Source organism: Molothrus aeneus, chromosome 5 (assembly GCF_037042795.1).
Source record: "Molothrus aeneus isolate 106 chromosome 5, BPBGC_Maene_1.0, whole genome shotgun sequence".
Classification (NCBI taxonomy): domain Eukaryota; kingdom Metazoa; phylum Chordata; class Aves; order Passeriformes; family Icteridae; genus Molothrus; species Molothrus aeneus.
The window spans coordinates 11,470,490-11,530,427 of NC_089650.1; the positions used below are offsets into that span (position 1 = coordinate 11,470,490).

The 59,938-nt window shown below is 41.7% G+C and overlaps 2 protein-coding genes across 4 annotated transcripts; one reads left to right on the forward strand and one right to left on the reverse strand.

Moving 5' to 3' along the window:
* Positions 1-4,559: 4,559 nt before the first annotated feature.
* On the forward strand, positions 4,560-12,560 carry ETFBKMT (electron transfer flavoprotein subunit beta lysine methyltransferase). Of its 3 annotated transcripts, none has more exons than XM_066550240.1 (4): positions 4,560-4,595; positions 7,689-8,108; positions 10,681-10,811; positions 11,525-12,560. In XM_066550240.1, the coding sequence occupies exons 2-4, from the start codon at positions 7,789-7,791 to the stop codon at positions 11,887-11,889; spliced, it is 816 nt and encodes a 271-aa protein (XP_066406337.1). In that variant the 5' UTR covers positions 4,560-4,595; positions 7,689-7,788; the 3' UTR covers positions 11,890-12,560. The 3 variants fall into 3 exon arrangements, with proteins under 3 accessions (XP_066406337.1, XP_066406339.1, XP_066406338.1); XM_066550241.1 differs by lacking the exon at positions 4,560-4,595 and adding an exon at positions 4,914-6,728; XM_066550242.1 differs by lacking the exon at positions 4,560-4,595 and having other exon boundaries at positions 4,913-8,108; positions 11,531-12,560.
* A 1,443-nt stretch (positions 12,561-14,003) lies between these two features.
* AMN1 (antagonist of mitotic exit network 1 homolog) lies at positions 14,004-26,800 on the reverse strand. Its single transcript, XM_066549900.1, has 7 exons — positions 26,679-26,800; positions 23,358-23,490; positions 20,575-20,719; positions 19,990-20,207; positions 18,547-18,603; positions 16,827-16,938; positions 14,004-16,251 (listed from the first exon to the last, which is right to left on the reverse strand). The coding sequence occupies exons 1-7, from the start codon at positions 26,723-26,725 to the stop codon at positions 16,178-16,180; spliced, it is 786 nt and encodes a 261-aa protein (XP_066405997.1). The 5' UTR covers positions 26,726-26,800; the 3' UTR covers positions 14,004-16,177.
* Positions 26,801-59,938: the final 33,138 nt, after the last annotated feature.

Sequence of the window (59,938 nt, forward strand, 5' to 3'; positions counted from 1 at the left end):
ATGTGGAAGGTGAAAGGAAAAGTTCTGCTGGTGCTAGGATCTTAACACCAGTGGAAAACTAGAAAAGTTGAATTGTGAAAGCAAACCAGCTGCTGTGAACTGATGCAGGTCCTTGAAAATTTGATTTGCTTACCTTGGCCCTTGGCACCAACTGCTTGATCCTTAAAATCTGATGACCAAAGGTACTATGGTTTCAGGATTTGTTTCTGGAGTAATTACTCTACCTGGAGAAAAGAGAAGAAATTAGTCATAAGAAGAATTTGTCAAAGACCAATTAGAGGTTTAAACACAGTAGTGAAGCCAGCCTGCCTGGCAACACAGAGAGCCAACATTGGGAAGCATCACTTGCATTAGGGCCCCAGCTGGTGGTCATGATCTCATGCTCCAGACTAAGTGTTGGCTCAGCTCTGGTCTTTGACACTATTTTTGCCTGAATGGGAAAAGCTAAGGACTAATATATACACTGAAATAATGAAATTTGCATATCACCCTTGATATATCACAGATAGAGAGAATGTGGGACAAAGCCACAGGGAAGACAGATGGGATAGGTTTTACTGTCCCAGGAAGTCAGGGGGGATGAGGTCATGAAGAATGATTTTGTATCATTCAGGAAAATTTAGCTACTTGTTGTCTGGAGACCAGACAGAGACACTCCAAGGTGCTTAAACAGCCTTTTTCCCTGGCTGCCCATATTCACTCAGCTTCCATCATCTTTCAGGGCTTTGCAGGAGCCACAGATACAAAAAAATGCCTAAAACAATTACATAATTCTCAAGCAAAGGCTCTGATGCCAGGCACAATGATTACTCAGCTGATTATCACAAAATATTGCTGCAACCTGAAATGCAGGAGCCCAAGGGTCATTACTGCTTGATATATATGAGAACAAAAGTCCCACTAGCTCAAGGAGATTTCAAAAAACAGGCCTTGAAAGTATGAACCCTCTAGTTTGAAGAGAAAAACAAGTATCCAAAAATGGACCAAAGAGAAGCACAAGCCACCAGACTCTGTGCATCTGTCTGATCTTCCTTCACGCTAAAAACGTACTCTCGTGTCTGACTGCACACGAATAAATCCAGCCAACACAGGCCAAGAATACTTCAACTACAGACGTGAACAAAAGACAAAATCAAGAATGAGCTCAGAGATAATAGTTTTCAACTTCTCACTCTTAGCAACAAGGCTCTCACAGAGGAGAGATTTTCTGTGCCAGAAAAACAGCAGCACAAGGGTCAGATTAATACAGTTTCTCCTCACTTCATCCCACCTCCACTCTGAAAAATAGCTGCACCTTACAAATTCCCCTTCTTGCCTCCACTGCTAGAAGGCACTTGATGCCTTCATCTCTGCTAGCTGCTGCTCCTTCCTGCTTCTAACCTAATGCAGCTGGCAAGGCAGTGGGGAAAGGTAATCCTATGCTTTCAAGACACATCACAGGTAATTTGTGATTGTTGTTATGTTAAGATGCCTATTCTTCAACTGCAAAAGATGTACTGCTATTCTAAAATTGGATCGTAGCTGAAGGCATGACAGAATAACTGAATTGCCTCTCCCTTACCTAGCTAGAACTCTCAGCTTCAATTTCACCTTAGCTACTTGCACCAGCTACATTGTGATAATGACTTGCTTCCACAGCCTCTGGGCAACCACAAATTGAGCCTGATGTGCACATCCTGACTGTTCGTATTGAGTTGCTGGAATGCTTTTTACAAATCAACAGCGTCCTGAATCCATCCATTTTCCCCCTGGTGAATTTCCACTGAGGTCTTTTCACCACAGCAAACTGGAGCAGCTGGCCTTGTCACCTGTACCAGCTGGAAGAGTGACCTGGGGAGGTTACCCAGCTGCTGAACCACTGGCCTGCCTTCCTTTGAGTTTAACCTTTGTATCTGTGAAAACTCATGAGTTGTGGGCTTGCTAATGTGAAGGTAGCTCCTCTCTGCCTTGACTTCCTCTCTGTCCTTGGGCAGCTCCATTTCTTTGTTATTAATTGGCTCAAACAAGATTTCCCCAGACACTTGGGCGGTTGTAGCATCAGCCAGTAATCTCCTAATTCCCTTGGACACCCGGGAGTCCCCTGTGTGCTACTCTACAACTGCATTTTGCAAGTGTTGCACTCCTCCATGATACACCAAATCGATGTTAGGCGGTGATCAAAGACGTCCTTGTCCTTAGAGCAAATTCCAGCACACTTCTGGTACTTTGCACAGGATTCCAGAAACTGTAGCTGCAATTCTTAAGATGTCACCATCTAAAGCAAAAAGCCTTTGGAAATTAAACTTGCTTTCTCATGGATGACAGGCTTTGATACTTTGCTGAAATAATCAGCACAAAGCTTGTCCTGAAAGGTTAAGGGGTTCACCTAGACTCTCACAAGAGGCACAGCAGCTATCACTAGTATCGGGGCTTTCTTGTGTCATGCTAGGAATCTGTACAATCACAACTAATTACTTGTAGTTAAATGAGAAAAAATTCTGGTTCTAACATCCCTGCCAGGGAGGCAAAGACTTTACCCCTCCTTTTTCACCTAAGAAATCTCTCAGCTGGGAGTTGCCAGACAACTTCTTTGAGAGGCTGGAACTAGATGATCTTTAAGGTCCCTTCCAACACAAGCTACTCTGTGGTTTTATGATTCTATCCTTTTTAACTGCCTTTTCAAGTGTGATGTTGGTCTGTATTAGACAGCAGTGACTTCACTGAGGTTCACATATCTACTAAGTAAAATCATGTATCAGAAGTTCAGAAAAACCAGATCTGAGAAGATCCTTGTAAAAATGTCAATCAAAGAGGCTGGTGATCTAAGTGTAAAAGCTTCCCTGAGAAGCTTTCCCAGGCATAAAATAAAATGTGCAAGGTAGATCTGTATCATCACCTGTCAACATCCTGGCCCCATATCTTCCATGGCATCCTGAGCTGATGTTGATAACATTAGAGTTCTTCATTCCTAGCATGGTGGTGAGTATCTAGAGGGCACAATTTTTTATTAACAATTTTTATTTCACAAAATATTGCATGTTTTATTCACAATTTTGCATGTTATGAGTGTTTTCAATATCTACATTCTTGGAGAGGACCAGCAAGTGCTGCCAAAAGACCTTTGAAACTTCACAGTTCCCCTGGGAGACCAAGAAATAATGTCCACATGAAATAAATAATTTCTTCGGTCCACACCAAATAAACCACAAAGGTCCATGTTTATACATTTTCTAGAAAGACTGAGTGTGGGCCCTGCTTCAGAAGAGCAAAAGGCATGCAAGTATCCCTGCAGTTTAACATGTCTGTGGATTCCAGGCTCCTTCGTGGAGGACACCAGCTTCTGTCCTGGTCATTCCACAGCGCAGCACGCAGGGGTCACCTTCTCTCGGGAGGCTGCGGATCGCCCGCATTTAAAGGGGAGATCCTGGTTTTACAAGGAGCTTTCCGACCCCGGAGAGTACATTTTAATTGTAACAAGCTCGCAGATCACTAGATGGCCTCGTAACCCCAGAGATTTGGGCAGACCCTGGCTTGGGCTCAGGAGTCGCTCGGTTTAAACCCCTGGTACCCCAAGTGCTGCAGAATCATCACTTCGGGTAATGCATAAGCGCCTTTCAAAAACGCAGAACGAGAAATTTGGTACACTTTGTCCTACCGGAGAGGTAGAGAACCTTTAGAAGCGGCTTGTATTCCCTAAATCGCAGCAGATGGGACTGGAGATAGAGCAGAGACAAGGTGGGAGCTGTTGGAGAGTCACAGGGGTCTCAGAGGGAGGTGAGCCCGTTTGGGGAGATCGCTGTGAACCTCAGAACCTGGGGAATTGGAGGGGATGCAGGTGGCTTTGGCTCCTCGTCCCACACCAATGAGTCCCAGTCACTGCCACGTGAAAATGTGGCCACTTCGAGGCCTCGGAGAAAACACCAGCGTTTGTAGGTGTAGGTGTGCCTTACCTGCCTTACCGAGCTGTGCCCTCCTGAGGGACAGCAGCAGCACAGGGTGGGAAGCCCCCTCTCTCCTGTGCACACCAGAGAGGCTCTGGGCAGAGAAGCGAAGCTTTGGAGCAGCAGGAGTACGAAGGGGATATGGAGCAGGCGGGACGGGAACAGCGGAGGAGTGGGATGGGAACAGCAGAGGAACGGGCAGAGGTCCCGCTCGCCGAGAGGCAGAGCCGGCCCTGGGCGCTGCCTGTGGGAGCTGCCGCTGTCTCCGAGAGGCTGGAAAGCTTTTCCTGGGCCCCACCGCATTGACAGCGCCCTTGATCTGATGTGCGAAGGGCAAAAATCCCCCTCATTTTCCCTGCCGCTCAGCTGGGCCGTGTGTTATCGCTCCTTTTCCCGCGCGGATTTTTATCGTTTTTAAACACAGGGCTAGCTCGCACTGACGCACGTCTTTCCGAAAAGCCTTTCGAACGCATCGGCAGCGGAGCGAGCCCACGGCACCGAGCAGGGCCGCGGACTCGGAGCAGGGCAGGCGCTGCAGGACGGCAAACAGCAGCGGCCCGAGCTGCAGCGGAGGCCGCGGGGCCGGGCGCTCCGGCGCTGCCGCTTTAAGGGCGGGCGGGCGGGCGGGAGCGCGGCCCGGCCCCGGCCCCGGCGCAGCGGCGGCGGCAGCAGCAGGTATGTGCGGGCCGGGAGCTCCGATCGGGCGGGGCAGCGGGCCCGGTTGTCCCCTTGTCCCGATCGGGAGCTGCCTGTGCTGCCGAGGCCTGCGGCCGCTTTGCCGGGAGAGCGGTGAGGGCGGCGCGGCGGCCCCGGCAGCTCCGCTCGGCCCGCGGCGCGGGCGGCGTGTGGGGTGGGCTGGCATCCCCCGAGGGGAAGGAGCGGGGTGGTTGGGCTTTGGACGGCTCTTTCTGCCAAAAAAAAAAAAAAAAAAAAAAGAAAAAAAAAGAAAAAAAAAAGAAAAAAAAAAGAAAAAAAAAAAAGAGCTTAAATTCCATAGAAATTGGGGTTTGGTTTAGGCTTTTGGAGGTTTTTTGGCGGGGGTGTGGGGGAGGGTGAGGTTTTTCTTACGTGTTTTGCTTGGTTTTGCCTTCTGGTCCAAAATCTACTTACCCACTGATTTATAGTAAGACAGGCAGTAGTGTCAAATGCAAGGATATCCACCCTGATTTTATTCCATGTAAAATGGACGGGCTAGGAGTGCCATACACAGGGATATTCATCCTGGTTTTATTCCCTGTAAGATGGACAGGTCAGGAGTATCCAGCACAGGGATATCCATCCTGTTATCCATCCTGGTTTTATTCCCTGTAAGATGGATGGGCCAGGAGTGTCAAACACAGGGATGTCCATCATGTTATCCATCATCATTTTATTCCCTGTAAGATGGACGGGCCAGGAGTGTCAAACACAGGGATATCCATCGTGTTATCCATCCTGGTTTTATTCCCTGTAAGATGGACAGGTCAGGAGTGTCCAGCATAGGGATGTCCATCGTGTTATCCATCCTGGTTTTATTCCCTGTAAGATGGACAGGTCAGGAGTGTCCAGCATAGGGATGTCCATCATGTTATCCATCCTGGTTTTATTCCCTGTAAGATGGACGGGCCAGCAGTGTCCAGCCCAGGGATGTCCATTGTGTTATCCATCCTGGTTTTATTCCCTGTAAGATGGATGGGCCAGCAGTGTCAAACACAGGGATGTCCATTCTGATGCCTTCCCTCACTAAGCATTTAAGCTCAGTTTGGCATCTTGAGCTCTTGACAGGTGTTTCTGTACCAACATTAATTTCAGGAGAGTAACCATCGTGACAGGCCATGCAAAATAAACACTACAGGATCTCAGCCCTGCTAATTTGCAGCAATTCGTGGAGAAAAGCCAGCATACAGTATTTGCTGACAAGATTTATCTCTCCAATTGATTGCAGTTAACATCATGCTTCCCTTAGGCAGATGAGGATTATAGAGATCTGCCTTCCAGAAGGAAGGCATTTGCTAATTGCATTCATTAATTACATGGACTCTGCTGAATGGCATTCTCCTGTGTGGAAAAATGCAAAATGTTTGATCATGTGTATTTATTTGTAATAGAAACATAAAGCCTTTAGCCAATGATTTAAACAAAGATTTAGTAGGAATATCAGCCTAAAAAGCAAAGTGTGAAGTTCACAGCTTAATGTTTGAGTAAGATAAAACTAAAGCCAGCATTTAAAGCAGAGGCCAGCACACAACAAAAATACAGTTAAACACCTATGAATTTTATTCTAAAGATACAGACAAATAAACTGATCTAATTAATTATGAAGTGTTAAGACTGTTTCACTGACATATTCTTCCTGTTGTGTCTTTGTCCAGTTTTAAGGACAACGTGCACAGCTTGAAGTTGTCCACAATTCTTTTGTTGTGAAAAACTGTTGGGGCTGGGATGAAAGTTGTTTTTCTTCATGCATTATTCTGCTGGTTTGTGAAAACCAGTGCAGAAGAGAGAAAACAATTACAAAACAACAAGTTCAGTTTCTTGTTTGTTTGTACTTGCAGTCTTGCTGTTGTGGAAGCACAGGCCTGAAATGCTTCTCTGGTCATCAGTTTCAGGGGAGGTTCAAAAGCTGTGCCCTGAAGCAAGGAAGTCTGAGTTATTGAAAAGAAATTAGAGAGCAGGTGAGGAAGGAAAAACGATATGGAAATACTAATGGATGGGTGAAGGAGATCTAAGCAGGAAGGCTGGAAAACATTTCCTCTCCCTTCAGGCCCCTTTCTTGCTGAGTGTACTCTCAGGATCAGCACAGGAAAGGCTCAGGGTCTGCAAGAGAAGGTGGGTGAGGAAAGTTTGGTGATAAAGTGCTGAGAGGCTCTTCCTTTGCATCTCAGTGCAGTACTGTGGCTCTCCACTCTCCATGCTCTTGATTCTTAAATGAATCTAAACTCTGACACACCAATCTTTCATTCCTTATTCATTACCTGTGTGAAGTGTTCTACACACCTAGAGTGGTGTGACAAGGCTGTCCAGTCTGAATGTCTCACCTTTTAAAAAGAAATCTAAATTTGTTGGATTCAGTTTCTCTCTTCAGACAGCCTGGAGCATGTTTATATAGTGTCTCAGTGGGCTACAGGGATGGAGGTCTGCTTTCTTCTACAACTGACAGCATCCACGTGAGACTACTGCACCATAAGACTAACCAATCCTTTAAAATATAGGCTGAAATGCAATGAATTAGGACCACTCTGGTTAAGATCAGTTTTGGGGTTTTTTTTCTATTTTTGTCAATTTTGGAGCTGGCAGATTGATAAATCTTAGGGAGAGAGAGGAATTCCTTTAATTACTTGCCTTTAAAAAAATGCTTCTGTATAAAGATTCATCGCCATTGTAAAAATGGTAATTAATGGTGTCTCTTCAAACAACCTACTGATAACCACTGCTATGTCCACAGGCCCTGCAATGCCAGAGTCTTCCTGCAAAATCTGAAGATTCAGTGGAAGAACCCAAAATGGGAGTAGATTGCTGTGTGTATATCTTGAGGGCAGAGGGAGAGAGATGTTAAAAGGTTGCACATTCAATTTTTAGCTCTGGCTGTCCCACTAACTGGTTGTTTCTCACTGGATAAGTTCAGAGTACTCTTCTGAATGGGTCTCTTGATAGTTTCTTCCTTGAATACCACTTCTTTCAGACTTAAGACTGGGCAGGGGCAAGGCACAAGAGCACAGGGATCTCCTCTTCTTAAAGACTTGAAGTCACTGAAGAAACATCACTGACATAGCATTTTTCTCCTTTCAGGAATTGTCATCCATCACTATGAAAAACAACATCCTGTGAGTTAGTTTCAAACTTTCTTCAGATAAGCTCTGCTGAGTAAAGCTGGTGTCCTTGGGGAAGCATGGCCTTCCGTGGCTGGAAGTGGCTCCTCCTCCTGGGCAGGCAGAACACCCTTGCCAAGGTGTGGAGAAGCAGGAGGGGAGGCCCCTCTCTGTGCTGGCAGCGCTGCTGCCACTGGAGCTCAGGCAAGCCTCTGGCCCCCGAGGTGAGAGCGTTTTTGGAGGAGAACACTGAGGTCACCAACAGCGGGCACCTCACCCCAGAGATCCGGCTGCGCCTGCTCACCCCCCGCTGCAGGTTCTGGAGGGAAAAGCCTGACCTGTGGCCTTATGGGGACCCATTCTGGGCAATTTACTGGCCAGGAGGCCAAGCCCTCTCCAGGTATGCAGCAAAATTCACCACAGCTGATGAGTCCAGTGTGCCAGGATGTCAGACCTTGCTCTGTTTGTAGTAATTCCTAGTGGTGTGTGTTTGCCTATTATGGGTGCATTATCCATCCTCCTCTCTGCTTATACTGGAGTGTCCCAGTCTCTGCTGGCTGGTAGTGAGTTCAGCACCTGTTGTGTAAAATAACTTGTGCCTTTTAAATAGAAATTTGTTACAATCAGTGGCTATGCATGTGCTGACAACAGGGCTGAATTTGGATCCGTGGAAGGGCTGTGCAGATGCCATCAAAACCTAGCGAGGTGTTTAATTCTATCACTCCAAACAAGAGGATTGCTATTTTGTCATAACGTGTATGGGTTTTTTGTTGGAGTGTGGATGTGCCTCTGGTCTGTTGAGAAAAGTAGTTTAATGCTGATGCACTTGGAGTGTTGGTTAGCCTGAATAAAAACTCTCCTCATCTAGGATTCAGCAGCCTTATTGTTGTGATTTTTTATGGCTTCTAGTCACATCAGAAGGCACATTTTGATTTTGGCTGCTGACTCTCAAAATGTCTTTAAATGTTCCTGATTCAGAAGAACTAGAGTTCTTTTATTTTGTGAAATCATATCTCTCATTTAAACAGCAGAAAAAAAAAAATCTTAATTTTTACAGCAGAGAGCAAGCTGTCAGAGAGTCCCCACATAGATGAAAGGGAAGAATCTGAATTGGGGCGTTACTGTTTTTCTGCAAGAAAGCATAAATAAGAAGGCAGTTTTGACCAGGTAAAAGATGAGTCTTACTATTAAATTATGAGTTGATTATGCCATGTAGATGAATTAGAGTGCTCCTAAATATGGGGTATATAAAATAGATTAGTTAATCTCTTAATTTTCCTATCATATGTTTTATATGCTCAGATATTTGGGTAGCAATAATAATCTAGCATTTCACTACTTTATTGTCTTACTGTTTATGCACTGGTTTGATGTATTAAGAAATGTCAGAAATCAGTTGCATAATTTGGAAGAGTAAAAAGGGAGCAGAAAAACATATGGTTACCTCCATAACTGTCCTCCTATCAGAGCTGGCATTTCCACAGCATCAGAAGTCTCCTATTTCAAGCTACTCTTGGTGTAATCCAAGATTCCTCATTAACCCAGGAGGGCAGAGAACACTGTGTGTACTGTGCCAGGGGACACAGCAGCATCCAGGTCTCCTGAGTCACCAAAACCAGCAGCAGCAACTCAGGAGCCACTCAGCTGGAAACAAGGCATTTGCAGCATTAGGGCCACATCACACCCTACACAAATTACTAATGGAAAGTCATGGCAAATCCCAGAGGTGCTCCTAGAAAGGAGAAACACAGCACTTCTGTGGAGATCCCACGCCTGTCCTTGGTCCTGGTGGTAAACTGAGGGCTATACTTAGGGGAGTGATGGCCTTGAGGGAATGCTGTTAAACATCTGAGCTGCTGAGCCTGGACACAAACATCCTGCACTTGACAAACTTACTAGGCCTCTTGGTGCCATTGCTGCTGGTGCTTCCAGGCCCAGATATTTCTATTCATCCATTCCCAAAGTACACCAGACTTAACATTTCTGTGACAGTCACCTGCACTGGAGTCCCCCTGCAAAAGCTGTGCTTACCTCTGACCCCTGTGAAGAGTCAGCCATCACTCTCCCTCTCAGAAGATAACACAAATGTAGAATCCTTTCTTATTTCTATTTCAAAAGTAGTTATGGAAATTGGTAGTAAAATTATGGCAGTTTGCAGTAATTCATTTCACCCAGGGCTCTTCTCCCTGACACCTGGGGCTTTCCCCTTGGCAGCAAATTGAATTTCATGGCAGTTGTTAAAGTTTTGAACCTTCTGCAATAGTTACAATATGATTCATAGTATTTAACAATAACTGCTACTTGCCTTCTGTCAGTTCTCTACTTCCAGCCTAAAGATTTTTCAGGATTTCTCTTGGCAGGTGTCAGCAATTAGATGAAGATAGCCTCTCTGCTCACCACAGCTCTATTCTTCTCATTGCTACTCAGGAACAACACTAAGCAGTCTCAAAGTACTTGCATCTCTATCTGCATGGCTCAGGAAAAGAAAGAGGAGAAATTCCTCTTCTTCCAAGCAGTGTTTCAGCAGACTGGTGGGTGGGCAACATATTCACTGTGAACACATAATGTTTTTTAAGTCAGATTGCTTTTAATTTCTACAAATCTTTACTTCACTATTTCTTGTGGATTCTGATGAATTCTAGTTACCTAGAAGTGTCTACTTACCAGTTTGTGTCTACTTACCAGATAAGCTCACCTGTCAGAGAAGGAGACATAAAATGATTGACATAAAATGTTGCTTACTTGTCTGAATTTCTTTTTGTTTGTGGGTGGCGGAGGACACTAAGGGAGAGAAATTATGGTTCTTGATTTTTATATCATCTGAGACAAATAAGGAGTTTTGTGGCAGCTGCACATGTGGAATAGTGTTAAGGTACCACACTTCATTACATATTTGGCAAGAAACTCTTATGCAGTGTACCTGAGAAATTTGCATGATCTTGTTCACTGCTTTAACAGCTTTTCTTTTTCAGGTATATTCTAGATAATCCACGCGTGGTTAAAGGGCGATCGGTTCTGGATCTTGGAAGTGGATGTGGAGCAACAGCAATAGCTGCTGTGATGAGTGGGGCATCCCAAGTCCTTGCCAATGACATTGACCCTAGTAAGGCTTTTTTCCATCTCTGTGTAAAGATACTTCCTAATTTTCAAAGCACCTTTAACACAGACTTTTCTTTGCTCCATCTGGGAGAAATTCAAATTCCAAACAGAATCCTAAGAATGCTAAAAAGAATAATGGGTTTTTTCAGTACCAGCCTCTCTTGGACCAGGTATATCTCCATAGCTCCTTAGAACAAACAGCAAACTTTCTGTCAAGTGTTGCCCATACACCATCACAGCTGGTTTGGATGAGAACTCCAAGCACAAGCAGCAAGTTGGCTTCTCTGTAGGACCCCAGCATCCTCCTGTACTTTCATGTACATCAGGGCCTAGATTTTGCCTTTTTCCTCTAGGCTTTGTCTTTCCATAATTGACTTATGAATACAGTTTATTAATAATTTAATTACTCATTAGTTAGGAAGGAAGTATATCCATAGATTAAGGCAGTTATTATATTCTACTTCAATTCCATGATTGGTTTCCACTGCTATCCATCCTAGGAAAACTTCTTCCCTGTGTCATGGGGCAATGAGGATAAAATTTCATCACTTCATGCTAGATTTTGACTCATAATAAAAACTGTGGAAGCGCCCTAGATAGGATGAACAACAATATTTAAGAGATCAAATTGAAAGATTTCATCACAGAAATATGTAAGAGGGTTGAATGGTAGAATCCTAGAATGTAACTTTTAATTTTCCTTTGACTTTTCTTCAGTTGCAGGAATGGCAATGATCTTGAACTGTGAACTGAACCACCTGAATCCCTTCCCCATCACCATTAAGAACATCATTAATTCAGAGGCTGGCAACTGGGACCTCATAGTTCTAGGAGATATGTTTTATGATGAACAACTTGCTGATGGTCTGCATCACTGGCTGCAGAAGTGCATCAGGATTCACCAGACTGAAGTGCTGATTGGTGACCCTGGCAGGCATCAGTTTTTAAGCCACAGCATTCACAGTCAGCTGCACAAAGTTATAGAATATTCACTGCCTGAGTCTACGAGACAAGAAAACTACGGGCTAACATCAAGTATTGTCTGGAGTTATCAGCCTTCAGACAGCTTAGATGATTCTTGAAGCTGCCTTTCTATGGGATTTTGTCTCACTTGATTGGCTTTTTGCAGGTATATAACATGAAAATGGGAATTAAACAGGGAACATTATCTGTTAAAGAAAAGCAGCTTACTGTACCTTCACTGGACTGATTTCAATCATACTCAGAGGCTTTTGCTCAATTTGATGTAAAAGCTACATGCAAGCTGTATTCAAAGGATCCTGCACTGAAGTGCAGATCTACAGACAACTTACATGTAGGAGTTTGCATGCTTGATATTTCCCATGTGTATTTGTGTCCTGCTGACATTACTGTGAAATGTTTTGGATGTCCAGCATACTGCTGTGGGGAGAGGGCTGTGGCTGAAGGACTACTGCATTGCTTCTCCAGGCTTCTGCAGCTTATTTATAGAAAATTTCTAAATATGAAAATTATTGCTGTCCTCCATAAAATTCTCCATGAGATTTTTAGCTCATAATATGCTCAACTTGAAGTGCCTTGCTCTTTTTCTGGGTGTCTCTTCTGAATGTCAAAGTAACTAATTTAAATCTCCCCCTTCCCCTCTGTAATAAAAATTTCCTCTTCCTTGAAACTGACAGAGTGATTATGTAGGAGTTGCACCCAAATTTAAACTCTGCTTGTTGACTGCCAGCCAGTGTAAAAGCTGTAATAAATGGAAAGTGAATAAATAGTACCAGCTACGGGGTACCTTCATTCCCTTGAGAGTAGGGTCAAATGATCTACCTTCCCTACATTACCCTTTGCAAGAGTAAACCAGGTAATCTGTCACCTTGGGAAGCTGCTGAGGGATGAAGAGGTCTTTACTTCTCTGACAAACAGAGAGTAACGAAATAAAAACAGGGAATGCAAGTCTGATATAACTATTTTGCTCTTCTCCTGAGTAGATGCTGGACAAACTCCAGAATCATTCTCAATTTTATCTGCCAACTAAGAACCAGTTTCATCTGCCAAACATGGTACAAAAAAAAAATCTGAGCCTCGGGTAAGATGCTGTAACGGTGGCCATTTGAAGAAGAAACCCATCTTTTCAGAGCAGTCTTACAGGAAGTGTCAGCTTGAGCAGTCAATTATTGAACAAGTAGTGATAGGGAGCTAGTAACTACATCATAGCCCACCGTGCAGTGGTGCCAGGTGCTGTAGTGAAAGCTTACAAATGTGCAGTAGTGTGTGGTACTGTCGTGGTTTGAGAGGAAGTAAGTTTTCTGGGATATGCTGTGCTCACCAATAGGTGTTCAGATTTGAATATTGGCACCTGGTGTAGCCACTGGGGCATGGATACACCTCTGAGAACACAGGGGTTAAAAGCAGAGCACTCCTGGGGGGAAGCTCTTAGGTTCCAGTGGGGAAAGAGTTCAGATCTCTCCCCTGTCCAGCTGCTGCTGCTGGGCAGGGTAGGGGAGCCACGCAGCTGGGTGAGGTAGGCCAGGGCTTGGACAGAGAGGGGAGGTGAAGAGGCCCCTGAGGATGGCAGGGTGGGAGAAGCACCAGGAGGCATCGGGCAGCCCCCCCAGGAGAGAGAGAGAGTACAGCCTGTGCCTGGGACTGTGCTACCTTGAAACTTGATAACATGTGCCAGCAGCGCAGGCAAGAAGGAGAAGGTGGGGTTGCGGCAAGAAGGTGTCCGGCCACAGTGGGAGATTTGGGGTGGGCAGAGCCTGAGTTTTTAACCCTTTTTTCAGACAATGAAAACTTTGCAGAGCATTAACCTTTCCTAGAAGAGAGATAGAGATGAAATGGAAGAAGGAAATGTGTGCAAGTGTGAAGGTCTGGGCAAGTGGAAGATGTCGGGAGAGTAGAGAAGAATCTCAGGTGGGAAGAGATGATGGAGTGGCCTGAGCTGGACTCTTCTTGTTATAGCCATGGACAGAGCCATGTTTCCTGTGACACAGAGACTGCATCCAGGGGGAGCCAATGGCTCAGAGCCAAGAGGGTTCAGTGTTGGTACCCCTTGGCCCCAGGGGGTGAAATCTGGGGGGACAGGTGTCCCAAAGGTGAGACTGTGCTCTTTTTGGAACGGGACAAAGCATCCTTAAAAGGACAACCCTAGAAGCAGCTCTGGTCCATGTTCAGTGGTGAGAGCACTGGACATGGAAGGAAGAGGTCACAACGGCAGATGTCATGCAAATACCAAAAACATAAGCTCTAATGGTGAAGGATTTAAACTAAGTTACATTAAACTTTCAAACCTAAAATTACAGTGTTACCTTGTTGTAGTGTTGTACAGCTTTGTAAGCACCAGGTGAGGATGTACCACTAAGTTACACATTGAGAAGAGGCTGTAGGGGAAGATGGTAAATCTACAGGCACACTTAAGGATACAGTATAAGCTTCAACATGACAAATCCAAGGTTATATTAGCAAGGAGAAAAAGGTCAACTTTGCCGCTGAGGTTAGCAGTAGCATTGTTTCACAGAGCTGCCTAAACAGCTGTATGATTCAATATCAAAAATAGTGCAACACAGATTTATTGTCCAAGAGTTCAAAGGAATGATGGGTCCTGATTGATCCCAGGGATTTCACAGGGCATAACAATAAACTACTCCTCAGAAAAAAAAAATTAAAAAAAGGAAATAAAACCTGGTAGATTAGGTTATTAGGCCTCTATCAGGTGCAAGGATTTGCTGCAGTGACAGCTGCCAGATGCTTGTGGCTACTGTAGCAAAATAATTCCTTGTACCAATGGTTTGTACTGGGACCACAGGGATCACAGGAAAATATTCATCACTGGGCTGAGCCATGCAACAAGAGTAAGGGATTTAGGTGCTGGTCTTGGAAAAAAAAACGCTTTTACTGACACCTGAACAACTTTTCTAAATAGTCTTGCACTTTCATAAACCACATAATCAACAGAAGAACAAAGATTATTGTCAGACATCATAATATCATTTAATATTGGCAACAAAAATTACCTTCCATGCAATTAGACCTGAACTTTAAATAGATTACTATAAGACTGGTTTATTTCTGCAACACTGAGGTGTGGCTGTGACAAGAGTTAAATGGTAAAGTAAATATATTCCTTATGGTTGCCTAAACTCTTAAGGCTTCCAGATGTCATCAAATCCATGTTAGACCACTGTAGCTAAACCCTTCTACTTCCAGATCAGAGCACCCAGTGTACTCCATGCCCTTATAAAGCTAAAATAGCTGGCATTAAGGAGCTAAATGTAGAAATCCTAGAACTCTGACTAGTGGTTATGCTGGTTCAAGAAAGCCAAGGAACATGACTTACAATTGTGATGAGAGCACTGCTCCATCATGTAATAAACTCACTCTACAGTTCAAAAATTATTTTTTTAATATTACTATAACTGAACAATAATTTATTGATATTTTCAGCTTCTGGGGGCCACTGAATATGTAATGAACTGCATACAGCAGAACACACTCTACCATCCTGAGATTTATGTGCTCAGACACTACATTTGGTCCTTTTTCACTCACAGATATGCTTCTAAGTACCAGTGTTTTGTTCCCTAAAAGGATTTTCATGTAGAAACACAGGGAAAAGCCAGAGCAAATTAAATATTTGCCCATGTATAAAATCCTTGGTCACAGCTACTACTCTGAAACTTGTAAAGTCACCATAACAATTCCAAAGCAAGTTTATGTTTACACATTCACAGGCTGTACTGCAGGATGTGTAAAAATCCAGCAAGTATTTGATGGTAAGTAAAAACAGAAACTGCAGCATCAGTAACATCAGAAGAAAGGTACCTATGTTTTTTACTCCAGACCTAGCAAAAGTACATGGTGAAAGGAGATTCTTTGTTACTACTGAAAGTACATTTGTATCACTGTTAATGCCACCTCCATTCACCTGTTCTGGCTGTTGATTTCTGTTAGATTCAACTCTCAACTTCACAGACACTGCTGTGTGTTAATGTTACATTTGAGCTGGGTACTTTTAATTTTAAGTACCACCCCAGAATACAAACTCAGAACACACACTCACCTAAACTGGGTTTGTGGCTAAATTGCTAAAGGATGCTAAGTAGCAGCCAAATCCAGCACTTCAGGAAGCCTGAGCAACGGCCCTGTAATATTAATTATAGTTTAACTTCCCTCTTAATGAAGTATGATCAATGCAAAGACAGACAGGGCTCCAAGGAACGTCAATGAGGAAGCCCAGGCTCACAGGCAAGGACTGGAATGTCAGTGGAGACCTCCAGTGGGAGGCAGGAGGGATGCAACCTGGTGGAAAAGAAGTCACCAGCTAGTTCTCCAAGGTGCTTGTTTACTGAAGGAGTCCACCTGTAAACTTGACACTCACATGTACAGGATAAATCATCAGTAAACAGTCCATGTCAGTTGCTTGATTTTGTTTGATATGATGAGTTGCTCTAAAGCATCTCGGGACCGATCTGAAAAAGAACAAAGGAATTTCTTGTTATTCATTCGGAATATAAAGGTGGTATTTGGAATAGGCACACAACACAGTAAAGGAATTCTATATCTGCATTTATATTTATTTTGCTATCACAATATCACACTTCAGATACATGTGTAGTAATCCAAACCCTCTTGGTTCTTTTTCCAATCACCTAACTGTAAAGTATCACCAACCAGCAGAAGAGTTAAAACACTCATAGGCTGTCCTATTCCATTCCACTGTTTCTTGAATGGATGCTGTTCCACACTTTTGGAACAGAGTAGGGGTTTAAGATGCTAATATTTTTCTGAAGTCTTGGGGTCTTCAGCAGCATGCTGAAGAGGAAAAAACCCATGATTTCCAAACAAACAAAAAAATCCCCTCTCTGAAGGCTGCTGCCACATTCCAAAGCAAAACTCTCACCTTGCTTTGAAAATCTCAGTGTACAGTGATCATTTTATCCAGTAAGTTATTATTTGTTTGGGATTACTTATGGAGTACAGTGTGCTTTTCAGAAAGCAAGAAGGTATGATTAGCAAGTAATTATCTTCTTGTGATTAGACCTACCTGTTATCAGTGGGCATCCATGGAACAGGAAAATGTGTATCTTGGGACAACAAGTAAGGACGGCTTCCACAGCGATGTCTGTCAGATTCACACAGCGCTCCATGTGGATCTCCTGTTAGGAAAACAGGAATGACAACAGCCTGTCAGAGCACCCAGAGTTTTAGAAGCAAAGCTTTCCTTTGCCCAACCCATTTCAGAGATCCCCAACCAGAAGGAATTACAACCTCTGTGCATTGACCTCATATATGGTCCTGTACAGAGCAAGAAAAGGCCCTAAGGAAAAATAAGACAGCTTTTCTGTAAAGAGTCTAAACTAAAATCATGAAGTGTAAGAGCCTGAGATGAGAGACGTGGGACTCAGGTGGCTCTTCAAAATGCTGTATAGGAGATGCTACAGCAGTCTCAGGTTGTGGGTAACAGAGCGATGCCTACAGCTGCCAGCCTACAGCAGCTTATAGGCAAGCCTGAAGCTGCTTTAGTTCTGATGATAATGCATTATAGATTTTTCTTTGCTGAGCATCTTAATACATAACAACCAATCAGCATCATACACAACACCTTCACTATCACCTACAGCCTATCACAACTACTGTCATTACCATATTACAGTCATTACTCTCCAACCCCAGGAGTTAGTATGTTACAATTTAAGCTTAAAGTTGGTTTTCTGTTTTCTTTCAGTGGAAAATTCTTAGACCTTTTTCCTACTTGCCACATTGGCATGTTTGTTTGCCTATGGTATCTTCTTTTCCTAAGACCTATTGCTGCTTGGTAAAAACATCTTTTTTGTTGTGGTCAACATATCCTTTGCTTTAGTCAAAAAACCTCCTTCCAGCCTGACTTAACCTTTGCTTTCTTAGTTGTCCAGTAATGACTGGCTCAGCAATTCTCAATTTAGACATCTATTGTTCTTCTATATCAAAACTTGCTTCCATCTCTATTCTGTTCTCAGGTTCTACATTCAGAGAGCTTTCTGCCAAGCATACATATCTGTGAAACTTTCTTGTCAAACTTTCATCTTTTCCAACATCAAAGGTGAGTTTTCACAACACACACACACACACAGCACTCAAGACATCTGAGTAAACTCTTCAAGGAGATTCCATGGTGTTTGAGCCCCATCAGTTTGCCTATGACATTCTCCTACCAATTGCTTGTCCAGGAGAACAGAACCCAAACTGAATTCTGGTGTTTCCCAAATTTTCCCAAAACAGCCTCTGCTGAAGTTTCTGGTGTTTCTATTTATCTACACAGCTCCTAAAAGAAATCAAAGAACTTCTTCAAGATCAGACTAAACCCTGCTCTTTTCTTAATTTCTCTGCAGCTGTACAACTACTGCCTCTTGTACATGCCAGGAAAAGATGAAAAGCAAAATAACAAAACAGGTTATTACCAACTTTTTTCCCCACCTCTGAATTGCCTTACCTACCAATAAATATAACATATAAGAAGAAATGTGGAAAAAAGACCATCAAATCCAGTGAAATTAGGATTTGGTAAAATATACTTTGGAGATTGTAGGATAAAAGAAAAAAGCCACTGTCTTATTGCAAAGTCTTTCCAATTTATAAACTCCAAGGATATTGAAAGAGGACAGAAATTAAAGTCAGTCAGTAAAAACCCTCCCTCCTAAGTAATGCTGCTGATAATAGTAATTATAATTTTAAAAAGCAGGTATTTTCCTTTGTTCATCCCTTTGTTATTAGGTTAAGTCAGTTACCTTTAAATTCTTTGAACATCTTCCACTCACTAGTGCTACAACGCCATCATCTGTTACCTGATGGAAAAACCACAATGGATTAAAGCTCAATTTTTTCAAGCACAGCTATTTAGATGCAAAAATAATATTAATTTATTCACTCCCTGCAGTCAGTGAATACACTTAACATTACAATATTTTCTTCCCAGCTAAACTAGTGGAGAAAATATTCCAAGGTGGGATTTTTTTCATTCTAATAAATACTGTTTCATCTTCCTGCCACCTGATCCAGCCTGGCTTTCTGCAAGGATACTTCCAACTGTGTAACTGCTATTTCTGCAGCTTCCTTGTCTCATTTAACAGTGGGTACACTAACATGGACAGAGCATAGCACTTTAAATGTATAGGTTTAAAAAGCATTTCTGCTCTACCTAGACCAATTTGGGTTGGGGAAAAAAGTAATCATAGCAGAAAAGTTTAAAAAATAAGTGTAAACATGTAGTTAGTGAAGAAGCTTTTACCTCATTTAAAATACACACAGGGAAATAGCTGTTTTCCATAAAGGAAGAGAGGCAAGGAAATAAAAAGCAATGACGTAAGTCTGGAGAAGTAAGAGTTAAATAGCAATAAACAGAAAATCCAAACGAAATATTAAGACTCTTTTGATACCCTACTTCTGGAAAAATCAAAAGAAAAATAGCATCTAAAATAAGAACCTCCTACATGATTTCCAGACTGACATTTCATTGTGAATGCTCAGTACTGGACTCGCATTCAACATAATTACTCACCATCAGTGTCAATTGAATGCTACACTTACTGCAAAAAACCTTTCCCTCGCTTCATTATCTCCCTGTAATTATGAAATATGTTACAGGATTGCTTTTGCAGCTTGTCTCCCCCTCCTCATGCTAAACACTGTTGTTAAATCTTCTTCCCTGCCATTTCTGACATTTAAAATGTCATTCTTTCAGTGTTGACTCTGTAATATAACTCTGACAAGCACAATCACTCCTAAAATATCATTTAATTATGGAGTGTTTACTCCTACTAGGGGCTTGCATTGTTTGACATCCTAGATTATTACCCACAACAGTTTGTCCTAACTGAAAGCAGGCAATAATCTGTCCAAGATTCTACTTTCTTTAAATGAAATATTTTGGATTACTTAACAACTTCAAGAAAATTATTGCACTAAATATACTAAAAAAAACCCCAAGGTAGATTCTAACAAAAGTTTCTCTTTGGTTCACCATACATGCTCTAATACCAAAACATGTATTTTTCCAGTCATTAATAAGCAAAATATACCTTTCCTTTTCCTTAAGAGGCAGAAATTAGAAATCAACCATGGTCCAAATCTTGTCAAGAGTAAAGCTACGATGATCCCCTTTGAACTTTTATCATGACAATCTTAAAAAAGAAACAAACAAAAGTCAATTGGCCAATTGCCACTGTAGCTACCTGAGTAGATGAGAAGTCCACACTGTGAAGAAATTTGCAGTTTTCTCCTAGTGCCTGCAGAGATGCATCCATGATGCCTGAGCAGCTGCCCAAGTTCACTATTTGTAGGAATTGGCAGTTGAGTGCAAGAGCCAGAACTCCACTGTCAGTTATATCACAGCACCTTTTGAAAGAGGCTTCTTGCAGGTAGGGACAGGATAAGGCCAGTGCTATGACTCCTGCCAAAAAACCAACATTTGAAAGAGTTATTCATTCTCTAACAGAACCACCATGCTGAGTCCAAAGGCTCTGGAACAGGTTTTGAGGAAGGAATAATTAAGATAAAGTGGAAAACATGTTAAGCATAGCATGGTTTTAGCAGAAATCTAGCAGGAGAGTAACCTGAGAGCTCTCTCCTAAGATAATTAGTGCTCTAGACCTGAAATTTACACCACTGGAGAGACTTTTAATTAGTACTGGGGTAGCATTGGGGATTTCTTTTTTAAGCAATATTTACCCTAGATATATTCTTTGCAATTCATTCCAATCTAACAAGAAAAATAAGCCAGAAATAAGATCCCAGTTGTCTGTGCACAGATAACACACCTTCTGAAGTAATTCCAAATCTGTTCTCCTTGCAAGAATTTAAGTTGATTTTTTTCAGCTGCTTGCAGTTATAAAGCTGCAATAACGCATTATCTGTAATATCACAGTCTCGGAGGTCCAGAGACTCCACAGCAGGGTGCAACACCTGTAATGAAAACCCACCAGTTCAGTCAAACTCTGCTATGCCATCAAACACATGCATTTTTACATCAAATACTTGTAACATGAGACATCACATACAAGTTTGCAATAGAGGGTGGGGTTACTGTGGTGCTGTTTGCAGGGGTCCCAGGACGAGGGAAAAGACAAGAATCCTGACTCCATGTTTCAGAAGGCTGATTTATTATTTTATATATTATATTAAAAGAAAATGATACACTAAGACTATACTAAAAGAATAGAAGAAAGGATTTCATCAGAAGGCTAGCAAAGGAATAGAAAAGAATGGAATGGTAATAAAATCTTGTGACTGACCAGAGTCTGACACAGCTGGGCTGTGATTGGCCATTAATTAAAAAGAACCACATGAGACCAATCACAGATCCACCTGTTGCATTCCACAGCAGCAGATAATCAATGTTTACATTTCATTTCTGAGGCCTCTCAGCTTCTCAGGACAAAAGATCCCAGCAAAAGGATTTTTCATAAAATATGTCTGTGACAGGGTTACCAGTCCTAGGAACTAAAAACTAAAAAAAATCTGGTCCATTTGTGCAACAGTTCAGCTCCTACAGCACAAACTGTTTCTGTGACAATATGGAACAGGAGCACATTAATACTGCCACTCAAACAATGGAAATACAATCTTGGTGGTTCACTTGCCACATGTGTACCCAGGACAATGCCCTCACACATGCTAGCAAAACTTTGGGGGCAGAAATCTGCAGTGCAAAACAAAAAAATACTGACTTTGATCAAAACTTCAACCTACATAACAGGCAAGAGTGATATTTGAAAGGTATTTTTCCCTAAAGTATTTTTCTCACCCACACACACTCTTTTGCTCATAAACAAGCACTCTCATTACCATACCATGAAGAGGTACCAAATCCTCATTAAATGGGATCTTTCACTCCCACAAGACCCAGATTGGAATTTTTGTGAAATCTTTCCCAAGAGAACATTTATGAAAGTTAGACCCAAAGCAGTGGAAGGCAACAGATTTTAGTAACAATAGCCAGATACTCCCTTCAGCTTGTCACTCCCATCCTTAACTCCCAAGGATAGAAACATAAACTTCCATAAACTAGCAAAGATAACAGCACAGCTGAAAGGCTTGTTAGAGGCCTATTCCTCCTGTTGTTCACCCTAACAATGTACAATAAAGATACTACAAGGCAAACTGGCTGTTTTGCAAATATATAAGCTTTTGAGATAGACAAAGGGTTGGCTGGATGCAGCACACAAAAAAAAAGACATTTAAAAATACAGGTTTATATTTTGTGGACACTTGCTGAATAGCTCTATAAAACTTTATGGTAAAAGGGATTTAGAATAAGGAGTTTGGCATGCATGTGGATGGCTGCCCCAAGCAGAGTAAGGGGGGAAAAGATGCATGATAACACAAATTTGGACAAGAATACAGAGGTAAGAGATAAAATAAAAGTACACACAAAAGTTTAGATTAACAGAATTTCAACTGAAATTCTTTCAGCAAAAATTCTTTTTAAAAATTCTTTAAAAAAACCCCTGAAAAACAGAGGAAAGGCATGAAGGACATGAATAAGAATAAATGGGATACTGCTAGCAAAGAAAGCTAAGTATAATATGCCCAAGGAAAATGATGGATGGATAAGGATATAATTGCAGAAAACTGCATGAACAGAGAAAGAAAAAACACATGAAAAAAGAACCAGAGCAGAATTTCCCAGGGTCACATGGAAAATAGGCTCCAAGAGAAGGCACTGATGAACTGCTGAATGAAGACAAATACAGAGGAGACTTTAGAAAGAGACAGCAGAAAAGTCTGTAAATTAAGGTCTCTAGTTTATTTCCAGGCTAAAAATATCCTAATGGATTTTGTGCATTCATACACACACAATCACATGGCTTTAATGATAGAATCTGTTATGATGTTTTGAAATTATTCCTTACTGAAAAGCTAGTCTAAATCAGATTTTGTCCAATTTTTCCAAAGAACTTGATTTTTACTCAAACACTTAATTTGTGTAAGCACAAAATCATTTTATCTAAAGCTAAATTGTTTTGTTTGTAAGTTTTCCACATTGCTTCTGCCTCTACCCTTGGCTCCACTATCATGACTGAGAAACTGAGAACATTTATCTCTTGAGTTCCAGGTCTAAGCAGGAGTGCACAGGGAGTTGTTAATTTTCTGTTTCAGTAAGGCCAACCCTTAGCTTCCTTCAATTCTCACGCCTCCCTTTGAGGCTGAACAAGATAACAGTAAACAGACAGCAAAACACATGTGCCCCTGAATTTACAGCTGAAGAAATGTCATTAACTGGTGTCATACTGAAACACTGACACACAGCAGTGTGCAAAAGGGATGGGATAATTTCAACTATTGATTCCTAGCTCTGCCATCATTATATTTCAAGGAATCAAAAATTAAATAAATTATATGGAGATTGTGTGCTTAGAATCTGTGTCAATAGAATTCTACCAACAGAATTCTAACAAGCTGCTGAAATCCTCTATATAATATATATAATAAATTATGCATGAGCATCCTGAAACACACTTCACTCAGGAACAGACTGGTGTGCAAGAGAGGCTGCTTTCCTCTCCCAAAACAGACAGTATACTTTTGAATGGATTCTTACCTCACTGATATTTTCATCAGTTATCTGTCCTTGCCTACTCATTAATTTGATCAGTTTATCCTTTATATTGGGTGGTAATGACTTAATATCTGCAGAGTATCTGGAAAGGTTCTTTGTCAAACACTGAAGGCATCTGAAATAGAAGAAAGTTACAATACAGTCACAAAGAAGCATTACATGGTAGAACTAGAACAATCAGTCCATATTTTGTCATCTTCTGCACCCAGCTATGGTTCCCTCAGACCTTATCAGCTTCAGCTGTTCCATGTTCCCACTGATTCAGCTGTTGCCCTTTGGGGTCAAGCTGATCCTTCTGTGAAGCTGTTCCCTAAGCAGCTGAAGGCAAAAATCAGCCCCTCAACCATTTCTTTCTGTGCCTTCCTCAAGCTGTCTCTGAAATTTGCAGGTGCAATGTGAGCTGTTAAGTGTCTGATCTGAATGAAAATCCCCTTGACTTAAACTCTGAGGACACAGAAACAACACTGCCAGGACAAGTGGCTGAGTGCAGGGGGCAGCAGCAGCCTGGAGTAATGCCAAATTAAATTTAGCATATAACCACAGCTCTGGAGTCCCTACAGGTAAATAGGAACAAAAAAAAAAAAAAACTTGGTCTGGCATCAGAATGCCACCAAACTGCAGGAAATTAAACTCACACCAAATAAAAACCTTAAAGACATCAAAATATTAATGCTTTATAATCTGATGGGTAGCACAGACTTAAGGCAGGAAAGAAGGATGATTTCCAGCATGGAAGCATGTTTAAAAAAACCACTGGGGTTCACACAGTGGAGGATGAGCACCTCTAGCAGGTCACTGCAAGGACACTGTCTGGAGGAGACATTTCAAGCAGAACCCAGGCCTTGCCTGCAGACACCAGGATCACCTTTAACTCATTCCTGCAGAGATGTGCAAGAATTCCACACCTTCCCAGAACCTCAATGACTGCTGGATGAACTCAGCTGACTGATCAACAGAGAAGCCTGTACCAAGCTCTGTCTCAGGATATATAGGTTACACCATCCACATTCTTTGTTTTGAGATTAAACACCTTATCTATATACAGACCATTCCTCTACTTGACTGCAGAAATTTTTAGGCAGTTATTAATATGCCTATTATTTATAGGCAGGCATATTAAGAATAGTTGTTTACCCCTTAAAAAAAATAAAATCTTACCAAAGATAATTAACACACCATTTATTATCATCTCTGAGGACCACAGATGTGAACCTGCTCACGGGCAGGATCTGTGCAACATGGTGAGCAGAAAGCAGAGGCTTGTCTCACTAATGCACCTCCAAAAGGGGCCTCTAAACCAACTGCTTAACAGTTCAAATCTGCAGAAAATACTCCAAACCCAACTCAGATACATGGAAATCAATGTGAGCTATGCCAACTCTTACTATGGCATATTAAATTTACCTTGAATAGTTATTAAGATTAATCACCTTCTTTTCAAAAAGCTGGTTGATATTCTCATAGCACAATATTGATCTCTAGTTTACACAATTAATCATTTAAATTATAAAGGTTTTCACAGTAATTCTACTTTATAGGAAACTATAAAACACTTATTGGCTACACCATGGCAACTATAATCTTATCATCAGTGCTCTAAGGTACAAATAACAATCTAATTGTACTCTTTGCTAGCTATTCTTCTTTTATCTTTCAAATGAAAGATTTTATTCCCATGCTGTTTCTAACTTCCTCCAGAACACAAAGGAATCTGACACTGACAGATAATGCAGAGAATAGAAATATTCAGTTCCCCTTTGGAGTTGCAAGATAGAGCTTAAAGACCAACTAGCAAATTACATTAAATAATAAAAAAGTAGACACACAGGATGCTAAATGTAGCTGCAACCAGTGGGTAAACAGACAATGAGGAATGTAGTGGCTTTTGTGCAGAAGTTATGTAACAAAGAACAACTGTGCACGCCCTAAGAAAAGGACAATGCAAAGTCACCCTTTGCAACGCTGGGGACACTTGGTGACCACCAGAGACCCCTTCAGACCCTCTAGGACCACAATGTCATAAATGAGAAGCTTGACTAGGCCAATATTCAAGCAGCAATCAATTTATTAATTAATATGGTAAAGTATGAGCAATACAGCACTGGGTACAGTGGGGGAAGTTTTCCCTCCAACTGCACACCCATAGTTGAGGCTTACAGGTATTTACAGGGGTACTCATCAGCTTTCTCAGCAGTTTCTATTCCCAGTTTTTATGTCACAATCCTATACACTATTGTGATTTAGACTTCTCAGGATGCACATCCTGAAAGGAGTCTCCCAGCTGGTAGAGTCCAGCTTCCAGATGTGGGTCCAACTTTTAATTTCAAGGACTATAAATCTCATAACAGTGATGTCCAGCTTCCCTTGGTCAAAACTATTAATCCTTGAGTTGATGTTCATCTTCCTTTCTCAAGCTGCTTTTCACTGTTTTAAGGCATGAGATAAGCATGTTTCCTTTTTATGTATTCTAAAGCTATAGTTTCAAAGACCCTTACCACAAGCAATATTCTAAAATTATACTTCAAAAGGTGATGACTGCAAAACTCTTTAAGGCTTACCTACAAGCAGAAAGCTCTTGTGAAAAAGCAACATCTTAAAACTTTAATTCAAATCAACTTAAGACTTATAAAAGTTAATTGTGAACAAAGGATAGATTCAAAAGCTTCTTTCATGCTTCATTTTCCTCAGTTATTTATTAGAATTCATCTTTATAACTGTCCCATGGTCAGTCTCCACACATATCACAATCACAAATACACACGTTGCCTATATATTCCTGACACAAAACACAGCTTTGTATTTCACAACAACAGGACTTCCAGTGAGATGTGGATGCATGAAAATTAGTTCTAGGATAGTGATGCTTATGTATTAGCCAGTAAGCATGCTTTAAAGAATACGTATGGAATAGACACTTGTAGAGTGTCCATAGAGCACTATGGAATAGACATCTTGTAAAGTGTCACGATAGACTTGCTTAGAGGAAAAATCCTCCAAACGTGTCCAGTTATGCAATAAAGAATGCCTGCTCTCAAATACTTCAAACACCATTCGGTGGATTCTCCGGGGCCAGGAGAAGCCATGGATCCTCAGCCGTCCCTGCACACCCGGATCTGTCAGCCTCGTCACCCCTGTCACTCCTCCCGAAGGGGCACCTCTGACGATCCCCGCCACCTCTCCCGCAGCTCCCGAGCGCTGCCGGGCCCTGCCCGCAGCCGCTCCAGCAGCGCCGCCCAAGGCCTGCCCCCCTCCCTGAGCCCCTCGCAGGGCAGGCAGGCGGCAGCGTGTCGGGGCGGCACTCACAGGTCCAGGAGGAGCCGGACATCCTCGCCGGCGCCGTCCCAGCTCATGGCAGGGAGCGGGGAGTGCGGCGGGGAGCGGGGAGAGCGGGGACGCCGGCCCGGCGGTCGGTGCCGAGATGGCGGCGGCGCCCGGAGGATGACGGGAGATGTAGTCCTGCTCCCGGCCCGCCATGGGAGCGCCTCCCGAAGCGGCCTGGGGCGCTGAAACGCCCCGCAGCAAAAAAACGGGGCTCTCGCGCCCCATTTCCAGAGCTTAATAGTTAGGAGAAAATGTTCTCCTAAGAGGGGAGGCTGGGAGCCTTCAGGCAAGGGCCACAGTGCTTTTAAGGGCTCTTTCCCCCTTGCTGCCATCAGTGGAGGCATTCCACAGCACCGAGTTTCCTATTAGCACATCCATCTGCAGCAATAAGAGCCTGCTGTCTGCCAGCTCTTTCGTCCTGCAATTAATTTTGGTTTTGATTTTGTTTTTTTTGGGTTTTCTTGGTTCTTTTTCCTTTCCTTTTTATATTTCTGCTTTGTCTTAGGTTGCAAACACAAGATATGGCTGGGGGTGTGTATTCTATTGCCATCTGTTAGAGGTCAGGCAGTTCTCTTCTGTTAATTGGGCCACCTGTTAAAACCAGGTGGGGCAGTTTTCTTTATCTCTTCCACAACCCATCCTCCCTCCAAAATATCTTCTGTTAATGGGCCATTGAGTCTGCATGACATAACTGCATGACTGATAAAATTACATGGTCCCATTGTGAGATGCTACATAGAGGGGAGGAGCCAAGCATTCCTAACTGGATATAATCTGAGATTTGGAACAACAGAGACAGCCTTTTCCCACTGGATTCCCAGAGGAGCAGCTTTCTTCTCCACTGGATTCCCAGAGGAAGACCAGGCCCACCTACACCACCAATAAACCTTCAGAGAAAAACTCCACCCTTCTACAGGATCACCGCTTCAACAGATGCTGATGCATGAGGATGCTGCAAGGCCTACAAAATAGATTTTATGATTGGATAATTAGAAATATCCGTTAGTTGGTAATTGGATGATTCAAGTTGTACCATTATGGTGAAAGCTATAAAACCCCCTAAAGAAAAATTGCTTGTATGTGACCAGTTTGACTGCAAGACCTCATGCCCATAATTGAATATTTATCCTTGCAATGCCATTCAGTCATCATGAGCTAATTACTGAAACAAAGGTCAACAGGCCAAACAATTTTTGTCTGTTAAAAATGCATTTATGAAGCTGGCTGAGAGAAAGCATTAGAGCCCATGCTCTATGAAATGTTTCTCTAGAAGCATTTCTGTTCCAGATAGATTTCAGTGGGTTTATACAGCATGTTTACCACATTTCCCGCTTTCCTTTTTTGATTAGTGTTCAATAAGCAAGTGGTTAGTTATGCATTCCATCAAGCTACTATATTTTTAACCTATTGTTGATGCAAAACCAGCCTGTCTTCCTTATCTCTTACCTGCACATATAACATCCAGCTGCTTGTCTTCCTGTTTTGCCAGTTTTGCTTACTAGATTTCCTTCCCATTGTTAGCTATTCTGTTATACTGAAATTAATGTCTTTATTTTCTTAAGTTATAGTCATGTCAATACTTTAATTCACATCTGTTAATTACAAGCTCCTGGTTCCACTGGCAGGCCTCCCTAGAGATCCCTTTCCTGGGGTCAGGAAGCTGTAGCAAACTGTGTGGTACTGACATATTCTGAGTGACAAACCTAAACAGCACACAGGCCTGTGCTGACCTGAGCAACCAGTTCTTTTCCTATTTTTCTCAAGATTCAGTTCACCACTTTCTCCAGCAGTGAGTCTGGAAGTGGGTAGTGTTATGAATGAAGTTCTATATGTCTAATTTAGTAAACAACAAAATTGAATTTAGCAGGACTTTTAATTGAACGGTAATTTCATATAAATGAATACAGTCAAGTATATTAAATATAATCAAGCATATACAAAAATTTGTCAGTGATTAATTAAGTATGATTAAGGTTCATATAAAGCATAAGCAAAACCAACCAGGGTATGGGGAGGGCTTCTCACCCTGCCTCTCATAAAAAACAAAGGAATCCAAACTACACTTCTATACTGTATACTAATACATATTCATCAATATTTTTCCATAAATCTCCTCCTATTTTCAATTCTTGAACTCTACATCACTGTACTGCACAGCACATGCCCCACTTGTTGCTAGGGGATCTCCTGGCTTTTTGGTGGTCTTTTTGGAAGAAGGCTCACTGTCTTCCTTGCTGTCCTCTGAATAACCTGGCAGGTTGTGCATGTGCATTAAGTTTGTGTTATGTAAGTAAGCATTATGGTCCAAATAAGCCTTATTATTTCATAGATAAGACCACTGCTTCAGATTCCATATCTGGAATCATCCCAACTTTGCTCATCCCAAGGCTGATTCTGTTTTAGGACCTTGCTCATCTCAACATTACATCCTGTATCCTGCTTCTCATATGTAACATCTGCAAAGGGCAAATCTGTTTTCCCATTATTACTTTATAACAAATATTTTCTAAAATATTGATATAGTTACAATTTAGCTAGCACAAAACATATCCATTTATCACAGCAGTAATATGGCTAGGGTATCAGCTTCTCAGCTGGAGGTAATTAAATAATTACTAGCCCAGTGACTATAACTGCCTAACCTCAGGAGCTGCTTCTGAAGCAGGTCATGAACTGCCAAACTTCACACACCTATGCTGCATCTCAAACTGGCATCAGATTATCCCAAGGAGCAGACACATGCTGCTCTTAAACTGGTTAGACTGCAGGCAGCTGCAGGAAGGACTTCGGCCACATCAGCCTGAACATATAGAGAAATTGTACTGATCAAGTACCAGGCTATAAAGAATGACTCAGGAAGTGCTCTAACATACTCTCTGCAAAGAGTGAGGCTTGTGCTGGTCTGTGGGGTTACTCCTCTGTTGCCTTCTTGTGAAGGCCGCGATGACCTGGTTTCGGAGTCCAGCACGGCGATCCCCTCCTTGGGATCCCTCGGGGCCAATAACGGAGGCTGACACCAATGTGGTGGACCGTTAAAGGCGTTTATTGAGGGGTCTCAAGGGTATTTATGGACTAAGGGGTTTCTCTACGTCAGACAGGGGTTTGGCTATACTTTCTAGGGTCAGTATGGAGTGGAAAGTTACTGGCATGCATAGGTTAGGGGGGCTACACGTTTGGCTACATTCCAAGGGTGATCCTTATCTATGGGGAGAGGGGTAGAAGGATTCCTGTAATTTTCCGTCACAGCCCGAAATCTTCCGAACGCCTGTCCCTATGCCTACCACACTCCTCCCCAGCTGCAGAAGAGCACTTGCCTTGGCTGAGCTTCATTAGGTTCCTATCTGCTGATCTGTCCAACCTGTCAGTTGTCCCTATTCAGAGGGACATTGTGATGTTGCTAGATAAAAAAATGATCTGCACCTTGTGGGCTAATACAATGCCTATTCTTCAAAAACCACTGGCCTATGGAACCATACAATTTCCATTCTGCAAGAAGTACTGGAAAGCAGCCAGCCCACATGCCAACCTCTACCAGTTCACCAGACACTCAGGCATCACTTTGGGGTCAACCATCAGGGACCACCTAAGAGACTCCCAGGACAGAAGAATACATGCATAAAGGGATGGGAAATAGTTAATTATTAGAGGGAAATTATTATCATATGTATGTTTATTCTGGAAAAATCAATGAATATGCATGTAAAATACAGCATTTAAACAGGAGATTTTCTTTATTCAGCATGCACAGTATTTCAGAGGAGATAGCCCCTTGTGCATCCAGCATTGAATAAAGAATATCAGCTTCATAACACTACATTGGTGTTAAAGGTGTTTTATTACTACTATTTTTATCCATTTTTGGGAACAATGAGTAACATCAATCACTATTTCCAATTTTGAATCATCTACAAACTTGGGAGCATGCACTTTGCGTGTCGCATTGTCAAGGTCATTAAGGAAGATGTGTGATATGACCTTAGTATTGACGCAAGGGACTGGTCTCCGGAATGTCTTTGTGCTGCTGAGCTTTTGAACTCAGAAGCTGAAGCTGTTTCCAATCTACCTCACTACATAATTATCCAGTCCATACTGGGCTGGGGAGAAACCTGATCAAGCTCAATGGAAACCTGATCTAGTTAAACATGTGCCTGCTCATTGCACAGATGTTGCACTAGATGACCTTTAAAGATCCTCTTCAACCCCAACTGCTTTATAAAGACTAAGGCAAATATGGCATTGAGAACCTCAATCTTTCTACATCTGCTTTGTAGTGTGAAGTTCTGGTCCAGTTGAATCTCAAAAGGAGAGGAAGAAAAAAAAAAAAAAAAGGCACAAGATGCTTAAGAGAAAAATGTCATCACCTTATCGCAGGGGATCCATACTATTTTCTCCTTATCACAAAAGTTCCATACCTTCTTGGTGTTCCTTGTGGGCAGCTCCTCAGAGCACTGCCTCTTTCTTCTCCACAAAGCAGCCAACAGACTCCATTTCCCTTCTCACCCAGCCACCCCACTCTTTTATAGCACTCTTCTTCTCACTGGTTACAGCTGTGGCCTGTTAAAGTCAGGCCTGTTCCTAATCTTTGATAATTGGCCCAGCTGCAACTCCTTAGGGGTAAGATTACTCTCTACACTACCTTTATTTTCCTTTATTCTATCCCCCTACAGAAAAGGTGTTTTTAAAAGTTACTCTTATATGTCTCCTGCCATGCTGGGAAACATGCAATACAGCAGGACAGTTCTCTCTGGTGGAGCCACTGCTGTACAGCATTCTGTGGCGAGGTTCAATAGCCTCATTGTTCCTCACATCTTTACAGGACTCTTCCAAGTAAAACAAGTCCATCCATCTCTTCTTGACAAACCAAATGTTCTAGAAGGGTACACACTGAGGTTTGCTGAAAGCATTACACTTTCACACATTCCTGTGGGAACAAGCCCTTACAAAGAGCACACACAGACTGCATTGTTAGCGGCAGCACACATTGTATGCTGAGGTTCAGTGATCCCTCATGCAAACATGTACTTCTCTGGCACCAAAACCTAGCATTAAATTCTTCCTAAGTTCTTCTTGAAGTCACCCACCTTTGCAGTACCTTTCGTGATGGCCCACTGCAGCATTGTTTTTTTACCAGGTCCCAGTCACATTCAGGGGTGGGTACACGTTCTCTACTGTGGAAGCACTTCTTATTGCCTTTTACATCTCTTGATCAGGTTGATTTGGTTTTCCTAACTCATCCTTGCAGAGTTAGACAGTTCCTTCTGAGTCACCTGTGCTTATATCTACCTCTTGTATGCTTCCTTTTCATGAGTTTCCTTCCTTGATTTCAGACAAGCTCTCCTTGCACATCCATGCAAACCCTCCTGCCATCCTTTCAGGTTCTCCTGCACAACAAAATAGGCCATTCTTGAACTTGTAGAAAATGAACAAGATAAAAAAAAAATCCAACCAATCAAAAACAGTCTTTCTGGACCTGTTCTCTTTCCAGGATTATATCAAGTGGACTCACCAAAGTAGATCCCTGAACATGCTGAAGCCTTTTAAAATCCAGGACAGCAGTCCTAGCTTTTGTCTTCTTTTCTTCTTTCAAGATCCTGAACTCCATTTCAATGGAGTTCATTTCCAGTGAAAACATTGTTTTTGAAATCCAGGACAGCAGTCCTAGCTTTTGTCTTCTTTCCTCCTTTCAAGGTCCTGAACTCCATTTCAATGGAGTTCACTTCCAGTGAAAACATTGTTTTTAGTGTTGAAGGATGCTGAGATCACCTGACCAACAATCCTAAGTTAAACCCATCACAGGGATGTGAAAGATAGATGTTTCCTGACAAAGACTGGCACAAACAAGGATGTGAAAGACAGATGTTTACAGAAGGAGAAAAACAAACAAGTGACAACATCTTATTTAAAAAAAAAAAAGGTGGTATATCATTGACTGGCCTAGCAACATGTTGGAATGCATGAAATAAAAGCCTCTCTAAGTTCCTCAGAGAGAAAGGAATGCAAGGCTTGAATTGGAGCCTTTAAAGAAATGGAGGTATATTAAGTCACATTGACATGAAGTAGAAGTGTAAGTTTTAGTTTTAAGTAGAAAAATACCCTAAGTGCCTTAAGAGACTATGTTGGCTAGTAAAAGGCCCTAAAGTCTAATTTAAAGGTCAGTAGTGTTACCTTTCACAAATTAACTTAGCTCCAGACATAACAAAAATGTAGCAGAACATTGCTTGCATTTCTAGATAGAACAGATGGAACTATCTGTGTAAATAGATAAAATTATATACGTAGATTTTGGGTAGAAACTGACATTGCTTTCTCACATTAGAATTAAGCCTAGATTGGCTTAGGAAGAATGTTTTAGAGTTGTGCTTTTAGCTGATTGGATGATTTACGAATAAAATCCCTGTACTGGGGTGAGAGAAAAAGTAGAAGAAGAAGAAAAAAGTGTGGGAGCTGCTGCTGCTTTTGTTCAAAACATTGAGACTGTGCCAGAAAACTTTTAGCGTGGACTTTAATACTCTGAGCTCCTTACCTTCCAGGCTGATGTATTCATGAAATAAACAACTGTAGTACAACCAACATCTGCTCTTGTCTCTTTGAAGACCCATGATATCTGATATCCTCCACAGAAACATTTGACTGACATTCAATCACTTTGTGCTATAAAGGCATAGTCCCATGTTCCAGCAGGGAGGACTTGTGGGAATGTGTGTGGAGATTCCTCCCTTGAGTGGGGAGGCCCCTCAAGGTTAATCCTGGAGCCTGGGCAAAAAATGTTTGATCATGATCATCAGTATGGGGAACACCAATCTACTTGATAATTATTAAGATTTAGTTTCAAAGTTTAGAAAGCAAGGGAAGGCTTTCTGAACCTTGTGTTTGTATGCATGTACTTTGGTGACAGCCAAGGTGATTATAAAGTCTCCTCTGTTTGCATAAGCCTTCATAATTTTCTTGATAACTTCATTCATCACATCTTCATTTGATTGTCATCCTCTCTTCCTCATCATTCTTAGTTTAAAGCTCTTACCAGCTTCACCATCCTGTTGGCAAGGATGACCCCCCCCCAGTTCAGTGTATCCCAGCTCTTCCAAGCAACATTCAGGCCTCAAAGAGCAAATCAGGTTCATAGAAACCAAAACCCCATCATAGTTGACCAGCAGGGCTGAGGATACACCAGATGGGCTCTTACTCCTCTTCACCACCACTCCAGAGTTATATGTATCATATTTGATGCTATCCAGGTCTCCCCAATAATTAGAGAGCATTTGATGCCCACATGAAAAAGGAGCAGGAATCAATAATCAGAGAGACAGAGAGAGGCTTCTGCAGGCTCTCCACAATAAATCAGAGTCCCTGAAAAGCAGCAAAGTTGCCCCAGACGACAGGTCAGCAGACAGGCCCATTCCATAGAGCAGAGGGATCAGCATTAAGGGAGCAGCCCTCCTTCTGGTGCTCCTGTAGGGCTCAGGCAGTTCCCTTGGCAGAGCTCTCACCCTCTTTTTTCCAAGGACAGCACTGAGCATATTTTGTACTTACAATGTGCAGGCAGAGCATAAGCACTCCTCCCAGCAGCGGGAATGTCAAGCTTCCAGCTTTCACCATCCTGAGAGTTTTTTACATCCCAGCCTGACAGAGTCAGCCTGCCCCTCCCTTAGTGCATAACTCTATGGTTTCTTGAAGCTGTAGGGCCTCAGAGAAGATCCAGTTTCTTTCACAACCCCTGATGATGCATAGCTGCCTCCTGCAGCTCCTTTGCTCACTGAAATATTTCAGAAGGTGTCTCTCCCTCTGCTCCACACCAGCACCCACCTTCTGAAGATCTGTTTGGGCTGAGACATCCAGCATTACAGGGAAGGCTTTTCTAGCTGAGGACAACAGCTTGTAGCACACTGCCACCACTGCTGAGGAAGTGTGTGCTGCTATGAGATAAGGCACCAGCCCTTCCCACACCAAATGCCCCAAAAGGCATGTGTGTTTTAGGTAGCCCTCAGGCTGAGTGGGGGACCAGACCCTCCCTAACCAGTGCCATCTGGAACAAAACCTCCAAGGGCCCCTTTAATCGAAGAAGAACTGACAGTTCTGCTAGCCCTGCTAGCCTTGCTAGAAGTCAAGGCCTCTTGTCTATTCCCTACAGCATTAGGCAGCCTCAAGCTTCCCAAAGGCTTCTTAGATGTCTCTTGACAATGATCCCAGAGGGCCCCAGATCTAGAAACATGAGCCCACACACTGCTGCTCTCACTGTTCACTGCCCCTTTTAGCTGTGCTTAACAAAGAAGATTCTTGGGACTATAAAATTTTGTTAGCAATGGTGCCAGTTCTTGTTATTGCTCAGTATTAACATGACTGAGAATTATGTTGGCAAGGAACAAGGTACCAGAGTGCATGTTGGAATAGTAATTTTAAAAACTCTAACCAGCTGGAAAGGAATATTGCAATATCACCATGATGTGATCTGACTGGCAGCCTGTGCTGACATCTGGATACAAAACAAGGGGTTGGGAGGGGACACAGCTAGGACAGCTGATCCCAGCTGACCCAGGGGATATTCCACACCATATGGCATCATGCTCAACAATAAAACCGGGGGGAGCTGGCTGGGGGATGGTGGCCCAGTGCTCAGGACTGGCCTCAAGAGCTGGATACTTGATCCTATACAGGCATTCCTGGTTTGTTTTCTTTAATGATAGCAAGATAACACTTGCAAACAAAGCATTAAAGAATGCCAGATGGATTCTGCATACCTACTTGTGAAACAATGGCACACACATAACTAGTTCATTTTGGAACACAAAGATCACCCTGTTTCCCATGGTTGTTATACAATTCTTGACCAAAAGTTACATGACTCAGTGGTTGGCCGATATTCCAACAGGCAGTGCCTTTCCCTCTTAGACATCCTTCAAGATACATCTTTCTAATAACATAGACAGTGTTTTGCAGATGTGGCATCTTGACAATCTTTGCTCAAGACACCTGTGCATAACAGACATTCTTGATTTAGGGTCAGTGAATAGATTGTGCATGCATTCTTGTCCAAGGTTTAATTTCTTTTAGAGACTATACAAACACACACACACACACACACTCGCACACACAGCTTTTGCATTAGTTATTACTATTTGCTTAATTACGGCAGTGTTACTGTCATAGTGATGTATCAGGTTTACCTAAATGTATTTGATTCCCTTCAGGTTCTGACACCAGAAGGACCTATGCTGAAGTAAGTAATCATAAATCTTACTTGATTTGTAATTCAGAGCTCTGTTTACTGCTTAAGGAGCAAGGAGGTCACTGAGCTGTATATAAAAAAAGGAAACATTGTCAGAGTTTAAATAGCAGTAAAACAATTTTATAGTTTCTACTCAATCTTGTTTGACAGCTTTTTTTTTTTCCACATACACAATGATGGCTTGGTTATCCAGGCACAAAAGATGATGGTATTCACTCAGTGAGGATTTAGTTTTCCATGATTTTGAACTCATGTACTGTGTGGGGTCTTGAAAGCTTTAGCCAGCCCAGCTCAGCTGCAGAGCTTCAGAATGACAGCCAGAGTGAGGGATCCCTACAGACATCCCTGTGTGGGAGACTGCAGTTCTCAGAGGTGTTTAATGCATCACATATACAGGGTGCCTGGAATGCCTCATTGGAAAGGGTGAAGTCTTTTCCTGTCTTGGAATAAGATAAGGACATATGCCTAAATGGCCTCCTGGGAAAGAAGGGACATTTAGACACCCCAAAGTAATTTTCAATTGATTATTTATTTACAACTGGCAGACTTGTATTATACCACGGATTAAATCTTACTCATCTATCATGTTCAGCTTGAAACCTTCAGAATGGCTTCCATTTTTTTTATACTACAAATCTTGTGACCATTAACTATCTGTAAATTACAGTATTTTTCTTACATAGTGCCTTTTAGCCCACAGCATGTATTAAGGGCTTTCTAATTACTCATGGAGATTCTGGTTTTCTTGGACTACCCCATATAAAATCACCCTGAGTTCTTCCAAGTGATGTAGCAAGTGTAACACATTATGTTCTTTGAGGTCAACAAGAGTGGTCTCACTGCATACTTTTATTTTGAACATAATATTTATGGCACTTCCATGGATTGTTCATCGCAGGTATCACATGGTATGAAGAGTGACGGAAAGGTAATCTGAAAATGTCTTTTCCAAAATACTTGCTTTTTTGTTGTTGCAATATACACTTATCCAGACTGCTAGAACAATTCAGCAGAGGCAATGACATTTCATGGAGATTTTGAAAGATATTCCATCTTACATTAACTTAGAGAAGCTAAACACACGTAGAGGTTTATTGCTTTGGCTTCCCAGCTGAGATTTGTAGTAAGAGTATTGCAATTACTCTGAATGGATTACAAATGTAATATTTGTATGTGAAAGGAGCAGGAAAAACAATAGAGGAAGGGTTAAAAGGATGCCTTGTGTTGGTCTCTAAGTAGGAAGATGACTAAGAGCAGTAAAACTGGCAAGCACCAAGGAACACACCGTTCAAGGGTACAGCATGTACCTTATCTCTGATGCCAGAAGGTTTCTTTGCCTAGCAGTCTCTAACTTCTGCTGCTTTCTGGTTTGTTAGGCTGTATGAATTCTAAGATGCTCCCTTGTATCCTGCTTTTGTCTTTTCAAAGGATGACTGTAAGTCAGTGGTGGTGATGGGCTCAAATCCCAGGTCATGGGCAGGTAAGGAGAAGGTACTTTGTACAACAATCATTTTAGAGCTGGAGCTGAGGTGGTATTTGTGTACGAGACCACAAGCAGTGCTGGGGTACAGCCAATTCTATAGTGATCCATCATGATGATATATATTGTTTTCGGTGTACTTCCTGGCTAATACATAAACATCACCTTCCCTAGAACTAATTTGCATGCATTTACCTCCTACTGGAAGTCCTTTAATGGTCCTAGAGTCTTGTCTGGAAGGGTCTCTGGTGGTCACCAGAGTGGTCACTGGAATGTCCCCAGGGTTATAGATGATTTTGCCACTAATTTCTTTTAGCACTCCTGTTTCTCATTGCATGGCTTTGCCACAAAAGCCACTATATCCCTCATTATCTGTCTATCCACTGGTTCCAGCTACATTTAGCATCTTGTGTGTCTACTTCTACATTCTGCTATCTGCTTCTTTGAAACTCATTGTTCCCATACTTGGATAAGTAAGGCATCATTATATTCCATTCCTATTATCAATTGCCTGTCATCAGGAGTGTATAAGGGGGGCAGCCCCCCAAAATACTCTTGTCTCTGCAGGAAGTTGCTTGGTTCATGGGACCAGCTGGGGAATGTAAGTTCCCAGTACTGAGCAGTAAACAAAGTTTTGTGTGCTAAACTGTGGTCTAGATGTGTTGAGGCACTTCCTAATTGTTCCGGGCCTGTTACAATCCATAAGTGCTCCTTGTTTTAAATGAGGCTGTAACTGAAGCTGAATAAGATGTCCCTGCTGCTCTGTGTTTGTGGATGACAACAGGCAACATCAAAGACACTATTTGTGGGGCAAATGTAGATCTACTGTCTGGCTTGCAAGTCTCAAACAGAAGCAAGGCAATGCTGCTCACATTGTGTGCAAAATAAACATCTCCTGGGAAATAACGTCAGCTACTGCTAGGAATTTATGTAAGCAGAGGTTAGAGGTAATTGCATATTTGGCACACTGCAAAGGCTCTCAAGTGAAGTAAATATTAAAGGGAATACCACGTAGATATATGAGGGAAGTGGAGAGTAATTGGAGTAATGCAGGTCTTTCAAGAGATGCAGTTGGAAAGCAAAAGGAAAAACTATGTCTAAGAACAATTTGAGGAGTTGGTATTGGTTGCAGGTGAGTTATTTTGATCCAAATTTTTGCAATAAGTAATTTTTTCTTTGCTCTTTCTGCTTAGCTTGCAAACTGTCAAAGATGACAAAGATTAAAAATTCCCCTAAATAAAGTTCTGTTCTTGAATTAAACTTGTATATAACATAAACTGAACTTTCACAGAACACCCTAGAGTTTTCAGGTGATTGCAGGGGAATGGCTGGCAAATTCTGTTGGCTGACCAAGCAGTATGGATGGACCAATACTGGCTGCACATAGGAAGGGAAGAAATATGTTTTTCAACTTCACTCCTTCTCTGAGGATGGCATCCATCAGGAATTGTCTAGGCTCCCCTCTCCACTGCTTTGAATTTCTTTATCTGAAGCTTAACCCTTTGAAACAGTCAGCCTGGCTATCTTTGTCCTTGCCCTCCCCTTTTCACAGAATCACAGAATTACCAGGTTGGAAGAGACCTTTGAGATGATTGAGTCCAACCCATGCCCCAACACCTCAACTAAACCATGGCACTGAGTGCCACATCCAGGCTTTTTTTAAACACATCCAGGGATGGTGACTCCACCACCTCCCCAGGCAGACAATTCCAGTACTTTATCACTCTTATACTCAAAAGTAAAAAACTTTTTCCTAATATCCAATCTATATTTCCCTTGGCACAGCTTAAGACTGTGTGCTCTGGTTCTGTCAGTGCTGCCTGGAGAAAGAGACCAACCCCACCTGACTCCAACCACCTTTCAGGGAGTTGTAGAGAGTGATAAAGTCACCTCTGAGTCTCCTTTTCTCCAGGGTAAACTCCCCCAGATCCCTCAGTGGTTCCTCGCAGGGTTTGTGTTCCCAGCCCCTCTCCAGCCTCATTGTCTCCTCTGGACGCGCTCAAGCGTCTCAAGGTCCTTCCCAAACTGAGGGCCCAGAACTGGACACAGCACTCGAGGTGTGCCCTCACCAGTGCCAAGCACAGGGGAAGAATGACATCCCTGCTCCTGCTGGCCACACCATTCCTGACACTGGCCAGGATGCCCTTGGCCTTCTTGGCCACCAGGGCTCACTGCTGGCTTGTGTTCAGCCAGCTGTCACCAGCATCCCCAGGTCCCTTTCTGCCTGCCCTTTGTCCAGCCACACCATCCCCAGCCTGTAATGCTGCAGGGGGTTACTGTGGCCAAAATGCAGGACTTGGCACTTGAACTTATTAAACCTCATCTTATTGGACTCTGCCCATCCATCCAACCATTCGAGGTCTCTCTGCAGAGCCCTTCTCCCTTCCAATAGATCGACACACTCTCCCAGCTTGGTGTCTCTGCAAATTTACCAATGAAAGACTCAATCCCCTCATCCATGTCATCAATAAAAATACTGAACAGAACAGGCCCCAGCACAGACCCCTGAGGGATTTTAAATCAAATTATCTCACATATGTTGTGTAATTTAGAGAAATTCTATATAAATCATACTTCCAGACTGATTTGTTTCTGTTAAATTGGCACCAAACTTGTAGTGCTGCTGAGGAAATAACATACCAGCAAGACAGGGAAAGGTGGATGGTGCTGCCCGTTCATGCCATACAGAAATGTGTATTCTGTGCCAGATGTTAATACAAACATTTCTGGGATATTCTGTTTAAAGTAAAATAAAAGCTTCCAGAAACAGCTTTGTGGAATGTTTATTTAATGGTTGCAGTAGGAAAAGCTGTGGTTGTCAATAATCATGCACTAGGAAGGAGACAACAGGAAAGTGTGTCATGGGAAAGAAACCACAGGAGAGAGATTTGAGGATGAAGGTCAGAGAACATATGCTCTTGGCTGCTTAGACATCTGTGTGATCTTTTAGCCTAAATAAGGAGAAGCTTCCTCTAAACTGCATAGTTACATAATAGTGAAACTCAAAAATTTTTTTCAAGGGTGGTGGCAGGAAGGAAAGAAAGAAAAATAAGGAGCTAAATGTATTTTACAAAAACTAACCACAAAAAGAAGTGGAAAAAGGCTACTTCTCCTTCAAGATAGATTGAGTAAATCTCATTTTTGAAAAGTCTAGTCTTATGACTCTTAACCAACCACAGACTTGCTCACACTCTACTTTATCTACTGCCTAGTTTTGTCTTGTGCAAAGCCACATTGCCTGTTACAATGCTTTGTGTCTAAAAATTACCAGGAATATGGTACTGTTAAGTTACAGGAGCATAGATGAGGAATACACGGAGTGCAGGTAGGTTGAGTTGCAAGCTGCAGGTTGAGCTCGGGGTGGTGGGAGCTCCAGGCCATGAGAAGTGACCAGTCCCAACCCTTTGCAGGACAAAGGGCACACGGGGACATGAGGGCCAGCTGGGTAACTGGACACCCAGAGCCATGCCAGGAGCCCAGGACTCAAAACCCCAGGCTTAGATTGTGAGAGTATAAAGGCCCATGGATTCCTTTTCCTTTGGAGTCCCTTCTTGGAGGCACCTGCTCAAGCTGTTACTTTAGCTTGTTCTCAACTTAGTTGTTGCTGCACCACAATTAAGTTACTTGAAGGAACCAGAGGCCTGAGACTGTGAAGGAGCCTCAGCCTCAGCAGTGAAAGCCTCTGGTGGTGGGAGTGTGACTGCCAGAGTGGCTCCTGCATGGTCAGACAGGAAAGTTTCCTCAATGATGTAGTAGCCTTGTATAATTTGAGGTCTACCCTGCAGGCATGGGGTGATGTGATGGACACACTTGACCCTACCTGTCCTTTGGTTCAGACTCACCAATGACAGGCCCTATTATATTTGCGATCCCCCCAGACGAAGGAAGGAATGATGAATCTGACTCCATGTTCTCAGAAAGCTAATTTATTATTTTATGATACTATATTAAAGAATGCTATACTAAGTTATACTAAAGAATACAGAAAGGATACTTACAGAATGCTAAAATGATAATAATGAAAACTCGTGACTCTCTCCAGAGTCCTGACACAGCTTGGCCCTGATTGGCCAATGAGTGAAAACAACTCACTCCAGAAACCAATGAAACAATCACCAGTGGGCAAACAATCTCCAAACACATTCGCATGAGCAAAACACAGGAGAAGCAAATGAGATAATTATTGTTTTCATTTTTCTCTGAGACTTCTCAGCTTCCCAGGAGAAGAATCCTGGGCAAAGGGACTTTTCAGAAAATGTGAATGCGACAAGGCCCCATGTCCTTGGGGTGCACTTGCAAGCTGTTAAGCCCCTGTCTCACCTACAAGGCAGTGAAGGCATTTTGAAAATATGTTTCAAACAATGGTTTCAAAACCCAAGGTTCAAGATAATCAGAGGTACAGAATGAGATATCAGAGCTAAGACAGGATATTTGTCTTGCTATTGCTGTTGACTTGCAGCCAACTACTTCAGTGCACAAGCATGGAGAGCCCATGCAAAGTGTTAAAAACGAGAGCAGGCTCCCGGTACTAAAGTGATTTCAGTATTTATTGTAAGAAAAGAAAGGCCTAAAGCAAGGGGCCCGGGCTGAGCAGGAGCGCTCCTGCTGAGGATGCTGCAGCTGGGGCTGCTTAGCAGCGACGGCCCCGATGGAGCAGCGCACATTCAGGGTCAGAAGCCCCTTTGTATCCTGGTTTTTGTCCCTTTGGATTGGTTTCTTTTTGGATCCTTCATTTGCACGAAGGTTTGAAGCGCCTGATTGGCCCATTACAGCTCTGTCCAGGCTGGCTCGGGGACTGCTGCACTTTACTGAGGTGTGTTATGGTACATTGAGCACTGTATTTCTTATAACTACCCTTTAAACCCCTTTTACAATATAACAACCAAACTAACAGTACATGCTTAACAATCTATCAACTATTTTACAACAATTTCTAACCTGTTTTTAACACAAAGCTTTGAGCTCCCTTTGCTGAAGCTGCATGGCTGCATGGCAATGATACCTCCCTGAGGCCACTCCTTGGGCTTGAGAGATCCCATACCCATGACAGGTTCTCAGGAAGGGACTGGGAGCATGCTGAGCTCATACTGTGAAGGATTACTGACCTGTGTAGGTACTCAGGTGTTTGAGTCTTGGTAATTCCATTAAAAGTGAACCTGATTTATTAAAAATATATGGATATTGACCTAGTACCTATATCCAACTGTGACAGACAAAAACTCTCTAAGAATTTAGAGTTAGAAAGTTTATTATTGCGACGCCAGGCAGCTTGCAGGATAACTCCCAAATACACACCACAATTTACAGGTGATTACAGAGTTCTTTTATCTATACAAGTATTGAATACTTAAAATACAAATACATATTCATAACTTTGGTACATCCCATTCCCCGCCTAGTACGGTAATTAGTTCAAAAGCTATTAAGCATGCGTAGTTTGTTCCTTGAAATGGGTCGGTGGTCCTTTTCATGGGGAGGGGTCCCAAAATGAGGAAGTAAATGAAGTCTTCCTTGTTCTGACCTTTCTACCTTTTCAATGTAGATATGACAAATGAACCCTTGGTAGAACTCCCATTCCCCGTCTTCAATTGGTTTCAGAACAGAGGAGGCCTACAATTGTCTTATGTTCCTAAAAGCTATTTATCAATTTCTATATTCTTCATTATAAACCCAGCTAACCAAAGATTGTGTTGACAAGCAATCAATTATTAGTTAACTACTAACTCTTAACTTCATCAAGGCCTACCCATTTATTTTAATTGACTCTAATAAAGCTTATCTCTAACTAAAATCTTAGCTCCTCTAAAATCCCTAAATTCCTTAAAGTTTATGTCTCAAACCATTGATGGAGTCTCAGACCAAGACAGGATCCAGATATACCCAGGCTCTGGAAAGGAGTGAAGGGATCTACTCAGCACCTCATGACTCAACAAAACAGTCCTTCTTACTTTTCATGCCTCCAGTCCCTGTCTGAGCCATTCTAACTCAATTTTTCTTTGTATGTCTCCCCAATGCAGTAATTAATAAAGTGAACTTTGCCATTGAACTTTGTCAAATTCCATCGAACTTTGTCAGAAATCATTATTCTACCTCAATAAAACATTTTAATGCTTATCTCTTTTGAGTGTGGTGCATCCTTCTTCCATGACAGAATCTGCAAATATTTAATTTAATTTTGGACAGTGGATCTGATTTGCTTGCCAGATTGTCTCTAAAGAGATGTACTTCACACTTATTATGAGCACAATAAAAGCAGTAGGGGAAGCTCACATTTTATTCACCCACTAAAGTAAAATTATTCTTCCTCACTGGTAGAAGTTCTGCAAGATTAATCAATAGAACTGTAATCACAGAGTTAGCAGAGCAGAGTTTATTGGGGATTATAACTAGTCCTTTTATTATTCTAAGTTTTTAAATTGCTTTTTAACAATTATTATATATAGCAGCAATGGCTCAAAATGGGGAGTTCCTTTTCAGTCATGATCTGTAGGGATTGGGTCACCTTGAATCAAACAAATGACACCTTGTAACGTGGGGAAGAACTATCAGTTTTATTGATTGTGTCTGAATGTCATCATATGAGCACACAGAACAGATTTAGTGCCAAGAACCCATCTCCTGACATTCTGAGTTCACTGCAAGTTCAGGGGTGGATTCTTCTAAGCTCAGCCTCTTTCTCTGGCAAGAAGGACTTTATTTCATCACACTGTTACGTGCTAGAATGAAAAATTGTACAATGGGCATTAACTGTTTTTCACTGTAGCAAGTATTAATAAAACAAAATAATTATTATAAATAAAACAAATTAAAAATTTGTTTCATTGGGGTCCCGTTCTCCCCCATCATAATTTTCATCAGACCTGACTATAAAAATGTATGTATTCAGTTTGTTGCCTGCAGCTGTCCCCCCTTTGCAGGCCCTGTGGCTCAGCATTCAGGTCACAACCCTGTATGGCAAGAGTTAAGATGCAGCAGAAGCCTGAGAGCAGGTCAGTTCCATCACCAGAATATTTTCCTCATTCAGATAATCACAGACAGAAGGGATTGAAGATATTGTTTTTGTGTGGTGTAGAATGAAGCAAGGGATAACACAATGAAAGAGATTTATACTAATACAAAACTGGGCTATGTCAGATGTTTGATAAGTGTATGGAATTAGGCAGAAAATAAACCCCCCCACATTCAAGCTTGTCCTCAGAGATCAGAGGGCCTGAGTGAGACATGTTTTAATTTCTGATTATAACCAATTTGGCACTATAGGTCATGTTCAATAAGAACTTTCATAATCACAGATTAACAAAAAGTGTAGTTCATTCAAGCAACAGGTTATGGGTTCTTGTTAGATTAGTGGTGATAAATGCACTATGTCCACAAAATATAAGTGTATAGTGCTGTGTAGAGGTGTTCCCAGGTACACTCCAGTGCAGTTTGGTGGAGGTGCAGATCCTAAAAAAGAGATGTTGCTGCTCTGGGGAGGACAGAGCAGCCAGCCCACAGTCTTGTCTGCAAAGTGGGTTCATATTCTTGTCCTCCCAAAGTAGAGGATTTGAAATATAAAATTCATATTTTGGCAGAATGGAGATGTGACTGTAGTCAAATATGGTTGGTTCAGGAACATCATATCCTGCAAGTGCAGGATTCAGTTCAGGAACAGCTGTGTTCTTGTGCTGATATTGGTGGGGATATTTTTAATATTCAAATTAGAGACAATGAGGGTCTTTGGTTAGAAGGAGTTGTGTGACTTATAGAGAAACAGAGACAGAACAGAACCATGACACTTCAGCATCCTCCTTCTCCAGCTGAGGCAGCAGCAAAGGCCGTCTGACCTTCCCCAGAGAGTCTTTGCATCCTCATCTCCTCAAAGGAAAGAATTATCACAAGGCTCCCATGGATGAGAGGGATGAGGCTGGTACAGAGACCCTGTTGTTGTTCTGTGCTTCTCAGAGACAACACTGGGCTGTGAGGTCTCTGCTTCCTCACAGACAATGCTCTGTTGTTGTGCCTTGCCCCAGCCAGGTGCAAGACAAGCATGGCTTAGCTCATGTTTTTGGTCAATCTTCCTCATCAATTCTTCATGAAAATTTTGGCTGCCACATCATGGTAATTATCAATCCTGACACAGCAAGCCTGGCAGATTTCAAGTATCATCTAAAGAGCAAATCAGAAGTGTGGATGTGAGCATTTAGAACTGTTATGAACATTTTACAGATGTGATGTACTCCTGTTCCTTTTCTACCCACAACACAAATGAACCTGCATGGGTATGGTTTTGAGATGCCCATCTGGCACACAGCACAGTAGGATGGTTTCCTAACCCTTCTTAATCTCTTTAAAATTAAATGTTGACATTTTAATATGCTGAATACCATGGGAATCAACAGAGTCCCCGATGAGAGATCAGCTTGTAGTGGGTTTCAGTGAAAAAGGTCAGAGGGAAAATTGTGTGATTAATCTTTGACAAGACCAATTGACAAATTATTACAAATATTTTAGAATCATGATAGGTCGCAACAAAGTGCTAGAGCCGCTCTAATATTAGTGTTTTGTGTAACATGTTAAAGATTACCTGCACTCAAAAAAGCCCCAAACCAAACCGAAACAGTAAGTAAAAAGAGTCCTTGTGTTCTTTTATTGTTCCTTTTTTTAATATAAAGGATTTCAGTGTCTTCTTAAATTTGTTGGTTTGGGTTTTTCCACCCTAATGTTTTACCTTAAAATTGTGAGATAGTGATGGAGAAAGTCACCTAGCCTCACCATCTGAAGGTAACTTTGCAGGTTTTTTTGTTATTAATCAGTAACTATATCTAGGCAGCTGGGATTAAGCAGCAGCATTGTGAAATTTATAGAAACTTGTAGGCTTGGCTAATCCTTTGTTTTAAGGAAAAGGGAGCACAATCCCGAGATGAATGGGCTGTCTGGATGAGAGCCATCAGCAGTGAAGTCAGCAGGACTGAGCAGTAACTGGGGGAAAAGTGGTTCTGGCAGGGGAATTGTGACCATGGACCCATTGACCACCTCCTCAAAATGGACCCCCAATGCAAATGGAGGGAAGAACTGTCCAAGAGGACTAATCAGCATCAGAAGAGAGAGATACAAATTAGCAAATACAGGTTTGAGTGCTAAATAATGAAAAACTATGTAATTTGTTACCACTTCACACTGAATTGCTTAGTCGTTTGTTAAAATGTGCTATAAATACTAAATGATAAAGTCAAATCAATTATATATATATATATTAACAATAATAACATATATCACAAATGTATAAATACTGTGAAGTTTTGATGACTGGGGAGTCAAGCCTTTGGGGCTTACCACATACCTCCCTACTTTGTGCAAACTACAATAAAGAAATAGAAATATTTCTCCTTGGTGTATGAATTTGAGTTGCCCACTGGGTAATGACCCTTCATTTGGGACAATAAAAGCACAATGAGGACACAAAAAATATGCTGAAACTCACATTTAGGGGCATAAATTAAAAAGTTCATTTGTAGGAGCAATGATAGTTATTGTGAGGATGGAAAAGGGCTCTGTGAAAAGTGCAGATTATATGGCTCTTCACAGATATTTACTATATGTATTATGTTGTATTGATTAGTAGTGCTGTATTAACATTTTAATAGTATGGTAAATGTAGTTTTGTAGTTAAAATGTAGTTTTTGTAGTTAAAATAAAAACTGTGTATGTGGGATATTTTTTTAAGGAGAGGAATGAGGTACTCACACCGAGATAGCAGCCACAGGACACCTAAGTCTTTCAGAGAAAGAGAAATTATTGCTCCTTTATCAGAAGAAACCAACTTCTTCCTGCCTCTGACACTGTCAGGATTAAGAGGAAGAAGTTGACACTAACCAGAATCCTTTGTTTGTATGGAATTTCTGCATCATGTATGAGATGTATGAATATGCAACAGGTTATTGCTTTTAAGGGTTAATCCTCTGTTAACGGGTGTCTTTTTTTGGGCTTATTTTGCCCAGAAAAAGGTACCCAGACTGTCCATAACTCTTTGTTTCTATTGTTTCGTATTGTCCTAAACCTAATTGTCCAAATTTTTATTACTCTAATTATATCACTATTTTAATAACCATTTTATTACTATTAAATTTTAAAATTTTAAAAACAAGTGATTGGCATTTTTCACAGCTCCTCTCAAGTCAGTTGAACTGGAGATGGTCAAAAGATTGGATTTGACCTTAAGAGAGTTTGGTGACAGGAAATACTCGTGCACCATTGTATGAACTGCTTAGGAAACACCCTGGTGAGAACTTATGGGGGTGACTTGGTTTGCAGCAAACTGAAACAAACCTACTTTCAGTCGTCCACACATGCACCAGAGGTGTGTGGTGTCCACGGAGGCCACCCAGGTTCCAGATACCAGGGCCTGGGCGTTCAAGCTGTGTGACCACCAGGAGGGCACCACGAGGCCATCCAGGTCTCCTATCCAGAACTGTTGTGACAGGGAGGACAAGTGATGCTGTGTCTCAAGGACTCCTCAGCTCCTGGGTGGTTGTTGGGTTGCTGACTGTGGGGCAGGGTTTGGATAGTCTTGTGTCTTCACAGTGGTCAATTGTGTTTCTGTCTCTGGGCATCATCAGAAGTCCTTACAGCTCTTTGTCTCCATGGCTGACCTGTGAAACTGGATGGTTCTTGATGAGCTGCTAGCTGGGTGCTGTTAACACAGGCTCTTCTCCCTGATGCGTGCACTTGGCTCTCTCCACACCCTAACACATTCCCACTTATGTCCCATTCACACCAATTTTAGCCTTTCTATTACAGCTCTCACCATTAAGCTCCTGGACATGGTTGTTTTCAGCTGATTATGTTGCAAAGATAAGACCTAAGGCCAGGCCTAAATTCCTTTCCTTTGACCCAGAGCAGTGTTCATCACCAGGGTGGCTTTATTTATTTTGTAGTGACACAGCTGTATTGACAGAAACTAAGAAGCCTCAACTATACTAACAAAAGAAAGATCCTGCCAGTGTACATATGCCACTTGAGGATGAATCATTAAAACCAAACATCACAAAGACTCTCTAACTAGTCAAAGTTAGAAAGTGGTATGTTTATTAAAGCTGCACGAGGATTTTTGCCTTCTTTTTATTTCCCAAAATAATACATATGCACAACGCCAGCACCTCCCATCCCCACTTTGTATTAAAATGAAGTTATTAGTCCTTCACACATGCACAATTCTTCTCTCAGATTGGGTTGGTAGTCTCGAATTGGGTCAGTGGTCCCAGGGATGAAGTCAGGGATGTCTTCATGAGGTCTCTGTGACCCTCTGGCACAATCCAAGGCCCCCTGCTTCGTGATGGATTGACACAGAGTCCAGGTTCTGGGCGTTCTACTGGTTTCAGTATGTTCCTAGAATGGTTCACTTGCTCCTCTTTCTTCTACAAATGAGCTCATAATATAACAATTAGCTTTAGCTTAAGCATCTAATAATCATTAGCCTATTGTTGGTGTATCTAACTTCAATATTAATTGGTTCTGTGAAAAACGCCAATCACTTGGTTGTAAAATTTTAAAATTTTAATAGTAATAAAATGGTTATAAAAATTGTAATAAAATTAGAGTAATAAAAATTTGGACAATTAGGATTTAGGACAATAGGAGACAATTAAAAACAAAGAGTTACAAACAGTCCAGGTACCTTTTTCTGGGCAAAATAAGCCCAAAAAAAGGACACCTGTTAACAGAGGATTAACCCTTAAAATCAATAGCCTGTTGCATATTCATACATTTCATACATGATGCAGAAATTCCATTCAAACACAGGATTCTGTCTGGTCAGTGTCAACTTCTTCCTCTTAATCCTAACAGCATCAGAGGCAGGAAGAAGTTAGTTTCTTCTGATAAAGGAGCAATAAATTCTCTTTCTCTGAAAGACTTAGGTGTCCTGTGGCTTCTATCTCGGTGTGAGTTCTTTCTTGAAAAAGTATCTTACATAGAATAGTTTCTATTTTAACATTATGTTATAACCTAAAACTATATTTAACACACTACTTAAAAAAATACAGCATAAACTTCTAACATAACACATATAATATTCATTTTAATATTTGTGAAAAGCCAATCATAAAATACGCATTTTTCACAGTTCTAACCCTCAACTAAAATTCTAACCCTTTAAAATCATGATTCAAGGAAACCTATATGAACTATGTATAATTGTCTTCAGCTTTTCTTCATCTTTCTCTTATTTTTGCAATAGCTGTGCCCTGCTTTTATTATAGTTATCACGTAGTGTATATATATCTGTTGTGGGAAGGATGTTAGCAGTTTTTTTCCTTCCAATGATAACAGAACACTTACTACATGTAGCAATGCTGATCAGGATCCAGAGTTCTGCACACCCAGTCCTGGAAAAGACAGGAATCCCAGCAAACCCACACTGTAGAGGCACTCCCACCTCTGCAGGGAGAATGGTTGATTTTTCTCCAGGAGGTTGGGGCTTTCTTTACCTTGGTATCCTATTTATCTGTAGATTACCCAGGAGAAGATGGTACCTAAGATTCTTCATGCATTCTTGCTAATCAAGATAAGTTTATTTACTTCAGATGCAGAGTAAGAGCTTTTCAAATGTTGCCGTAGGTGTCATGTTTTCCTAAGGGTGATTCTGGATAGCCCTAATACCTTTTTTTTGTCTTGTATAGCAGTTTAGAGTTCCCAAATATTCCAATTACACGGTCATTTATTATTTAGTTTACAAATTAAGCTGCAAATGGCTGGCAAATACAAATGTTCTTTCTCCTTCCCCGCCTTCTGAACATACTTACCTGCTCTTTACTTTTTAAGGTCATCAAACAAAGCTGTTAAAGCCAAGGAAAATTAAATCAGAAAATTAAATCCTCTAAAACCCTGTTTGTCTGGCCTTCCTTCCAAACCTATTCCACCCTGGTCATCCGGCCTTTACCTTCAGAAAAAATAAACAAGAATGAGCTTTGTTGATGAAAATTCAACAAACATGTGTTGAAAAGTTGGTTTGTTTTTTCCTAACAAAACTTGTGCATTGCTGCCCGCTGAAGCATTTCTGTGGTGCACTGAAGCAGCATACATTGTTTGTGCTGAAAGCAGAGGAAAAGGTATAGGTGGCCTGAGAGCAGAATTTTGATGGGAAGACTGATCAATGACAGCTCCAGAGGTGAGTCAGCCCACACAATTTTTTTCAGTCAGTAACTTGAAAATAATTGAATAGGAACAAATAATTGAATAGGAACAATTCATGACATAGTGTAGGCTCATATCATCCTACAGACACATGCTGACTGTGTAATGGGAAAAGCCAGGTAGAAACCCAGGCAGAGGAGATTCCTGAAGTTTCTGAAGTGGTTTTTGGGTGGGCAATCACAGCTTTCCAGAGAGTGCTTCTTTACCTGTCCTCCATTGGGGAAGGCCCCTCAGACTTTAGGCAGCAAAAAGAGACTCAGCCCTTTTAGAGAAAAGTCCCTTGGCCTCCATAGGGGCCTGAGGGACAGAAGTGTGCTGGTGCTGTGTCCATCTGCTCCATTCCTGCACAGTGAATGCATCTGTCCTTGAGGAGGGGTACCTTGAGATGCTGCTTTCTTGTGCAGACTGTGCTAATGCAGCCCTCGGTATAACCTTTTATATATTCCCCCTCTTGATGCCTTGAGAAGGCTGACCTAGAAGAGACTAGACAGAGTTAAAGAATAAAGTATTTATTATCTATTTATTAGAAGGCTTCAGTGGATACACCTTGGGCAGCACAAGAGCCCAGCCAGGGCTACACCCAAGATGAACCCAAAATGGTCACCGAAAGTCGATGACCAGTCACGGTCACAGTCTCACACTTTGATAAGTTCTGGCCTATTTGCATATTGGAGTTAATTGCCCAGTTACAGCTTTAGTTTATCAAGTCACATCCTCCTTGTTTTTCTCTCTTGAGTCCACCATTGTTTATGCTCTTGGCCTGAAATTTGGATCATTTGTCCTTGGTCCCCAGCTAGAGAAGGAATTGTTTTGTTTCCCTACTCTGTGAAGAGAGCTCACCGTTCCCTAATATGAGGCTCAGAACTACACACCAAAGCAGCGTAGAATCTGAAAAACATAAAAGCTAAAACCTGAAGCATCACTCTACGATGCAGTAAAAAGCTGCACTTTTAGGGGATTTCCAGCAAGTCCTTTCTGAGCTTAGTCTTCTTACCAGAGAGTAGAGAGAACCCAGATTTCCTCTTGGGGCCACAGTGGATAATAGGCTGAATGAGCCTTCCTGAGGCATATTGTCCCCTTCAGAAAGCGATGAAAATGTGTGTGGGATGGAGGTCCTCCAGCCTGCCATTTGTGCAATCCAAGTGGAAGGAAAGATCTTTGGGAATTATCGAAAAGACAAACATCTAATAGAAATGAATGGCACCTTTCCCCCCTTAAAATTACATATAAATAACTGGACTTGATGGTACTACTTCTCTTAAGACATGAACCTGTAAAAATGTATGAAACATATCACAGCTTTTCCATGTTTAGAAAGTTCAGCCCTGAGAAAGAAAGTTCTATTAATCTGCTTTTTATTCAGTGCTTGTCACCGTGAGAACATGTGATGCATTTTTTGGGAAAGATTCTTCATTTGGCATAGTGTACATGACTGTACACTGCCAGTAATTTTGCTTATTAGTTAAATGAGGGAGTAAAAGATTGTGAGATTACTCTGTATAGATTTTGGTTGGGCTAGTCAATCTTTAAAGGTCCCTTCCAAGCCACTCTGATTCTGTGATTTTAAAGTATGTGCCAGGCATTCTGGGAATGCATAACATTTGATTTAACAGGGTTAAAAAGCAAAAGCTATCAGTATAGGGACAGAAGAGAAAACACAGTTTAGCACAGAATAATTGGCTACTCAATCCATGTTTAAATTCTTGGGCTGCTTCTCCTTTACACCTGATATGACCAAATGCTGTTTATGGGAGAAAAGTGTCCAGCTACTGATCTGTATTAATTTGATAGAAGTGCCTCCCTAAATACATTCAGTGATAACATATATCCAGGAAAACAATGGGATTTTGTCAGTTTGTTCCCATGAGATTAAATCACAGCTTCTCCGTGTGACCTTGCCTCCCCACCTTGCTTTTCATTTATCCAGGCAGAAGGGCTTACACTGTCCTTGGAGATAGCATTTAAATATGAATTAGCTTAGTTGTCCTTTAATGAGCTGGTTATATTCTGGCAAAAGAACAGCTATTCACTCATGAGAAATCACAACCAGGACCACTGCTGTCTTTAGCACTACAGAAAACATGAGCTCAGTGACAGAGCCACCTCTGACACAGAGTGGTCTCACCAAATCCTCTGAATTCCTGGCTTTCCCCAGTAGATGATCATGGACTGAGAGCCATGAGTACATTCAGAGAGTGAAAAAATAAACGTGGTTTGATAAAATTAATTTAAATGGTACCTTACACGCTTAGGATCTCGAAAGTCATGGGTAGCAAGCTTGCAGGTTTGATGTCCAAATTCCCAGTGAGACACACAAACCACAGTGGTCAAAATCAGAGTCTTACTTGACAGAATCAAATACGGGAACATCAATGTACAAGTGTACACATTTTGCTGCCGGGCTCCTTAAAAATCATCGCTGGTTTTATGGGTTAAGAGTTGCTGCTTAGTGTACATCCAAAATTGCTGGGTTATGCCAGAAGGTCAAGATGACCTAAAGAATCAGTAAAGCATTCAAAAGCATACCTAGGAACAATGACTTTGAAGGCCAGCCTAAAGATCTTGGCTTCAAGGTCCAACTCAAATCAAGAATATGAACTACATAATTAACTGCTTTGGCTCAAAACCAATGTCCTTAAAGAAGAAGTAATTCCAGCAGCAGGAGATTGTGACCAGTGACTGAAGAAACCCCCTGACTCAAAAGATGAGCAGTAATTATGTTGCCTGCAGGACCAGCTAGCAAACAATGAGCAGGTATTAGATAGGGAGAGAGAGGCAGATCCAAAGCATACAGTCGTTATAAATGACTACTCCAATTTAATAATTAAGGAAATTTATTAAATTATCAAAGTATAAATTTGGAAAAAGCCACAAGCAATTTATCTCTGAGCCAGGCAATCAAAGTTGGGGAGACTCAGGGTTTGGCCTCTATTGCACCAAAGTCCCTGTGGGTCCCCGAAATGTCATTTTGAAGGGGTCGTTTTATACAGTCTTTTGCGCTCTGGAAGGGGGCTCCTCTTTAGCATATTTTAGCATATTATTGTAGCTTCTTCTTTCTTGCTGCCATGTTTCCCCAGAATCAGTGGATAACTCCTGGAATCCTGTCAGGTGAAAACTTTCTGGGATAAAGTTCTGATGATGCCTATCAAATGCCTCCTGCTGGGGTCTTGTCAGATGAAAAATCCCTTGAAATATAGATCCCTGGAGACAGTGTCCTCCTGGTGTTTGAATCTCCATTCTTTATCACGTAGTCTATTACTGCTCATTGCCCAACACTGGCTTGATACACAAGATGCTGTGGTTTTAATTTCCTTTAGCATGAATTATTGTATAACATATATCACACAGTTATGCATATATTCTTCAGATGGTGTGCTAGCTTTGTGGAATTACCTCCTAGCAACCAAGCTGAGCCTTCAGTCATGTAACTGACAGTCCTGCTCCTCTTTGATAGGGAGATGTTTGCCTGCAGCCACACAGCTGAGATCCCCAGGTCCCTGATAAGGGCTTGGTGATCCAGCCCATGCACCCAGATCCCTAATGTGGCTCACCTCACTTCTAGCTCCTCATTTCAGAGCAACTGGAGTCAAGGTGCATTGTGTGGGATCGGACAGACCTGCTCTGCTGCCTTCTGGTATTTACATTGATTCTTATGGAGCCTTTTTAGGTTTACTTGTGTGAGGAATAGCAACTTGTTTTTCATAGTTTAGGAAGGTTTTTAAACCTTATCAAAAATGTTATAAATGAGAAGCTTGACTAGGCCAATATTCAAGCAGCAACCAATTTTTTAATTAACATGGTGAAGTATGAGCAATACAGCACTGGGTACAATGGGGGAAGTTTTCCCTCCAACTGCACACCCATAGTTGAGGCTTACAGGTATTTACAGGGGTACTCATCAGCTTTCTCAGCAGTTTCTGTTCCCAATTTTTACATCACAATTCTATACACTATTGTGATTTAGTTTCTCTCAGGATGTTTCTCAAAAGGAGTATCCCAGATGGTGGTGGTCTGGTTTCCAAAAGAAGAAAGACAAATCCCATCTGGTGAAGTCCAGCTCCCCAGATGTGGGTCCACCTTTTAATTTCAAGGACTATAAATCTCATAACAGTGATGTCCAGCTTCCCTTGGTCAAAACTATTAATCCCTGAGTTGATGTTCATCTTCCTTTCTCAAGCTGCTTTTCACTGTTAAGGTGTGAGATAAGCATGTTTCCTTTTTATATATTCCAAAGCTATAGTTTCAAGGATACAAGCAATATTCTAAAATTATACTTCAAAAGGTTATTATTGCAGAACTCTTTAAGGCTTAACTACCAGCAAAAAGCAACATCCTTAACACTTTAATTCCAATGCTCCTAAATCAACTAAGGCTAATTGCAAACAAAAGATAGGTTCAAAGGCCTTCTTCCATGCTTTACTTTCCTCAGTTATTATTAGAATTTGCAACTGTCCCATGGTCGGTCTCCACATATATTGCAATCACAAATACACACATTGCCTGTACATACCTGACACGAAACACAGCTTTGTATTTCACAAAAATACTACAGAAGACTGAATAAAGAAAAAAGGTTACAGCGATGGGAGCAAAAGATTTTACCTGCCTTGTGCTCAGTCCCCTCACAGTGGAGGTTTTTTCCTTTCTAACCCTTTAACCCCTCCCAAAGTTCTGTCCATCAACCCCCTCTTCGCTGTCCAGTGGTGGAGATCTACTCCTCAAATCCTGATTGGAGGTCAGGTGTCACCACAGTGACAAGCCAGCCCTCCCAGATGTTCCCACTCCAGCTGTCCCTTGATAACCACGTGAGGGGTACAACATAACTATAAATCTATAAAACTTTTCTTAACCTATGTACATGATATTTGTCTATTAATTGTGAGAGTCAATCGTCGCATGACTCATCTATCACACTTGCTTTAACAGAAAGGGGCTCTTCATTTGGGGGAGCAGCAGCAGCAGAGAATGCAGGTCCTGGGCTGAGTCAGGAGTAGGAGATGACTGCTTGTCCTGGGAACAAAAGGGAGAATCATTCCCTTGAAAGGCCACTCAGGGCAGAGACATCGAGCAGCTAACAGCTCTTTCAGCAAGCTAAAAGCTCTTCCCAGCTCCAGACACTTGTGCTACCGTGCCTGGATGAGGAACTGCAGTCTAGAAAATTAGAACAATGATGATATTCAAGGGAGAGTGAGCTCAAAATTTACGCTGCTGCTGAAAAACTAATAGATTTGTGAGAATGAGAGTATTTTCTTGGAAGTGGTAGATTTGCTTTTGATTCAGGAACAGGAGTGATAAGATCCACCAGAATGATGTTAGGATCGCACTTCTGGAATAATGTTAGGGTCCAATAATTTAAAAGATGCCTCTCCCTGAATTAAGGTGCAAACAAGATCATATGCCAAAGTCAATGGTACAAATTTTACCTAACAATAAATGTGAGGTAGAGAGAGAGATTGAAATAGGAACAGAAGCAGAAGAGAGAAAAATTATTGTCACTACCACATGGGTTCTTCTATGTTCATCTCTTGCACAGCAAGAGATGTAAAATACCTTTCCACACCCTCCACACAAACCTCCACTTGCTCATCTACTCAGAATTTTGTGCCTAAATCTGTTCATGTGATTAAACCAGATACTTTGTGGCTAAATTTACCCGTGACAAACACCATAAGATTAGTCAAATGATGTAAAAGAACTCATCATAAACGTTCTGTATGACATAATGTATGTGCACATGGTTCTAAAACCCCACAGAAGTGCAGGTCATTTACAGAGGCAGAAAGGTGGTTGTAGTGGTCATGGCAGATAGGGATTAATCCAACAGTCCTGAAAATCCTCCAAACAAGCACTAAATACCTACACTCGAAAAAAAAAAAAGCCCAAAACAAACCAGCACTAAATAGCTATACCAAAGGAAAAGAAACAAAAACAAACACAAGAAACTCCAATGCTCTCCAGCTTAATTAATTAGAAAAGCCACAGCTTTAATGAGCCAAAGGAGAATAAAGATTCAGTACCACAAAACCCAGGGTCTTCACCATGACTTTTGCATCACTCATGCAGGGTTCCTGCAAACTACAGCAAGGAGAAATAACTATTTGGTTGTCTTTGTTGATGTCATTAACCAGCTAGATTGAAATTCTCCCAGGAAAGGACAGCATGGAGGTTTTTGCCCTTCCATTCCTGACAAAATGCATGGTTTCCAGAGGATGCCCTTTCATAAAATCCACTCGTGCTTCAGGGAATTAGTTAAACTGATTTGGAAAAAAAAAAGAGGTTATAAAACATACTTCATGGTAGTAGAAAATCCTCAAGTTAATAGAGATGCAGAGAAATCAAATCAAACCATTGGAAAAACCTGAAAGGAAACAGTAACTGCAGCATTTAAATCATCACAGGTCCCAGAGGCTGATCCTCTACAAAAGCTGCAGCCAAGCTCAGCCTGTCTGAATCAAAAATGGCAAAGGTTCCCCCTTCAGAGCTGGGGTACTCCAGACAACTTCAGACCAATTTACAAATAAACAGGAAACTGGCCCTTGAAAGACAGCATTCTGTTTAGCATTTAGGTAGAAAGGGAGTGTATTTAAAGAGGGTTTGTAGTCAGCAAAGGGTCAGATCTCTGGATTACCTGTAAACCTAACCCTGAACAAGCAAGGCATTACCAGCTGAGCTTTGGGGTGAAATATTTCTAGCAGACTCTATCTCACTGGGACTCCTGTGACAATTACGGAAACTCAAGAGAGGAGCTGAACAAATGGTGGTTGGTGTTGTAATAAACCCTATCTCTGCAAGATAACCATCAGAACCCAAGAATCAAGGCCCCTCTGCAAGAAGTGAGAACAGGATGACAACCTTAAATCTGCCAAACAAGGAGATAACACTGGAACAAACCATTGATAAGGCCAAAGAAAAATTTTGGTTGAACTTTTGCCCTAACCTTTAGTTATTTGCATAGTAAAATGCCCATCCATAATCTGTACTATCCCCTCACTCAAATAAGCCCTTTCCCAACAAAGCATGCATGATAAAATAAATGGTGCTATGCCTTTACAGGAAGGTGGGAAGGTGTGCTCACAAGGAATGTGGATCTAGACTTGTTTGTAGGGAAAAGTCTTGAGGCAAGAGGGTTAGAAATTAAAGGGTGATTGATTAAGAATAGCTGTTTAGAGGATGGATATTGCTTGACATTTGCTGTCCTTGCAAAGACAGAGGAGAGAATGCAAAGATATTCTGATAAGGGAGGAACTGTTTGCAAATGCAGGATGGAAGGAATGCCAGACTTGCAAGGCTATTGACATAGGAGAGGCTCCTTGGACCCCAAACCAGCCTAAACTAGCTTTGTGGCTTGAACTGTGACGAGGAGACCAGAGAGCATGAGCAAGAAGAGAAGGTGAAAACATCTCTGAAGAAGATAAGGAAAACTAGCTTCAGGGCTAGGTGGGACTAAGAAATGAATATGCATGAATACATTGTGAAACTTGATGCATATGGAACATTTCAGGGAATAAATAGAGGGTGACTTTTCCATTTTTCAGAAGGCACTTGTTTTTGTGGAGATATCCCACGCACACCCAGCGCTGAATAAACACACATCTACTTTACTTTACAACTTTTACCAGTTGTGGAGTTTTTCCATCTATCAGTCTGAATGCATAAAAGCAGGTAGCTGGTCTACTGAGTGGGTGCTGGCTTTGGATTTACCATGTTGCACCAGTCTCTGAGCAGACATGAAATAAATATCTGGATTCTATGCGAATTGGCTTCTTGCATGCTGGGTAGACCCCATGTTTGGGGTTGCACTGGGACTGCTGTAGCTGGCAGTCACTGGCCTGGTTTTGCTCTTGTTTTGTCACAAGATGCTCTGTAAGGTCTCAAGTTCTCTGCAGTGTTGTGCATGACACACATATCCTCCAGAGAGGTGAGACAAGAAAGCTGTAAGACTGCTTTTAGGGCATTTGATAAGTTCTGTTCTTAAGACACTACACAATCCTGGCTTGCTAGGTCCACAAATACTGAAAATGCCTTAGCAACTTTTAAAACAGTGTATTAACCTATACTGAAAGCATCCTTACTGTGATAAACGAGTTCACTGGATTTAAGGATCATATAATTATCTTTATTATTATGCAAGCGAGAATAAGCAAAGTTCAGCGCTGGGCGGCCGGGAGTCTCCGCTCCTCTAGGCTCGCGCCGTTCCTGTCCCCAAGGTTCGCCTTTGATTGCCTTCTTCTCCCGGGTCCCAGGGATGACGTGGTCTGTCTTTTGCGCTTGCTCATTCAGTTGCTAGGGGGTCTTTTTCTGCCTTCTGGTGGTCGTGGGATGAAGGCTCCAAGTCTTCCTCTTTGACCGCTGAGTGAACTTTCCCTTATAAGGCATACCTATACAGTGGAATTTTCAGAACACTCTGCGATTCCTGCAAGCCCAAGCAATTCTTGCGAGTTTAGGGACTGTTGTTACAGCCTTCCTCTGTGACCTCTGGGTGAACTTTCCCTTATAAGGTATATCTTTACCACGGAATTCCCAAAGCACTATAGGATTCCTGCAAGCCAAGCAACCATATGTGGCTGCACATTTAAGAATCAAGCGGTTTTAGCTATAATTATTTAGCTATTGATTTAATTAATGCACAAACGTACTGCAACTTATTACACTTACTAAAAAGAAGAAGAACTGGAAAGCATAACAGACAATGCACCTCAGAAGCAAAAAACTTCCCTATGGTGGGTCCAGCTAGAAGTTGTTTGGCAACAGAATAGACAAATACAACTAGCATTTTGACTTATATACATGATGTTTGTGATTGATTGTGTTCAAATCAAAAGCAACTTGGAATCCTAACCTGCAAATGAGCCCCAAACTTTTATGTGGAACTTATGCAGACAGTTGCATCGTGAAAACTCGGGTTGTTCTGGAAGTGAGAGTGGAAATGTGCCTGGGCAAGTGGAAATATGAGAAGAAACAGTAGAATAAGTAACAAAATAATGGCATATATTGTTATCTAAGGTCAGAAGTTCACCTGCATCAAAGTGCAACATGGGAATGGTTTCATTCCATGACAGAGAACAAGAAAATGAAACCATGAGATAAGATGATAGGAGGGTAAAGAAACTGGGCTAGAGCCAGAATGGAACTAAGAAAGGAAAACAAAACCAAAACAATGACCCAGCAGTGTTGTCTGAGACTCACATGCAGTGAAGCTAAATACCAAGATCACAGTCACTGTTGACTCTCGAGGGCTAACCAAATGCTGTTTGTTTTTAGCAATGAAGAGGAACTTAGGAAATGTAGACAGGATTCAGTACTGGCATCTCCTGTCCAACATGTTGTGCACAAACTGTACTGGCCAGATTACCTGGACACACACAT

Coding starts and splice junctions, on each gene's coding strand:
- ETFBKMT (XM_066550240.1), top strand. CDS start 7,789: ATGGCCTTCCGTGGCTGGAAGTGGCTCCTCCTCCTGGGCAGGCAGAAC. Junction 8,109..10,680: donor GGAGGCCAAGCCCTCTCCAG/GTATGCAGCAAA, acceptor TTTCTTTTTCAG/GTATATTCTAGATAATCCAC. Junction 10,812..11,524: donor TGCCAATGACATTGACCCTA/GTAAGGCTTTTT, acceptor ACTTTTCTTCAG/TTGCAGGAATGGCAATGATC.
- AMN1 (XM_066549900.1), bottom strand. CDS start 26,725: ATGAGCTGGGACGGCGCCGGCGAGGATGTCCGGCTCCTCCTGGACCT. Junction 20,720..23,357: donor CTGATGAAAATATCAGTGAG/GTAAGAATCCAT, acceptor TTTTCATTACAG/GTGTTGCACCCTGCTGTGGA. Junction 16,252..16,826: donor TGGATGCCCACTGATAACAG/GTAGGTCTAATC, acceptor GTTCTTTTTCAG/ATCGGTCCCGAGATGCTTTA.